Below are 72,089 nucleotides of genomic sequence, written 5' to 3' on the forward strand. Positions count from 1 at the left end.
ATGTTTACACATAACTGCTTCACGGCAAAAATAGGCGCCATTGCGGTACCCATAATTTAGCCGGCATCCTGTGCAAAGGAGCCTCCCACTAGTGATATCTCGTATTGCACCCTTCACTGATGGCAACACTCTCTTGATTCCTGTGGTAGAGCAAGATAACGAAGATCATTAGGATAAATATGTAACAACGCAACTTATCATATTACCATACATTATAAAAATCTGAAAACAAGAAGTGGAAATATATTGGCACAGAATATACTTTATGAAATTTCGTTGCGTTTGGTTAACTTTTGGACGAGCAAATTATCAACAAGGAAACCTCGATTTTGAGTTTTTTACTTATGATTTTGAATTGGAGTTGCAGTGGTCCTTAGTGCACTGGTTTTGAGTAAACCCAGAGTGGTAGAACCACATGATTCCAGATACATCACCAGATCAGTTCGATGGTGCTATTTTCATTCTCTTTAAACTAAATAGAAATATATTTATTTACCATATGGAGTGACAATAACATAACATATTGCAACAACACTTGGTAAACGTCGTGACGACACATCTAAGAAACTCCCAGCCCATGTTTTCAGTCAGTCATTCCTAGTATACTAGTACGCCATATCTATCTATCTATATATATAAAAATGAATTGCTGTTCGTTAGTCTCGCTAAAACTCGGGAACGGCTGGACCGATTAGGCTGATTTTGGTCTTGACTTATTTGTGGAAGTCCAAAGAAGGTTTAAAAGGTGAATAAATAGGAAAATGCTGCTAAATTAAATAAAAACAACAAATTTGGTTTTCCTTTGATGTTTCCATACATAATTTCTATGAGAGAATTTATTGACGCACGGCTTGACAGTTCTGCTGTGAAACAATTTCATTACGACAGCAGGGTGCATATTTTACGAAGTAATTCATATAAAAACATTATTTTCTTTATTATATACAGAACAACGTCTGTTGGGTCAGCTAGTCTAATATATAAAATTCTCGTGGTGTTAAACTTTGAACTCCTCCGAAACGGCTTGACTGATTCTCATGAAATTTTGAGTGCATATTGGGTAGGTCTGAGAATCGGACAACATCTATTTTTCATCCCCCTAAATGTTAAGGTCCACACGAATTTTTTTTTTAATTTTTTGACATTTTTTTTTAAATTTGTTTGATTATGAGTCAGCATTAAAAAGTACATACAACTTCAATTTTCACCCATCTACGATCAACAGTTACTTTTGTATCGCGATTTTAATATCGGCAATACGTTTGCTGGGTCAGCTAGTCTATATATATTTAAATCCAGTGTCCTGTTTGTTTCCAGTGAACTTCTAAATTAATGAACGGGTCTTAATGGGGATTACTTCATGGAGAGCAGTTTAGTCCAACTTGAGAGATAGGATAGCTTTTATTTCGACTAGGGACCCATAATTATTTCTATTTCCAAAACTTGTTTTGTATGGTCTTTTTTTCGATGAGAGAATTTATTAACGCACAGTTAATCAATTTTGATGTGAAACAATTTCATTATAACAACAGGGAGCATATTTTACGACATCATTATTCTTGATGTTACGATTAATATTGTGTATGAATTTCATATAAAACAGTTTTTACATGCTTTATACACTGGCCTTCAAAAGTAAGTATCACACTTTTAAAATTGGGATAACGTTTTAAGTTCACAAGATATACTTTCGAAATAAAAAGGACTCCAAAGAGAATTTAATTTTGTACATAAAAACTATATAGTCGGTAACCTTCTTCTAAGAATTGGCTGATAAAAAACTTCAAAAACAAAACCATTCCTTTTTCAAAGTGGACGTTTCCGAATTACAATTTTACCATTCACATTTTTCTTTCTGTTTTAAATTTTTTTCAAGATCGATGGGTCTTGTTTTAAAAATTTATGCTAAAAAGCACATAACATTTATTTATCATGCCTCTTTCAGTTGAAGAATGTGCTAGGATCATGGCTTTTCTGGAACTAGGCATCAGTATGCGTCGCACTGCAAGAATGGTGGGTGTGACGGTACGAACGGTCCAGAAGGTAAAGCGAAGGTACGAAGAGACTGGACACCATCTGAGGAGACCTTGTAATGGCAGACCCAGGTGTACCAGTGCCTGAGAAGATCGTTATATTATTTTCACTGTGTTAAGAAATCGCCACCAAAATGCAGTTGAAGTCCAGCAACAGCTACTGCAGACCCGGAAGGACTACATTAGTTACAGTACAGTGAGAAGAAGACTTGCTGAAGCAAATTCGAAACCCCGAAGACCAGCGAGTGGCCCAAAACTCGAGAGACAGCATCGAGTAGCGAGACTGCGATACGCCCGTAAACACATGCAGTGGGATGAAGAAGAATGGTCAAGAATTTTGTTTGCAGATGAGTCTCGATTCTCCCTTTATACTTCTGATGGAAGGCGAAGTGTTTACAGGCGACCTTCAAGCCTGCATCTCAGAAAGAGTCCAATACGGTGGAGGCAGTGTACATGTATGGGCTGGCATATCTTCAGAAGATCGCACAGAGCTAGTAGCCATAGAAAATGGCACCCTCACATATGCTCAAGAGATTCTCAATGAGTATGCAGGGCCGTATTTAGCAAATATGATAATGCCCGGCCACACACGGCTCATATCGTACAAGAGTATATTCAGGAGGTCGGTATCAGCGTGATGGCTTGGCCATCAAGAAGTCCTGATCTCAACCTGATTGAACACGCCTGGCATGAGCTTGGGAGGCTAGTCAGAAATCGCAGACCACCACCTACTACCCTCAGGGCACTAAAGCAGGCCCTGGTAGAAGAGTGGGAGAATATTCCCCAACATCGGCTCCGAAACCTAGTGTTCAGTATGTCAAACCGGCTCGAAGCTGTAATCAGAGCTCGAGGAGGCAATACCAGTTATTAAAAATTAAATGACATGTAAGTAATACCTTTTAGTTGAATTTTTTTACACTAAACTAAAAATGCCTATTTTCATTGTTTTATCTTTTTTAAGTTAAAAATGTTACTAATGTATAATTTTAGTTTCTAAGAATTAAAGCCTATAAAATTTGCAACAAAACGTTTTTAATCTTAAATCTCTACCTTCTATAGTTAAGAAAAAAATTTAATTTGAAAAGTGTGATACTTACTTTTGCAGGCTAGTGTGTGCACCAATTTGTTTGTTTGTAACCGACTCATTTGGGCGCGATTTTGACCCACTTTAAACATACATAATTCCATTTTCCCAATATTTTTGTTAATTTATATAATTTTCGTCTGTTGTCTATATGGCAGGAATTGATGTACGCGTAACACGCTTTTATAAATAAACCAAAGTAAAAAATCTATAATAAGCATGTTCTTAGTTTTTATATTAACTACTATTTATTTATTATGTAAAGAACGTCTGTCGGGTCAGCTAGTATACAGATGTCCCAAAGTTATGGGAAAGTACCTTAAATATCGTAGATAAGGTATTTTACTGAAAGAAGACTATGTTATTTTTAAAAGTTAATTATTCTGCATTCAAAGATTTTCTAAAAATTACTTGCCTCGTCTGGGTCTCGAACCGTCTTAAATGTAAAAAAAAACACCCCTACTTTTATGATGCCAATCGAAAGAATGGCTAAAAACAAATAACTCTTCTTAAATAACATAGTATTTTAAAATAAAGGAGCAACGTAAAATGTTTGAGACAAATTTCAAGAAAGTTATTTATTGGCGACAACGACGCGACGTTCGAAAAGTAGAGATATTATCATTCCATAGATAGCATTGAATATTTGTAAATAAGTACTCACTTCATAACTAAAATACTTTATAGCATAGTTTTTTTTTTAGTTTAAAAGCGATACGAGAATGTGGGAAAGTTACAAACAGAATTGTGCCATATCATATCGGGTACTCACCATAATATGATAAGATAATACAAAGGCAGCGGACTCATTAAAAGATTGGCGATTTGCGTAAGACAGGAGGGATTACATTTTGAGCATTTAATTAATTAATTTTTAAAAAAATACCCACTTAATTGACTACTTTCTGATATCTAAATATCATAAAATTAGGGGTGTTTTTTTTACATTTAAGTCGGTTCGATTCCCAGACGAGGCAAGTACATAATTTAAAAACAATCTTTGAATGAAGAATTACTAACTTTTAAAAATAACAAAGTCTTCTTTCAGTGAAATACCCTATCTACGATATTTAAGGTACTTTCCCTTCCCATAACTTTGGGACAGCCTGTATAATAATAATTATATAGTAACTTACTTAACGTAATGTATTACTTCTTGGTTTTTACAGTTTCCTTTGTTCATCAATATCGTGTTTTTAATTGCATGTGATTATAGTTTCTAGTTTTGTATACCAGTTATACTGGTTACGAATCTCGGAATACGGTGAATCAAAATATATGATGTATATAACAAGATACATGTTAAAAAGTAACGGACTGCGTTTATTTGTTTCTATAAGTAATTATGATTTGTAAAGAATAGAATAGAAACACTTTATCTACAATATAATATATTTATCTATAATCTATATATATATGTATAAAAATGAATTAATGTTCCTTAGTCTCGTTAAAACTCGAGAACGGATTGACCGATTTGGCTAATTTTGATCTTGAATTATTTGTGGAAGTCCAGGAAAGGTTTAAAAGGTGAATAGATATGAAAGTGTTCGGAATTAAATAAAAAAATAATTTTGTTTTTCCTTTGATGTGTCCCCCGTCGTCCGATATTTGTTTTGTATGGACATATTTTCTATGAGAGAATTTATTGACGCACGGTTTGACAGTTCTGCTGTAAAACAATTTCATTACAACAACAGGGAGCATATTTTACGAAATAATTCTTGATGTTATGATATATTACTTAAAAATTCATAAAAACTTTATTTTATTTATTATATACTGGACAACGTCTGTCGGGTCAACTAGTAATTATATAAAAATGAATTGCTGTTCGTTAGTCTCGCTAAAACTCGAGAACGGCAGGACCGATTTGGCTAATTTTGGTCTTGAATTATTTGTGGAGGTCCAGAGAAGGTTTAAAAGGTGAATAAATATGAAAATGCTCGAAATTAAATATAAACAACAACTTTGTTTTTCCTTTGATGAGTCCCCTGTCGTTCAGAAATCAAATTGAAAGAATAGTTTAAAAAAGTGATGAACTAATTAGAATCTTTATATCTTTCTAACTTTCTCAGGAGGTCTCAAAACAAACTTTAATTTAATTATAGATTTTTTCTTATTACTTTATATGGCAATACAACGTTTGCTGGGACAGCTAGTTAACAATAAAAGCACACACCTTCAAATTACAATATAAATCTTAAAGTAATAAATTTAATGAAATGTAACAAAAATTAGTAAAATATAAACAAAAAAATTAGAAGAACTGTGCGGCGCGTGATTCCCTTCTAAAAGGAGCTGACTCAGTATATTGTTGGTCAGTGCAGAAGACACCAACACAGCACTGGTTTTCAGCCATACAATATTCAATATTCTTACAGGCGTATGCGTATCTTTAATTGCTCCGTGATAGAATAGAATATCTATTAATACACATCTATATATTATAAAATGAAATGAAAACAGTTGGACTGATTTTGATGAAATTTACAGGCAGTTTAGCTCAACGAGAGTATGGTTACTGACAAGGTGTACAAAAATATATTTATATAAACTTTAACTAATTAAATAGTTTAACATAGTTTGTTGCGTATATACAAAAAGCGTGCGAGAGAGAGGAAAATCTCCATCGGAGATACAGCAAGAAAGAAAAGTAAAGCCTGTGTATGGTTACTGTAACCGATTTTTACTGGCAAGTCGTAAACATTCAGCCACGCTTCGCATTAGCTCTTTACTATTTTGAATATTAACCCCCTTATTCATAATAGTCTGCTAACTTAAGGCATTGCGAATTCTCACTCTGTCTTCTTCTATTGACCTAAGTCAGAATAAGAAAAAACACTCCTTAGCGGCTGTTTTAAGTTAGCGGACCATATATAAGGAAATATAAATATAAGGGAGTAAATCACTAGTTAACGCACACATTGAAAAATCTAAATTGGTCACACATTCCAGCTGTCAGAACGTTTATACGCTGATATATAAGTCTAAGAGTGCACCCACGTGCACCCATATAAGTCTCGAACCATTTCACACCGTACAAAGCAGAGGTGCTTTTTCTTTTTATTAAAAAAATTATAAGTTTTTAAGTAGTAAAAATGGCGAGAGCAAATAACTGTCCTCAGTTACCAGTGAACCTCTTAATAGTGATTTTCATTATTATAACACTAGAAATAAGGGATTGCTTGTAACTAATTCTAGTAGGCTTCATAAGATACATAATAGCTTTAAGGGTAAATGGAAGTACACATACACTTATATAATAAAGTCCCAGCCACTGTTCAGGCATTATCTATAAATAAATTTAAATGTTTTATAAAAAAATGGCTCTGTCGTAAATCCTATAACTCCACTGCTGAATATCTAAATGATCGGACAGCCTGGGACTAGATTGTGATTATTTTATAGCGATAGAAATGACTGTACAATATTGTATATTTTTATTGAAAAGAGCGCAAAAAAAGAATGCTGGGAGAGTTTCTCGCGCCGCTTTTTCTCTCTCAGAACGCCATTTGTTTCCGAAGCGGTAGTAGTATCTAGTAGTTATTAGAAATGACATCAAAAAGAATTCTAAAGGAATAAACTTTGAGAAAATAAATGCCTTTTATGCCTTTAACCAGGAATACACAGAGCTACGAGATAGAGCTTCATCATCAAAAGCCAATTGGAGTCTCGGACAAGTATCTTGTTGGCTGTAGCGAGACAAAATCATAAAAAATAAATTCTCAAGTTAAATTCATTGATCTGCCGGCAGTCAAATTTCATAACGATGCCACAGAACAAATGAATGTTTTTAAATAATTGAATTCAAAATGATTTATATATAATGACAGACATTGAGACAATCACAATTAATACAAAATTGTATGAAGATACGCGATCGCGTTCGTCATCATAAAAGATATTAATTAGTCTTAAAACGTTAGTTTTATTTTTAAAACCAACAAAGTAAGTCTTTAAAAAAAGTTAAGGTTTGAAAACCTAAAGATAAATAATGCTTGCACCCTACTCCTTGGTGAAATAGGTAAATGACAAAAAAATTAATTAAAAAAAAGCCGAGTTTGTTGCACCCATTCTTCTCAGGTTCGAGGTATTCTTTTTGGAATGCGTGGTAGTTTTTGACTTTCAATAAGTGATGTCGTATTCTATTTTGAATAAAAATATTTGAATTTGACAGCAAATATATCCTTTAGGGACATGTAAGTGATCTTTCCTAAGTAGACTAAAAAATATTTTACTAAAAGTCCTTCGTGCCTGTAGACTATAATAATATGATAATTAATTATCACAGTAAAAAAATCTACATAATATATATTTTAGTCAAAGTTTGTCAAAGTACATACTTCTATTGTGTTAAATAATTGTAAAAATATAATTAATTGTTAAAAATTGTTCAATTTATAAGATTGTCATTAATTATTTTATTTTTGTGTTTAAGGTTTATTGAAATATTTTAATTTTGTTACACAAAAATCAGTATCTCTCTATTAGTAAGCTGCTTGTTGTAAGCTTTCATAAATAAATATGAGAGTATACCTTTTGAGTTTTGACACGAAAAAACTTCTTTTCAAATGGGTCATAAACATCGATCCATAAAAACAATTAGATGTCGGCGAAAGATATGGGGTTTTGTCTCCTACACAAAAACACCGTATTAGCTAGCTTAAGTATAGACTGTTACCGATCTATAGTGATATAAACACATTTGTAATCTATACATATAAATAAAATTGGAGTGTCTGTTTGTAATATTGAAATAACCGTTTTTTACATACACCAAAATGACATTTTTTACAATTATTGTCTGTATGTCTGTTTGTTCCGGCTTATCTGTGAAATGGCTAGAGCGATTTAGACAGAACTGTTATTGGCAGGTAGGTAATGTAAGAAGGAGTAACTTAGGCTACGTTTATTTTAGAAAAAAAAAATCTTTTAGTTTAGAATAATAAAGTAATGTTACAATGTCCAAGAAACGGTTTAAAACTAAAAATAATTTATATGGTAAAACCACGTTTGCCTGGTCAGCTAGTATATAATATATAGATTAACGGCATAGACAATATGATAAATTTGGAATATTTGATGGGTCATAAATTCTATGTTACAATCACAATACGCAAAGACTTGACATGTAACGGAATAATATGATCTGACCAACGCCAACGCATAACGAACAAAATTAATGTTTGATCGTTTTTGAAAAAGCTTCACTTTGTTCACTAACCGCAGTGTATAAAAGTGTTGCGCCCGACCAGACCTTTTTCCCGCTAACATTGCCGCCAAAATGGATTTAAATCTAAACAGATTTGCGATTTGTTTAATAATCATTTGTGCAAAATTATCTGAGAGTCAAAGGATTAGTTTTAGAAGATATGATATTGGTACGTATTATTTTTATTAACTATTTTAACATTAAAAGTATTAAATAAAACAAGTTAATATAATTAAGAATGTTAATTTTAACGTATGAATACAACAATATAATTTACTATTTGCAAACTGCTATTACAATGAGATAGGTATTTCTATAACTAATTAATTATTAACGTTGTTTAATTGACAATAAAAATTGTTTTATATATATTATGATTTTACATTAATCGTATCATATTTTTTTTAATAGGGTATTTATATAACTAAAAACAGTACTACCGTTCTAATTATTCTAAAATGTTATTAATTGACTTCAAGGTCAAAATAAAATTCCCAGTGCGCAAAAGTTTACACTTCAAAAATACAATCATAATTATAAATAATAAATCCTTAAAATACTATCATGAATATTTTTAGGTCACACTTAATAACTGTGTCTAATTTTAAAAATATTTTAAATTGTAAATTAATGTTAGCTCACAAGTTAATTACTTTAAAGCGAAGGACAAGGTCACACTCAAAATTTTATCGTGATTTGCGGGTGAAATTGTGTTACATAGAGTTACTTATTATCATAAAGTGGTTTGTGTTAACTGTTAATTATTTTTAATGAATAATTATTTTAAACGGCAACGTTAACATACCGTTTGTAGCAATTTGGAAGCGAAGCGTAGTATTTAAATCAGATTGTTCTTTTCGGCGAAAAATCTGCTTGTATTTTATTATTAAACATTTTCTTAATTAGTGGTTTATAAACCAACATTGTGTTAACTGTTACAGCATTTGAATGAAGGTTTTTAATAGTAGTAACATTACAAGTGCACACACAAACGTATTTTAAAGGTTATATATTTTGATGTGCAAAAAATCTTATAGATATATTTATTTTTGTTTTGTTAATAATAATGTGAAAACTATCTCATTCACAATTCTAGCGAGTCTATTTATAAAAGTGAGCCATCCACGGTCAAAAATTTTTTTCTGTGTAAGAAGAAACCGTTCAAAAATTCAAACTTTTTGAGAAGAAGACTAGGACTAAATGATATGATTAAAGGTTTTATTTACTCCGTAGCCCCTTCAGCAAAATTTTATTTATTATGAATCAATACTGTATACTTTCACGAAAAATTTTCAGACATCTTACAAAAATGCCTGTTCTTCTTCTTCGTCGATACACTCTTGACAGAGCGGTCGTCATCATCACGAAGTGAAATCTTTTGGAGCATATGTGATGCACCCCACAAGACTTCGCCACTTTTCACAACAGTCTGGTACACTCATTCAATGGACCGCCCACAGCGGACTTATTTTGGTGAGTCCATCGCATGGGCGACCGTCCCCGCCCTCTAGTGCCCTCCACTTTGCCCTGAACGACAAGGCGCTCAATGCACTCACTCTCTGTGTCGTGACGTGTCTGAAGAACTTAAGAATGCGACCACATCTCCAGAGCATCAATTTTCTTTTTCTCGGTTTGTCGCTACGTCCACGTCTCTGCAGCATACAAAAATATGGGAAAAACAAGTGTTTGGACGAGCCGGATTTTCGTGGCATTTGTAATGTTTCTGTTCTTCCATATTTTTTTCAATTTGTCCATTGCAGTTCTTTCTATCGCAACAACTACGCATCCTCCATTGTTTGAGATTAAAGCACCAAGATATACGTAAGATTGCACGTCTTTGCAGTTCCTAATCTGCGTGAGGTCGGGTGAGTTATTGTTGGTTCGATCTACAATCATCACCTTGGTTTTACTGCGGTTAATCCAAACTCTAGACTCACGCGCTCCATCTTGAGAAGTAGCTCGTCCATATGACTAACACTGGTCGCAAGCAAAGTAGTATCATCGGCGTAGCGCAAATTTGATATTTAGTATCCGCCAATAGTAACACCATCCTTCCAGTCTTCGAGAGTAATGCGCATTATGAGTTCTGTGTAAACATTGTACAGAAGCGGTGATATTATGCATCCTTGGCGAACGCCTGCGCTGGGATGGAAGTTTTTTGACAGGAAAATGAAAATACGCGACGAGCAGGATGTTAAGCTGATGGTAATTGATACACCCTGCCCATTACAATGCAGTGCCACTCAGGATTCTTGAAAAACCCAAAAATTCTAAGCGGTACTACAATTGCGCTCGTCACCTTGAGACATAAGATATTAAGACTCATTTGCCCAGTAATTTCACTAGCTACGACGCCCTTCAGGCCGATACACAGCAATGTTTACATTTTACTGCTTCACGGCAGAAATAGGCGACGTTGTTGTACCCATAATCTAGCCGGCTCAGATTTGAAACATAAATTTTCGAATGGGCGGTAGATTTTTACATTCAATAAGCGATAATAAAAATAATTAAATTTGAATTAGTATAAATTTAGACCGGCAAAAAATCAATATCGCGACTTTAAATATAAATGAAATAGTCAATTATAAATTTTTTGTTGCTTAAATATGGACATTGCAAGTTTGTCAGTTGGTAATAAGTCAATTTTTTTCCGTGAAGCTTTTATTGAAAAGATTCTACTATCCCCTATTTTTCCTTTGGGAGGCTCCTTGGCACAGGATGCCGATTAGTTTATGGGTACCACAACGGCGCCTATTTCTACCGTAAAGCAGTAATGTGTAAACATTATTGTGTTTCGGTCTGAAGGGTGCCGTAGCTAGTGAAATTACTGAGCAAATGAGACCTAACATCTTATATCTCACGGTGACGAGCGCAATTGTAGTGCCGCTCAGAATTTTTGGGTTTTTTAAGAATGATGACCGGCAGTGCATTGTTATGGGCAAGGCGTGTCAATTTCCATCAGCTGCACGTCCTACTCGTCTCGTCCCTTATTTTCATAAAACTGTTTAAGATTTTTCCAAGCTAACTGAAAAGATTTAACCATAAAGCACTTTTTAACTCAACATAATTAGTTTCTAAGAGTTTTTAATTAAGCACAGCTACGTGTTTGTAAAAAGCTTAATTATTGAATAAGAATAAAAAAATTATCGTCATTAGTAACATATTGAGTATTTTGAATTCTGTCGTCTTATTTCTTTCGACTATTCACACACTTTAACTAATATCTGTCTACATGTTAAATATTTATAAATCATTTAATTCAATCTCTTAAAACATGCATATGTCATTTTAATATTTCCTGATTTAAACTAGACAATGCAAATACCTGTTGCCAATACCGAAGGAGTATGTTACCTACGCATAAAATATAAATCTTAATATATTCTAAAGACATTATAACCAATTAGTAACCTAACTTATTCGACGCATTTGTAAGAAGAACGATTGGATAGTCGAAAATCATCTGAACGCCTAGCTTTTTATGTAATCGCCTAAACACATCGTCGGATTTGGTCCGGCCGAACCATCGGACGCAGTCTGGGGGCATCATTTTTACATAGTCATATTATATTCATTAAATTATTTTTGAATATTTACATTTTATGTAAATGATGCAAATTGGTAGTGCAGAGTCCTTAGCGCCTAAACTATGTTTTATGCATAATTCATTCACTCTAACATCGTAAAAAAATCAAAATATTAGTCTATGGTTACGATGTTGTTACGATAAAAGATATGGAATACGAACATGTGTTAGATTAGGGTAGGTGCGATATATTCGGAATATTATCGTATCGTTCCGAATATATCGTTGTCAATTTTGCGAGTAGAGCTCCTGGTAGCGGACCATATTCGACGGTATGTAGCATTATACATCGCACAAATTATTATTATTGTCTTCGGAACCGTACCGAGTACGACGCCCGTGCCGGACCAATTGGTGCGAGGCCGTACCAAATCCGACCATGTGTTAAGGCGAAGAGTAAGCAGAAAATACGCAAACGTTTTTCTTATAGCTTGTTCTTTTTTGTGTAGGTTCATTTATTCAGATTAGTAGTGAATATGGAGGATTGTAAGCATATAAACTGTTTTCCACGCAAGAATTTTGAAAATATTGGCTTTGTAACATAGATGGAGGGCTGGCAGCCGTGAACTCATTCCAAAATGAATGCCTCAGACCTGAGAAGAACGGGCGCAACAAACTCAGCGGACTTTTTTTTTTATCGAAAAAATATGTTCACAAAGTAATATTGTACAATTAAACTTATTATTTAACAGCCTGAGGGCGGTCACTCCATTCCCAATCTGTGGTATCATTAAGAAAGTCATTTATGTTATAGTAACCTTTACCACACAAACGTTTTTTAACAATTCTTTTGAATAACATAATACTTTTATTTTGAACATTTTCTGGGATCTTGTTGTAAAAGCATACACATCGCCCCACAAAAGCCTTACTAACTCGACTTAGCCGAGTAGTAGGCATTATAAGTTTATGTCTGTTCCTGGTGTTAACATTAAGAAAATGATAATTTTGGTTTATTAATTTAGGTCAAAGGATCACATTTACGATTTAAGTTGAGCTTTAATGAGAAGAAGTAGCAAAGATCCTTTGCAATTTTTTTACAATTTAATTGAAATTGGAAAACAAAATTTATGAATGATGCGGGACTCAAACCCGCGACCTCTCGGGTTCCGTGCGAGCGCTCTTCCAACTGAGCGGATCAATTCGGTCGCGGGTTCGAGTCCCACATCGTTTATATTGGTCACAATTAATTTATTTTGGTCTCAAATTAAATATTTACAGCTTCACCATTTTAGAAATATTTCAAATATCTATGCAAAGTGATACAAATATATACAAATTTTTATACTAACCTTAACATGTTAAGAAATAAAAAAAATATATGTCATAAAAGTACAGTAGATACATCCCTTCATACACAAATTAACAATACCACGAGTACCGTCCGTCTGACACTTATTTCTTTTCTCGACCTTATTTTAGGGACAGCTACGACTCGGCCCACAACACTGCCTCAAGCAATGACATTTTTGTACTGTGTATTTTACAAGTGGGAGGCTCCTTTGCACAGGATGCCGGCTAGATTATGGGTACCATAACGGTGCCTATTTCTACGGTGAAGCAGTAATGTGTAAACATTACTGTGCATAAAAGGAGCCGTAGCTAGTGAAATTACTGGGTATATGGGACGTTACATCTTTTGTCTCAAGGTGACGAACGCAACAATAGTGCTGCTCAGAATGTTTAGGCATTTTCAAAAATACTGAGCGGTACTGCATTGTAATGGGCAGGGCGTATCATTTACCATCAGCTGAACGTCCTGCTCGTCTCGCCCCTGATTTTCATAAAATAAATAAGCATGACGAGACCTTTTACTACATTTTTCTTAAATTTGTACATAATATTTTTTAAATTTAATAGTTTAATTAAAACTAATTGAAACCCTTAATGCAATTGAGAAGTAGGTACTATTAAATTTTTTCTTGTTTACGTAGTTACGTAAGTACCCATGAATGTGATTATTTCGTCAAGGTTTAGAATCGTTCAAACACTAAACAGTTCCTTTAATATGTTTTTCAGGCAAAAAATGAAGCATTTTAGTGCGAAAACGATCGCAAAGCAAATTGTTGAATTAGAGTACAGAGACTGCACGAGATCCAAAAATACTGTATTTACTACACAAGTCTTTTTGCATTCATAATTATTTTAACTTACCAACGAATATCCTGGTATTTTCAACAATGATCAACGTCTTAAGTTAAAATGTCATATTGGGCTAGGTTTGGCAAAAATGTCAAGGGTCTATATAGAAAGACACCCACAATAAAATATATCCACAAAAAGTTGAAAAATTTATATGGCACACTTCCTCGTTGTTATAATATATGCTCGATTAATTATTAATAAGCATATTTCTGTTAGATATATATCCTTATAACTGACAGCTGACTTAACAAGATATATTTAAATAGAATGCTGTGGACTTATTGCATTGGCATTCGGTGGTATGGTTTATGAATATTCTAAACACTGTACAATTTTGCACAAATTCCTATAGTAACCGGTAAAACTGGTTGTAAGCTAATCTAAGATTATATTAACATGCACATTTTGATAATAATTTCAATTCGTAAAAGTTAACACTGTTATAATATAATAACTCAAGAGTAACAACGTATTATTTTTAATTGTAACATTCTCTACGCAACATGGCCTTCAAACAAAGAATTATGTATGTATAATATATAAGCATTATCCTCAAAGTAATACTTTATTTGTTGCATAAAACCATTCAAATTTATCTTATACTAATGGTAGCCCGCGAGTTTGCACACGGAATAAACAACGGCTTTATATGTATTATGTGCACAGCCCTTATTCATTTACTATAGTAAAAGTAGACTTAGTTACTTTAAATTGGTCAAGTGTTTTCAGAGATGAATCAAAACAAACAAACTGACGACTACCGCGCCACTTTGGTTGTTTCTGGATGAAAAACCCATTAGCTTGTTACTTTGTTTTAGCGTTAAATTCACGTTTCGCTGCCTGTTACTATGTCCCAAACCAAATTTGACCCCCTTTCATTGAATCTGGTAAGCATGACATTGCATCAAACGTTTTTTGTGCTTCAATATGTGGAATCCACCGAGAGCACAATTTTTACACACTGTATTTATATTTGACCCATGCCTTATGCCTAAACATGCCCGAATATCAGGGTTATTTTCAAACAGTAACAACTCGGCGAGTTATTCGTAAGTTTATCATCCACTTTGCTATACGTATGTATAGCAAATCTAAGACTTTTATAGTTTTCTCATGGATGTCAGATCTAGACAATTACAATGGGACCACACGGGAAGCACCAGCTTTCAAATAAAAAAAATTATCAAAATCGGTTCACCCAGTCGAAAGTTTTGAGGTAACAAACATAAAAAAACATACCCACGAATTGAGAACCTCCTCCTTTTTTGAAGTCGGCTAAAAAATAGTTATATATTTGACACAACTTATCGCAGCAATCGCACGACATACCACAAACATCGTCATCGCCACCTGTATTCTAATTTAAATATTTTTATTCATTATTATAGCCATTATAAAATGTATGCCTCAGACCTGAGAAGAATGTACACAAGAAACTCACCGTACCTATTTCTTCTTCTTCTTCTTCGTGGTTTATTGGCTCTGCGCGTTAAGCGATTGAGCCATTGTCAAGTTTTTCTTTATTTATTTTTAAAACGGAGGAAACTTATTTACTTAGAAAAAAATAGAAAATAACAAACGAAATTTTTGATAGTATCAGGAAAGGATAATAAATAATATATAATGGAATACTTATTACTTATACTACTTATTTACAGTTTAATATCAGTTAATAGGATAAATGAGGAAAGAAGTTTATATACACAAGGTTTATCAGAGGATAAGAGGATGTCAACAGAAGTAGGAAGTGGGATATGACACTGAATAAGACCCGGGTATAACGATTACTTCTTTTAGTAATCAAATTTCATCGAACGTGGCTTTAATCCCCAATGTAGTTTTAAAGGAACAGTCTTCCACAGAGTCCATAAATTTTAAGATGCGCGCGCGTAACACAACATACGTTATGTGTTTTTTTTGGTTTATTCGTCCATAATAAGGAAAGGCAAAGGGTTCAAGCCCGTACAGCCGTATGCGGTATCTAATACTTAATTGTCAAAGGTTGCACGAGGAAAAAATAATTTTAAGGTGTTTTGCTTTTTTAACTTCTTGCGTGCATACATAAGTACACACACACTTTATTTTTAGTTACAAAAGGCTTCTATGATTTAACCGAATTCTTTAATTATGCTAAGTGTGAGATTTTGTTGAAATATCTTTAGATGATATAGAAATAAATAGATATATTAATAATAATTTTAGTATTACCTGTATTCCTGCTTCTTAATATTATTATGTTAAAACATTTATTTTATATAAAATTGCAGGGCGTGTCTACCTATCTAATATACCACCTTTTTGAAATAATGTGACTTGCAATAAAAATAATTTGATATTGATTTGATTTGAAAATAACTAACTAACATAAGACTTATTTTTTATGTTTAATTTATATAATATTAGCAAACATAACAAATAGCTGTATCTAGATAATGTTTAATCTCTATCCTGAACTTATTTTAACACGTGTAAAACAGAATATGGATAAATCTTGTTCACAATGTCGGATTTAGAGGCCTGGGGGTCTCGGGGCAACATAAGAGTGGAGGCTCCAAGGCCCCAAATTATTTTCAAAACAAAATTGTCATTTTTTTTCAGTCGAGTTTTACAATAAATATATTTTGTGAAATCAACTACGTTTGATCAAGATTGTTTTATTATATAACATACTAAATACTTCATTGGATGTCTCTATTGTTGGGGCCCTCTTTTGTGGATTACCGAGACTGTAGCCCCGGTTACTCTCCCCTAAATCCGGCCCTGCTTGTACAAACAGCATAGCAAATACTTTTTGTGGTTACAGACTAATAGGGGCTCATTGTTTGCCGAGTCCCGGTAGGTACCATTATTTACCTTTTTTTTGTTGTAACGTAAAAACTCTCTGCAATTATAAACCCAAATAAACAAGCAACGCATAAACTTGTACATATAATTCTTTTATGAACCTGTTATTTGAATATTTAGCATTATCAGTTGTTCTTATTTAATAGTAGGTGATAACTCAGCCATGATCGGGCTAAATTTTACTTCAAACGTTAATGGATGATTTATTGAATTGAGGTGTTAATTTTGTACGCCATTTCAAGGCATTTATAAACTGTGGTTCAAAGACCCCGGAACTTAAAAATTCTAATCAGAATCGTTTGTGCATTTATATAAAAGTAAATAGCATAATGTAAAAGTCTAAGGTTAATATTATAATATATAAATAATAATGAGCTTAAATCTAAAAGAAATCAATATATTTTTATGGAAGAGGAGGACAAATGAGCGTACGACTCACCTGATGGTACGTGATCACCGCCGCTGACAACACCAGAGGAATCACAGGAACGTTATCGGCCTTTTAGAAAGATGAACCACCTTTTTTAACCGACTTCAAAAAAGGAGGAAGTTCTCAATTCGTCGGTATTTTTATTTCTATGTTTGTTACCTCAAAACTTTCGACTAGGTGAACCGATTTTCGATAATTCTTGTTATTGTTAATTAATTATTTTTTATTTGAATGCTGGTGCTTCCCGTGTGGTCCCATTGTAATTTGGTCCAGATCTTACAATGGCATCCATGAGAAAAACCATAAAATTCTTAAATTTGCTATACATACGTAGAGCAAAGTGGATGATAAATTTACGAATAACTCAATATCGCGCCAACCGATTTTGATGATTTTTTTTTTATGGAAAGAATATACTTCAAAGATAGTTTGGTGTAGATAGGTTCTGATTACTTCTTCTGTTCACTTCTTCTTCGTTCTTTCAAATTAACGATACTCAGCCGAATTTTTTATGCTATTTGGATATTTAAGTCATGTACCATAACTTAGTTATGATCAAGTAGTTGTCGTAGTCGAATATGGTGATCAATGGGACTCCTTAACGACTTACAGTAACTTAGGGGCGATCTGTGGTAGAATTTCTAACTGCCTGTAATCAAATTGCAAAGCGCTTACGTTCATAGCTGCATTGAAGATTTGTTCCTGTTTCGCCCCGGGTTTTCGACCCACATTCCTGTTTCGTCCCACGTTGACTTTTATTCCTGTTTCGGGTCACTTTTTAAAATGATATTTTTATACAGCTAGAAAAAAAATGTGAATTACAAGAATATTCTAGATATATATAAGAGGAATCGTTTACCCGAGACCAAACGTAGGCATGAATCGAGTTCATAAACCTAAACAGCTATCTTAGGTTGTCTCAAAAGTAGAACAATAAAACTTGGCACAAACATATTATAAACGGACCAAGTACATAGCAAAATTATCTTGATTCCGAAGACAATGCATCAAAATGGAGGAGGAGAAAGCGGTAGATAAAAGTTAGGATTTTAAGCATAAATTTAATTGTATAATCATCATAATATAAAGAATATTTATTAATAAATCACATTTCGAATAACAGATAGGTCTATTAACTATTCTATCAAAAATTTAAAATTATCATCCTAATATCTATATTGTGTGGTCTACCACTATACAAGTAAAAAAAATAAAATTTAAAGCTTCATAATATTGTTTACTTATTTTATTTTATTTTATTTTCATAGGGTGGCTAACAGCCGTCAATACAAAAACATATATCTACATGTTTATATATAGGCCAATTAAAAGCCTCCACAAATAGGTATTAAATAGTATTTTTTTTCACGTTTTTACAAATGCTTAAACTAATTAAAGGCATTACTATGTACTAGTTAACTACGCTTTTTTACAATTTAAATTGACTTAAAGTATACATATATTATGTTGTCATTGTATTAGTTTTCTGTGACTTGCAAATAATCTTGTATAATATGTTTCTTAACACTACCTAAACTGGAACAAAAAAGATCTATTTCGGATGATTTTAGTTTGTGCGCATGAGTGGAATATGGAGGAGATTCTTTTTTCTATAATGTTGGTACGGTATATTGAGGTTTATTTTAGATAACAAGGTTGGACTGTCAATCTTACCCTGAGCAATTTTTATAATAGTCGTAATATCAGCCATGGATCTACGGAGTGTTAATGGCATATTATATCTATTGTTTTGGAAGTCAGTTATGTTTTTTTAAATTTTTTTTAAGGCACATAGCGTTTTCAAAGTCTATATTGGTACTAACATTCTTATAGCCTCTAGGCTCGTAAAGACGTTTTCAATATTAAAACTTTAAACCATATTATATGAACCACATGATGAAATGATGATTTTTATTTTTATTTTTTTTTGAGAGGAGGAAAATACGTTTACGGATTGCCGACCCTGAAACGGGGCCCATAATATGTAATCCCCTGACCCCTAACGACTAAAAACCTCCTCTGTGCTGATAGCCCTAAAGGCGATTACATCGAAGCCAGGCGGGGGCCTTGGAGGCCGAAAATGTAGCAAACGGGGGGGTCGTCTCGGAAGGAGACTCGAACCTCGGACGCCTACACAATAAGCTGGATGGAGAGAAGATCACTAACGATCTAATATATCTGTTCGCCCAATGGACTCTAAAACTGGTTTGGAGTGCCTTCGCACTCACCGGCGAGTGCGGTGATATATATAAATTATGTGTGAATGTATGTATGTGTCTATAGGTGTCTATTTGTGTTGTGTGTAGTGTTAACGTTTAGACCAGTGGAAGCTTTTAAAAATGGTAAAAAGTTAAAAAATAATAATAGCAAGATGAAACCCATTGGAAAAGGATGAGAATATAACAAGAATGAAAGGAAAAATAAATTACAAGACATATGGAAAAAGGTTGAATAGCAAATTTGTAGGTAATAAAAAGATCTACAGATAAAAATGACACTGTATTTGGGATAATAAAAGGTATTTGTTCACGAAATTTCGTGGAAAAAAGGTATTTTTTTGGAAAAGATAAACATAAAAAACCAAAAACTTGGTTACTTATCTGAATTTTTCACATAAATTTTAAGGTACCCAGTAACAGTGCGGTAATACAATAAAATGCACAGACTTTAATAGCTTGTACTATAGGTATATGATGATTTTATATTACAGTGCATACATACTAATATACAAACTTGACCAGCATATTCGCCTTCCTATAAAGTCAATAAAAATAAGCGAAAAAGGTGTCAATTTATCATTTGATTCTGTTTAGTGATGAAATAAATCTTCGAATGTTATAAAACCGGTTTTATGTTTGAATTTCTTATTATATTTAGTAGTGAACTGTTCTTATAAACAACAAAAAGTTCAAGTACTTACATAAGATTTTTTCAACTTTTTAACAAAAATCTAAACGCCTGATAAAATATTGGAGGCATAATTTTACAATATAATCATTGCTATAATATAATCTAAGTTAAACAGGTTTGTAAAAGAAATAAACAGGGATCTAATATTATTTATTCATCACTATATTCACTGGACACACACTCCCATTGGAGTTAATTACAATATAAGTTATGTCTGCAAGTAAGAAGCTGGAAGACTCTATTATGTCATTATTATTGTCAGACATACAGTCAGGTTTTCAGGTGTCAGGTGAGGGGTGTAGTTACCGCCGTATCAATTATATGGGGCCCCCGACGTGCTTAAGCAAAAATTAATAAAAACTTTTGCTGTTTCCCGAAAACAAGGGGCAAGGAGAGTGTATATTTCATTTGAACTGTTTGTAAAAATTTTGGAAAAAGTGACAGATAACTATGATAAATAAATATTTCTTTTAATTTTATGGAAACATTTTTTTTTCTTTTGTGAGAAATCGTTCCCTTCACAAGGGCCCCCAAGTAAATTTTTATACGGGGCCCCGCCAAGACACGCTACGCCACTGACTTAACGTCAGGGAATTGAATGTGTTCAAAGCTCAAGATCATTTACTAAGCTGATTCATGGCAACAAGGGCTTTATATGTGCAGTTTACATGCAAATGTACCTGCCGTTATGATGTGATTTATATACCGAATATAACATAAATGGGGATCTCTCTATAGTGGCTGCATAGTCAGTGAGAACTTACAGTCAAGACCATTGAAACTAAATTTCTCAGTTTTGTTGTCCTTTGGCGTTAGAAATAGGTATAGAGGAAGTACGGCCTCCGAATGAGTGAGTTACACTCAATGATATTATAGTATTAAAAAAGGACTTTTAAATATCATTGATTGCACTACTACTGAGTAAAAAGACTCGCTAACATAATAAATATAAACAGATTAGGGGCGTGGCTTAACAGTTTTGTTAAATAAAACATCTTAACATGTTTACCGAGAGAAATGGACATCATCACCTGCGTTCGCCTGCGGGAAGGGAAATCTGTTAACGTTCACTGAATGAAGACGTAGCTAGCGATAATTATTCTATTTAGGGGGGGTTTTGTTTGTGATGGAGTGAAATAATTAAAAATACTTGGTTTTCTATACAACTGATAACAGAAAGACCGGTTCTTTGGGTTGTCACATTGGTAGATCTTATAGGTATACTTATACAAAATGCTGGATGCACTTCGTCGGAACTCATTTTTGAAATGAAACAAAAACAGGTAGGTACAGCGGACGGACTGTTTTGCTAACATGTTTTTTAACATGTTTTGTTATATTAGTTAGGTATTTGTTAAAAAATTGGCGCAGCAGACCCGGCTTTACGAGAAATTACCTCAAATACCGTAAAGGGTGTAAGGCTGAGATCTATAGATTGTAAGTACTTAGACTTTGCTCAGACATTACTTACGTAACACTATGCTGAGTGTAATAAAACGCGAATTTGATTTTTGTATTTGGCAATCTTAGCTTAAGCTCAACATAATTTCAGCTGTCTAATGACTATAAATGACTAAAAATACTAAGCTAACACTCATCAAAGTTTTATATAAGTAAAGTCTTTATAGATCTCACCCTAAAAGTCAGTAATTTTTCTTTCAGTACCAACCAATACACCGCTGCCTTTTCCTGCATGCCGAGCTGATGACATCGAGTGTCTCCGGCGTGGCTTTCGAACGTTTTTCTTCTTGATGAACGAGGGTCACATGGGAATGCACCGCATTGACCCTTTAATTCTGAACAGTGTGTCAGTGGCAGTGCCCAATGAACAGGTGTCGTTCGTACTGCGCAAGGTGAATGTTACCGGCGCCACTTGGAGCAAACTATCCGATAGGAAGTAAGTTTTTTATTGAATTAGGCGTTACTTTGCGGAAATACATATTTATACAAATGATTTAAGTTTTCTTTAGTGTTAATTCCGCCAATATTCGCCTTGCGTTGTCTCGCCAAAATCTGGCACGAGACTCGAGTCTCATGCCAGATCTTGAGTCTCGTGCTAGATTTTGGCGAGACAACACGTCCTGAGGATGCCTCGTGTAGAGGCGAAAAACGTGTAGAATTGTTTTAAAGATAAATATTGGCGGAATTAACACTAAAGAAAACTTAAATCATTTGTATAGGAAGTAAGTTATCATATCAATACTCTTATATTTCTGAAGGTTGAAGGTGATTTCTGCCCAAAGCATTGTTCATAGGCGACGCAGAAAAGTTTTGATTTTTTTTTTCAGACTTTAAAAAACGAAGGCCAAAAAATCACATAAGTACTAGTCCTTTATAAACTCTGAAACAACCTTAAATATGTCCAGATGTTCTCCAATATATTCGCAATAGTGTGCCAGTAGATACTTAATTGAAAGAAAGAAAGACAATATATTTAATTGGTTCAAAAACGTATTTGCAAACATAAAAATAATAATATGTTATGTTTTTAAAGTGATAACCCTCAGTTCTAGGATTAATACACAAATAAAATTTGAAAAACAAAATTTTATGAACTATGCGGGATTCGAACCCACGACCTCCGGCGTTCAGTGCCGGTGCTCTAACCAACTGAGCTAACCGTTCGCCACAACCTGAGAGTTGAACAAAGTAAACAGAATTTTATAGTAGGCGGTACTCGAACGTTTAGCTCAGTTGGTTAGAGCACCCGCACGGAACGCCGGAGGTCGTGAGTTCGAATCCCGCATCGTTCATAAAAATTTGTTTTTCAAATTTTATTTGTGTATAAAAATAATAATCATACACATAGACATAAACTTTTAACCAAAAGGCTTTATGTTGTGAAACTATCTATACAATTCTGGTATTCTGCAGACGCCTATGGATAAGTTGCTACGCAAGTAAACATAAAAAATCTAATCTTTCAAACAAAAATTTATTTATATTATTTCTGTTTAATTATGAACAGAAATAATATTGTGCACAAAAATATATTTTATGAAACAACACTCATAGTTCAAAAATAAAATTAAGTAAACTTAAATAAAACAAGACATGTAATTTTCGAATAGGTACTTATTCCCCATTATTAGATATTAATTAATTTTTATAGAAATAAATACGGCTTCAAGTCTCCCATTCAATTCATGTGTGTATACTATACTAAAATATTTAAATTAGATAGATCATAATATTGTTATTTTTTCAAAGTTTAACTTTAAAAAGTCAATATCATTGAAAATAATAAAATATTGATAAGGAAATACGTAATTAGTAATTAATTCATTACTTATAAGTTTTTAATTTCCATAATAATATATAAATAGTAACACTTAACTATAATAATTGTTTATCTTATTAGAGTTAAATTATGTATTTAGTTTGTAAGCCTAAATAAATAAAATACTTACGGTCTTACAAATAAACTTGGTATAAAGTTATAACTAAGCATAAACAAAGAATATGCAAAATGCTTACAATATCGTTGACAACACTGTCAATACAATGATAATTCTGAAGTTTTCTGAATGTCAAGCTGCCTTGCAAATAAACGCGGGAAACGTGATACGTCCGAATAAACCAATCGTAAGCAAAATGTTTACAACATCGTTGACAACACTGTCAATACAATGATAATTCTGAAGTTTTCCGAATGACAAGCTGCCTTGCAAACAAATGCGGGAAACGTTAAACGTCCGAACAAACAATTCGTAAGCAAAATGTCTATTTGTAAACATTTTACATATTCTTGGTTTATGATTAGTTATAACTTTATGCCAATTTTATTTGCAAGGCCGTTAGTGTGTAGTGTAGAGTAATTCTAGGTTCCGATATGATTTATTTATTAAACTACCTATCTTACCACCCGAAATGTATACATCTAGACGTGGGAAAATATGTAAAATATACATACTTACCACTCGACAAATAGGCTCTTTAAAGTAACTAACTATCCAACTACTTAAATTAGCCTAAACCAAAGTCTTTTCCACAGAAAAACGATGTCGAACAACACCGAGATAATTATTATGCATATTATCCATTTTCTATCACTCGTCTTGCTTCATAAAGTAGGTACCTACCTAGCTAAAACCTCTTTCGTTACAGACTTATCTTTTGTCATAGTTTTAACAGTCCATAACATCTACATGAATTTACGAAATTCCACCCGCAAGTTTTTTTTTTTATTAAGAACAGAACAATGTCTGCCAGGTCAGCTAGTAGATATGTAATATCAAGTGGATATGGTAATTTGCGCATATTTTAGTTATGCGGAGCAGATTAATACCCACAGAAGTTGTCTCGGCATTAATCTAGAGCACTGTAATTGAAAGTGCAATAATCAAAAATAGAAACCCATTTATAGAGGGTGCGGGGGCCGACATGCATATATTGCGCCCTAATGCTGTGACCACAAAAACTGGTAATAATCATTGAACGTAGGTGTAGCCACCAATTATGAAGAAAATTTTTTAAGCCGCGTTCACTGGCAGTTGCAAAACTGTGTTACTTATTTTTTCTCAAAACATTACGGTTATCCTGAAATTTCAAAGCATCCGTCCGTTTAAATCATGGTCCCAGAATAAATAAATCTATAACTTCCCTCTGGTTCCACTAGGATCAAGATCTCATTGCACAAGTAAAGAAGCTGCCGTTATAATATGTACGTATACAGTGCGTTAATAAGAGAATATGAATATTAGGTAATACGTAAAGTTTACTACTAAACTATCAATAAAGTTACTATACGTACGGCACGCTATGATGGCCGTTTTGACGTTTGTCCACTCATGAAGTTTCGTAATAATTAATAATTACATTGAAGGAGCAAATTACTGTTCTTTATTGTCAATTGTCAATTTTCGAGAATAATTTGACATTTCACATCACTATTATAATATGTCAAAACGGCCATCATAGCGTGCCGTAGCGGGTTAGTATAACCCCTCGTTTACACCAAGGTATTATACACGTATTTGACTAGTTTCATGCAAATTACAGACACAAGTTGTATGCAATGTTTTCAAAATACAAAAGCATAAAACTTGTCGTAGACAATATTTGTATGAAACTTGTCAGATGGAATTGTTTGTCACGTTTGTCATATTTTATACTTGTTGTTGGCTTGTAGCTAAACTTGTTTAAGACATGTCAGTGCAGAAGTTAATGAATTTGACAACACAATTACCCACCGGTACAGACCAAAGGGAATTTAAACACTGGCACAGACAAAAGAAAGTGAAGGTACTGTGGAAATTTGCTTCATCAGTAGCAGAATACTTCTACATCATACAGAATGAAGGAAATTCAAGAAACCCACGCAAGTATTGGTCGCGATCATTTTTGAGGAGACAACAGCAAGAAAGGGCCTATCGTTCCTCATTGATTGATTGCATTGGAGAAAATTTGGAGAATTTACTTCAAAAAGTTGCACCACACTTTTCTTAGCAGAATAATTCACAGTATCGAGATGCCATCACTCCAGCAGTGCAATTATTTTTTTTATGGAAAAGGAGGACAAACGAGCGTACGCACGGGTCACCTGGTGATACGTGATCACCGCCGCACACATTCTCTTGCAACACCAGAGGAATCACAGGAGCGTTGTGGGCCTTGAAAGAAGGCGTACGCCCATTTTTTTCATATTCTTCTTTTGTATTTGCATCGGATATCAAAGGCAAAATTACTCATGCTTGCGAGACTATTATATATAAGTATCGAAAGAATATCTTAATATAAGCCCAGATAAAAATTGCTCATAAAGATCTTTGACCACACCATTTATCTTCTTCTTTTCCACTAAAAAAAAGCGGTCTGTCCGGAAAATGTTTAAAACATAATCCACCAAGCATGGATATAGTTAGTATACAACTTGTTTTAAATAAGTATTATACATAAACTTCAATAAAAATAACAATACTTGTTAAAAACATGTATGTTTAATGATGGTGTGAATGCTGTCAATGTATCAGATTATATCAGACATGTCTTAAATCTATAATATGTGAAAGCAAATAGGTTTTATACTTGTATAATAACTTGTTGGCAACACAGTGTGAACGCAAGAATGTTTCAGACAATTGCAATACAGGCTAAAAACAAGTAATTATGTTTTGACAAGGTATTCTACAAGTTTTGTATAAAACAAGTTTTTGACTTGTTTCTTGGTGTAAACAAGGGGTAAGGCACCAAAAACAAGCGGAATCAACTGTAGGTATCTGTCGGTAATATTATTATGGAAGTTGAAACGTATCACAAAACGAAGAACCTAAGAAGTAGGTAATGTATCGCGATACGACCCAGATCACGACGTAATACTACGGCAATCATGCTGAAATTTAAGATGCAAAGTCTCGTGTATAATTAAATCGACACCCACACCTTACAAACCGGAAAACAAAAGTAGTTAAGCCCAACGCTGGACTAAAGCAGAAATAATATGTATAGTAGGTACCTAATTATCGTTATTATGATTTAAATTAATTACAACTTATAATAATATGATACTACCTATATCATAATATATCAAAAAGTAAGTCTAGACTACTGATAGGTATCACATTGTAGTCCCCCATTTAAGTTACTGTCCTAGTATATTCATTGCAACTACATACACTAAACAATTAATTATGTTTACCATTTTATTATTCTGTTTTGAGTTTAAATAAACCATAACATAATTTCAGCATACGGATCATCGGGGATGTAACTCAGTGGTAGAGTGTCTGCTTCGCATGCTGAAAGTCCTGGGTTCAAATCCCAGCATCTCCAAATGAATTTTTTTTGTTTTGATTTATCAATAAATATATTATATCATATTTTTATTTCTTTTTTTTAAGTTATTTTTCTATTTTAAGGTTTAACAATCAGAATGGTAAGAACAGTGTACGGTTAATTAGTGATCTACATGTAACTGGAGTCATCACTATGCGTTTATCAAGAAACATAGAACCTGCTGTCGCATTCATCACAATGGATTTTGGTAAGCTTTAAAAATACTAACTTAAATAGCGAATTAACTAATGGGTACTTGAAATACTTGGCACCTACTATTACCTACCTACATACTGTTTCATCCGTTGTGTAACATGGCCTGGGTGTAATTACCTAAATTATTGTCAAACATAATTTTCGAATTGAAGCCTTATTAAATGTTCAGGTTGGTAGGTAGTTCCTTATTACAAAATACTGGTGTTTTAAATAATTTTCTATCACCACCGAGATATAAATTAATGGTTCCCATTTTTTCCTTCACAATGACCAAATTTCTTTGAAACTGGTTTAAACCTTTAAAATTAATTAAACTTTAGAATTTCTAGTAGGTATGTTTGATGGTAAGTGCAAAATGGTAATCAATATACCTACCTATTACATATCATACCTACTTTAAAAATGCCCTCAGCATACTACGGAAGAATTGATGATCCCAAAAAAGACCTGCAAATGTTTTGCTATCTTTGACAATACGCAGGCAGGTATTGTTCGCCTGCATGAATATCTAGACATCTATATAATTTTATAAATAGGTATAGACTTAGTGTAGGTAGTTGCCCACTTACTTGACGATCTTAAAGGGTGGCAATGCGTTTCTTTTCACTTTTTCTCCTTTATTCTGATGTTTTCCGTAATAGTTGTAGCCTTTATGTGGAATGTATACCAGTTGGAGGCTCCTTTGCACAGGATGCTGGCTAGATTATGGGCAGGTACCTACCTCAACGGCGCTTTTTCTGCCGTGAAGCAGTAATGTGTAAATTGTGTGAAATTACTGGGCAAATTAGACTTAACATCCTATGTCTTAACGTGACGAGCGTAATTGTAGTGCCACTCAGAATTTTTAAAAATAAATAAAAAAGGCAATCGAGCGTACCTACCTATTGGTCACCTGATTGTTCCTAAGTTACCTCCGTCTCCTACACCTACTCTGTTGCAACACCAGAGTCGTCACAGCGTTGAGTTACATATCCATGTCCATCCAGACATATAACATGGAAACACTGCAAAATGGAAACTGGAGAGGAATATTTTTGTTTATGGCAAGTGGGGCGATGGTGGAATTTAATCGCAGAGATCAGGCCAGAGAGTTCTTTTGAACACTCTCCGTGGTAAATATGGAAAATAGAACACTAACCAGTTTATAGAGCCATTCACAAATTAAACATAATAGTAAAGAAAGTAATTAGTGCATTAAATTTATTAATCTCATATTTGAATAACAGGATACAGTATGTTGAAGTTAATAGTGTAAGGTCTTCAGGCTCCGTGTTAGGAATCCCGCAGGGTTCAATTCTCGGACCATTTCTGTTTTTAGTTTATATCAATGACCTACCCTATCTTATAAAGAACACACATGATATAGTATTGTTTGCGGATGATACATCACTATTATTTAAAGTTAATCGACATGCAACTACTATTGAACATGTAAATAATGCTATTTCTAAGGTAGAACAATGGTTCAAAGTAAACAATCTTCTTTTGAATGGTAAGAAAACGAAATGCTTAAAATTCATATTACCAAATGTAAAAAAGATTAACACACATATTAAATTAAATGGAGAAATGTTGGATCTTGTAAATAAGACAGTGTTCTTGGGTATAACTCTAGATGAGAAGCTTCAGTGAGGTGACCATATATCTGCCTTAGCAAACAGATTAAGCTCTGCAGCATATGCGGTTAAGAAGATAAGAGAACTGACTGACATAGATACGGCCAGAATAGTATATTTTAGTTACTTCCACAGCATTATGAGCTATGGTATCCTTTTATGGGGTAATGCTGCTGAGATCGATACGATATTTGTGCTGCAGAAGAGAGCCGTTAGAGCCATTTATAACATGGGATCTAGAATTTCGTTAAAGAATAAGTTTAAAGAAATAGGTATTATGACAGTGGCCTCACAATACATTTACGAGAATTTGATGTTTGTACAAAAGAATAAAAATAAGTTCACAAAACTAAGTGACTTACATAGTATTAATACTAGAAATAGGGGTAGACTTGTCATGCCTGCCACAAGACTCCATAAAGTCAGTAATTCCTTTAGGTGTCAGTGTGTTCGCTTCTATAATAAACTCCCCGAACATATAGCAAATATGTCTATAAATAAATTCAAAGCCTACACAAAAAGTAAATTAAGCAGCAAAGGCTATTACAATATCCAAGATTATTTAAATGATAAAGCAGCCTGGAATTGAATTGATCTACTTAAAGTGTGATTTGTTTTATGTGATTTTAATTATTTGATGTTATTTATATTACTTATTTGATTTGTTTTATTTTAATTTTATCTGTTTGATATTATTTATTTATTATTATGAAATTTAGTGTATGACTGAACTTAAGCCATTGTAAATCAATGTTATGAGTTCAATAAACGTTTTGATTTTGATTGGCAAATACAAATAGTTAGGTATGTAGTAATATTTACTTATTTAATATTGTCAATGTCAATTTATTTCCCAGATAATGTGGAAAGTAACATAACTTATTCCTGGTATGGACAACGTGGATATGATAATGAGGATTACATAGTTATTGGTCAGGAACGGATAGCAGTCAGGAATTCAAAGACACCACTATTTTTCCTTCAACCAGGTGAGATATTGTAACCTATTATTTAGCTGGCCACCTACTTAACCCATAGCAATGCTGATTTAATTTAAAACTCTCTAAATCTATCTTTATTCATTTGTTTCTATAATAATTTATAAAACTGACTATGTATAATGTAACTACTAAATATTAATATTACAGTAATTATAATTAGCCCTCACCACTTTTCTAGAGACTATTTTTTTGCTTACTCCTATAATTTTAATGGGATTAGGTACCAATTTCCTAAATCTTTTCATAGATATTGATATAACCCAATTATACTTGTGATATCAGCTCATTATATCTATTAAGTTTACTAATACATTAAGTAGCTACCCATAACATCTACTAATATAACAATTTTTCTGCACTATCCTCTGTTCACAGAAATAGTAAATCTAGATAGAGCAGAAGATTTGAAATCAGGTAAATTTGAAAAAAACTTTTATTTTGTAAGAGCAAAAACCACGCACATGTATTATATCTATTTTTTTCACAGATTTATTGAATGTTTATACATTCAATAAATCTGTGACAAAAATAGGGACAACATAGGGACAGATGCACAGAACACTTTTACTCTTAACATGTCCCTTATAGGATTTTAACAATTATTATGCATGTCATTTATTCTGTTTGGTTTAAGGTTAAAAGAATAATTGTGGATTGAACTTCTAGAATAGACTTCTTAAGCCTTATACCTAGCCTGGTTATTGGTTCGGTCACAAAAAATCATAAGTTCAATCATCACATATATATGTAATTATATTTCAGGTGGGAGTAGAGACTCATTTGCTATAGAACAAGTTATGCTATCAAAGACAGCAATTTTGGATCACTTGGCGAATGAAATAACTGTGGCACTAATGCATGCTGTAGTCGACAACTTCAGAATATTTGCAGCCACTGTTCCTGTCAAAAACTACTATATTTACAATTATAAATAAATCTTTAAAAAACCTGTTTCTCTATTTTTATTTGTTTAAGCAAACTTTACAGCAATTCTATTCTACAAATTAATACTATATACATGTATTTAACAAAGCCTTCGCCTTTAACAAAGTGTGACAGGTTAAATTATAATGAAATAATAACACTGGTAAATATATAAAAAAAGGCCTGAATAATGTGTGCTAGTGATACATGATTTTTATATAGATATGCATATAGTGTTAAAAAATATGTGAGTGTTGAGTTGTAAGCAGTCTAAGGGGCATGATTCTTAGCTTGGGATATGTGCTCTCTGGGTTAATAAATTTATTGTGATAATGATAATATTCAGGTCCTTATGTATGTCAATAATTAAATGCACTGCACAACTAAATCTTAAATATGAATGATATATTTATTGTCATATACAAAGGATAAATACCTGGCCTAGAGGAAAGAGTTGTGAATTTCTTTGTGAGTAAAGTAGATTACCTTGAGCAGAAAACAATTCAGAAGAGTACACAGTTTCAGAGCAACTGTATAATAATAAAATATTATACAGAAAAAAAGTACATGATAATACCAAAATATTATATATTAAAAATGTAATTGATTAGAAAACATCTCCTAAGGACTCTTCTACAAACTTCTTATATATAGACATAAACTTAGCAACAAAGGCTTCTAAATGGAATATTGCTTTATTACCCAGTCTCATTCTATGCTCAAACATAGCTGCATAACTTGCTACCTGGCATTTCATAGCTATATCACAATTCCTTACAAGTTCTTTAAGCAGTCCAGCAAAAATCATGTCAGGGGGCACTCCATGTATAATTAATTCATATAGCTTTTGTCGCACCTCTCCAAGTTTCTTAGGTGACTGTTCTGAGAGTATCATTGAAGCAGTTTCTCTTATAAACTGCTGCCAATCTGGTTCAGGAATTTTCTGGTCTGATTTAAATGGATACTGTTGAACTTTACATGCTTCACACATTAGGAGAGCTCTCCGTAAATTTCGGTCAGCACATTTCGCAATCTGCATTCCCAACTCAGATGGCAAACTTAGGCCTTCTTTTTTGCATACATTGTGCAGAACATTTGCAATTTCATTTTCTGTAGGAGCAGGCACTCTGATTGTCAAACATCTTGATCTAATTGCTGGAATAACACGTGATATAGAGTTTGCTATGAGTATGAGACGACAAGTTGCTACATATTTTTCCATAGTTCTACGTAAAGCATGCTGAGCATCTTTTGTCAAATCATCCACTTCATTTAAAATTATAACTTTAAATTCTCTTTGTCCTGATGAATCAATTTGGTGTGTTTGTGCGACATTCTTCACAAGGTCCATGATGACAACTCGATCATGTATACCCACATCAGTTGGATTTACTTCAATGTGATAATTACTGCTAACAGTCATAATTTCAATTTTCTTGTTAGAAGGTGTAGTAAAATGCATTGTTTCTTGACGCAACCGTTCCACGCCTGAACCATATAATTCCCGCAACAAGCACATAATCCTGGTTTTTTTGCCAGCTCCCGAAGGTCCATAGACCAAAAGATGGGGGAAATCACCTTGTTGAACAAGACTTTTCAGGCGAACAGCTTGGTCTTTGTGATAATCCAATTTCATCAAATCTTTTGGCCGATGTCTATCCACCCAAAGGCTCATGTTTGATATTTTACTAACTGATGAATGAATGGAGAATGGACCTTAATAAAAATTTAATGTGCACTCTTTAGATCAATGATATTATTGAACGTAGTGTTTAAATTCTTTTTGGATATTATTATATAAATCCGTCAATTTATCCAAAAAATTGTCCAAAATGAATATTTACATTACCAAGCAAATTATAGCAGTTAGCTTATCTTCTTGTTTTATTTTATTGTCGACTTTGGATTTTGGCGGCATCCAGTTGTCAACTTGACGGCAGAATCAGAATATCCGTCAGTTGTCACTTGTCTAATGTCTTGAGTTATTTCATAGATGAAGTAGGTAGGTACGACTGTAATGTAACAATCACCGATTGGCAATCATTACCAACCATAGAGAATACACTACAAAATGATGAGAAATGTCGCTTGTATGAACTCGTACTTTGAACACAACATCGCATCATATTTCCTTCCATTCAACTTAAAGTTGCTTCTGATGTTGAATAAATAGTGGATATTTCACATGTTTCACAAAAATATTCGCTTATTTTTATAGACGCAAATAAAATTAAACAAAAATATATCTGTGCAGCGCTGTCAAGTTTCTGGAGATTGGGTCAGAAAATAACCATATATATTATGCTCGAAATTATAAAATTCATTTTTAATGTTTTTAATAGTCGGTATGTATAATTTATTTACATCGTTAATTAAAAATTATTACATTATTATCTAATTTTTTTTTTCGTTTTGTTTTTTTGAAATTGCGCGTAGAGTTAGTTATTCAATTTTGTCACAACATAGAACATAAAGGATAGATTTAGTAGTGTAAATATGCAAAATGGAACACGAGAGCTGCATACATGCGCAAACGCTAGAAGTAGCCGCCTTTTTATGACCAGTGACACAAATAAAGAAAAGTTGAAAGGTTTCAAAGGAAAAAAAGCGCGGGAAACATCTAAATTGGCAGACGCGTTTTTTCTTGATATTTTTATTTATAATTAAAAAAGTGGATCAGTGAAGGTTTTTACGACATAAAAGTATTTATTTAATAGTTGTAACATATTTATTTTATTATTTTATTTATATAGTGTACTTTTTGGAATCTGGTAAGAGTTTCTTTTATTATGGGGCTTGATCCCCCGGACGACCCTGGCGGTCCAGGGCCTGGACCTGGACCGCCTGTAGGATGTAATGTCGTAATCGACGATTCGTCAATGGATACTGAAGATGGACTAATTCCTCTCTCAGAGAGAAAACGATCGAAACCAACAAAAAAACACTCTAAATCAAAGAAAACTAAAGCTGGAAAATTGTCTTCTCTAATTAGCGAAAATCTAACGAGCAAACAATGTTACCACCCAAAATTCACGTCTCACCAGTTAATACTTCTGCTGCTACACAACCCACTGGTTCAGGTCACTCACAACCACAAATAATTAGAAAATATGTTCGCACAGATTCAGGCCCTTTCACGGTACATGTACAAAGATTAACAACATCCCCTAATGATCACCCCAGTTTGGAAAAGATTTAAAAAAATATAATATAAAAATATTGTTAATGGCAGCTTGAAGCGTATCGGCAGGAACTGAGTGTCCTTGTCTTTTACAAACTATGAGGATGCCAATTTGTTTACAGAGAACTCGGCAATAACTAGTCTCTGCTATAAAATATTCATACCAAGTTTCACTGTTACTAGAGTTGGTATAGTGAAAGGTGTGCCCCAAGATTGGTCAGAGGAGGATATCCAGGAAAACATTACTATTCCTATAGGATGTGGACAAATATTAAAAGTGAGGCGAATTAAAAGAAAAAATGTTACTGATGGTACTACCTTATTTTCTAATACTAACATAGTTGTTTTGATGGTCAAATTTTACCTAAAAGGGTTTACATGTGCTATACATCTCTTCCTGTTGAATTATACATTTTTCCTACCATCCAGTATATATACAGTGGCTATAATTGCTGCAAATTTGGTCACATTAAAATACAATGCAGGTCAAAGTCACATTGCTTTAAATGTGGGGACGAACACCCCTCAGACACTTGTGCTAATGTCTCTGAAAATACTCACTGTCTCCACTGCACTGGTCGTCACTTTGCCACTAGTAAGCTATGTCCAGAATTCGCTAGACAACAAAAAATTAAAGTTTCAATGGCCCAGAGTTGCATATCATATGCAGAGGCAGCTAAAATCCATCCTCCATCTTCAAAACCTTATAATGATGTAGTAGCTTCTTCCCCTCCCCAATCTGGAAATAAAAATCATCCTTCTTCAAATTTTAGTTCACATGTACCTCCTACACCAAACAGTGGGCATACAAAAACTGTGTTTATTCAATGTCGTGTTCCTCCTTAACAAATTGGAGGATATGACCGTACCATGCATGAATCAATTAATAATGAATACAATAATCATAATTCCCAAATACCTGATGGTTGTGTGTTGAAACAAAGATCAAATACAATTCCACAACAATCAATTGCAGAATTAATTTTGGAACTTATTAAATTACTTTCTAATTCTAGTAATTCATTCTCTGGTGATAAATCTTTACCGTCCAACGCTGCCAATTCATTATTGACATCTTTAAACCAAATCTTTAATTATGGACCACAAAATCCTTCAGTGGAACTGCAGGAGTGTAATAAGCAAAAAAACTGATATTATTTACTTACTAAATAAATATAAACCTATGGCTATGTGTCTCTCTGAGACATGGTTAAACCAGAGTTTTCTTTTAGGATTTCTGGTTTTGTTACTGTGAGAAATGATAGACTTGATGGGTATGGCGGAGTGGCCATACTTATTAGTAAAGCTTTCTCAAATAAGATTTTTTCACTCCCTCCTCTCAGTGATGGCATTAATCCCATCGCTGTGATTGTAAATAAAATTTGTATAATATCTGTGTATATACCTCACCCTTCTTCTGTTTTATATAATGAGTTTAGTCAATTACTTGCTACCTTACCTGGCCCATTTTTAGTACTTGATGATTTCAACTGTCAAAATCAATCATGGGGCAGTTCTAACACTAATTATTATGGTGAATTGATGACAGATATTTTAGACTCTCATAATGTATGTATATTGAACAATGGAACTCCAACTCGACATACTGGTCCCCATGAAAGCTCCTGACTTGCTCTTTGCTCTCTAAGTTTGGCCTCACTGCTATCCTGGAGTGTACTTGACAATTCTTATGGCAGTGATCATATACCGGTTGTTCTTACTTTACCTATATCTTGTCCACCTTCTAATGTAAATCACATTTCTAAATTAAAACATAAACTGCCAGATGACTGGAGTTCATATAAAAATTATGTTTTACAAAAACTATCTAACCTTCCTATTGTTAGTGGTGGTAATGAAACAAAATGTGCAGACGAGTTTACCAAAATATTAATTGATGCTGCTAACACTTTATTTCCATTACGAGGTAATACACAAGGTAAAATTCCATTTCCTCCTTGGTGGGATCATGAGTGCACTACAGCTATCAAGCAGCGGAAGGAGGCTGAGAAAAAATATTGTTCCATGATGACTGCAGAGAATTTTGTAATTTATAACCAAATAGCTAATTCCACTCGCAAGCTCCTCAAACACAAGAAATTTGAGGGTTGGCGGAAATTTTGTGAGTCTTTAAATCCAGATGTTTGTCCATCAGTTGTTTGAAAAAATATAAGAAGATTTAAATCAGCTTTCTATTCACACTCATCTACTACATTATCTATTGAACTAGCCGACAATTTTATGGACAAGCTAGCTCCTTCTTCCGCTCCCGCCATTAAAAATGCCCCGTGTTGTATTCCTTTTTCTGTAGCTTGTAGTTATACAGACCTTAATGCTCCCTTTTCTTTTTCTGAACTAAAAGGGGTGCTGTCTTATATAAAAGACTCATCGCCAGGTGAAGATGGCATCACATACTCTTTCTTGATAAACTGTAGTGACACTTCCTTGAATTATTATTTGAGTATTATTAATGCTATTAAGGAGACTGGTAATATTCCTTCTTCTTGGAAAACCCAAACCATAATTCCCATATTAAAACCAAACAAACCAGCTTCTAATATTTCATCTTTTCGTCTAATAGCGCTATCGTCTGTCCTTGCCAAAATATCTGAGCATCTTGTTAAAAATAGGTAAGAATTTTTTATTGAAAATAATAACATGTTGACAGCCAATCAGCTTGGATTTAAAAAGGGCCGGAGCGCCATAGACAATATAAGTATTTTTTTGTCGGATATTCGATTAGCTTTCTCAAATAATGAGTCGGTTCTTGCGGCCCTTTCTTGATATCAGCTCAGCTTATGATAATGTACTGATTTCAGTACTGCATGATTTATCATCAATATGCTTTCTGAGAAATGTATTAAATTACAATGGTACTCAACTATCAAGGCTTGTATGGAGAGGCCTGACACAGGGGTCGGTCCTAAGTCGTTTGCTGTACAATGTTTTGCAATATGCTGATGATCTTCTTTTATATAACTCGGACAGTTCTGTAGTAAATGCTAGTAATCGCTTAACTACTACTCTTAGTAAACTAAATGACTGGTTGAATGTCAATGGCTTAGAATTGTCAGTTAGTAAAAGCACTGTGGTTCTATTTGGTGTACTTTATAGGAATTATCCTATACCCGTAAAGTCTGAATCAAAATTCCTAGGAGTTATTTTAGATTCCAAACTTACTGGAGTGCCTTACTGTGATTATATTGTTACTAAATGTGAAAGAAACTTAAATATGATGAGGTGTCTAACCGGTGTCTGGTGGGGTGCCCATTCTTTTACCTTGCGTCTTATTTACAACGCCCTTATTCGTAGCTTACTAGATTATACCACTTTTATTTAGAGCCATGTAGTGCAGTTGCTCTTAGCAAATTAGATTGTGTGCAGGCTAAAGCTTTAAGGATCATCCTTGGAGCTATGAAATCTAGCCCTATCAACGCTATGTAAATAGAGTGTGTTGAGCCACCTTTGTACTTAAGACGTAAATTTTTATCTGATAGGTATTTATTTAAAGCAATGCAGTTTTCTCATCATCCATTACGTGATAAACTTCAGCTCCTTTTAGAATTTATAGATACTTGTTCATACTGGTCCCATAAATCTCCCCCGTACAAGCGCCGATGTTTAGCACATATTGTTACCCTACTTTTGATACTAAATATAAGGCACTAATAAATAATCTCTCCGGATGTTAGGATCAATCCAGATATTCCAAGAAATCAATTGGAAGCTCCTTAATATGTAAACATATTAAAAGAAAATGAGTTTACGGACTTTCATTATATATATAGTGATGCTTCTAAGCACTCACCAGATGGCATAGTTGGGGTTGGAGTTTTCCATTTTCAGTATAATATTGTCCAGAAAACAAAACTTCCCCCTGAATCATCTGTATTTTCCGGAGAATGTCTTGGTCTGTTTAAATCTGTTGAATATATACTTCTTGCTAAACTTAAGAAATCCATTATATTTACAGACTGTATGAGTGCCTTACAAGCTCTATCTAGGTGTCCATTCAAGTCTGTCCCAATTAACCATGTTATTTTAAAAATTCGAAACCTGCTAGTGACATGTAATGAAAAAGGCTATAAAGTGGTGTTTTCCTGGGTACCAGCTCACTCTGGCATTTTTGGAAACGAATGATCTGACCAGCTTGCCAACGAAGCTATTTCATGCGGACATATGGCAGATTATTAAAACAATGCCCATGATATGTGTACATTGCAAAAATATTCCCTTCAGGAATTTTGTAGAGTGGCATGGTTGATCTCTAGCAAGTTAAAGGGTAAAACATTTGCTAGAATTCAAAACTGTATTCCGTCAAAGCCATGGTTCTCAGGTTTGGTGTTGAGCAGGAGAGTGACGTGTATCTTGACGCGTATGCGTTTGGGCCACGTTTGCTCTCCTGTTCAACTGGCGAAATTTGGAATTGTGAATAGTGATCTGTGTGAATGTGGTGAGTTGGGTGACCTGAACCATATATTTTTATCATGCCCAAAACATAACCGGGAATCGTTATACCCGGGTCTTATTCAGTGCCATATCCCACTTCCTACTTCTGTTGACATCCTCTTATCCTCTGATAAACCTTGTGTACATAATCTTCTTTCCTCATTTATCCTATTAAATGATATTAAACTGTAAATAAGTAATAAGTATTCCATTAAATATTATTATACTACTATTATATTACTATCATTTCCTGATCCTATTAAAAATTTCGTTAGTTATTTTCTATTTTTTTTTCTAAGTAAATAAGTTTCCTCCGTTTTAAAAAGAAATAAAGAAAAACTTGGCAAAGGCTCAATCGCTTAACGCGCAGAGCCAATAAACCACGAAGAAGAAGAAGGTTTCAAAGCGAGTGACAGCTGACAAAGCTTTCATTTTCGGGCCAACTGACAGATGGTAATTGGTACTATACTCTACAGTCTTCTGAAAACGTCACTATAAATCGTCTGTCCCACCCCTGGTTACTCAGTTCATAGGTAGGTACCTACTGACAGCATACAGGCCTACGCCATACTAAGACATGAGTATATCACTTTACAAGTTGACACTTGACACTTGAAGTTGGAAGCGTTTTACTTTGAATTCATTACAGGCATTTTGTAATTGTTGTTTATTTATATTGAAAAATGATTATGAAACAGAACTATTCAATAATGTAATAAGTTTTTTTTGTTATCGGTTTGCAGAAAATTGAGCCAATATAATATTTGCTGCACGGCTATTTACTTATTACAATAGTTAATATGGTGTTTGTAGTTCTTATTGTTATACAGACAATTCTGTTTTTGAATAGAGCTATTTGTGATGAATTTAATTTGTCCGGTGAAGCTGGTCAAGCCTATGCATTGGAGGTTCACGTGGGACATCCACCACAAAAGGTATATACTTTGAAACATTATGTCTGGCTGACTGACCCTTCCATGAATATTGATTTCACTCAAGGGTTTCAGAAGCACTAGAAGTGCTGATGGGTATTTTGTTACACTTTAACATTAGGGCTTAAAGAGATGAACCGTTTGATATCTTATAGTATATAGTCATAAAATATATCATCTTTATTTTCAGCTTAATGTCCTAGTTGACACTGGAAGTGCAACACTAGCTATTGCTTCATATCCTAGAAAAGAAAACGACATTTACTTTCACACAGTCAGCTCCAGCAGTTTGATCAATAGCGGCAAACAGGTAATTTGATTGAGAGGATTAAGAATCTCAATTATAACTGATTGATTTAATTTCGAAAGCAGTACTGAACTTTTGAATAATGACATAAAAAATGATAATTTACATTGCAGGTTCAAGCTAAATACTCACAAGGAAATTGGAGTGGACATTTAGCGTCTGATTTCATATCATTTCCATCACTGCATTTAGTACCTGAAGTCAGAAGTGATATTGCTCTGATAACTAAAAGCCATAAGTTCTTTATGAATGGATCTGGATGGCAGGTAATCCCTCATAAACATGCAATATATAACTCTGTGACTGAACTGTGTGATGAAATAATTTGAAAGTACTATTTTCAATAGTACTAAGTCAATTAAATAAAATATTTAACTGAGAGAGTGCACTTTCATGATACAAATATACATAAAATATCCACATTTATATACATCCCCAAAACGCATAAGTTACTGTGAATACAACTAAAAATACTTCATAGTATAAAAATAACTACCTACCAAAAAGCACAAGTACAAATTTTCCACAGCACTAAGTTTATTCTTGATATATTCTCTTTTCAGTAAATCACCAAGCTCACTGTAAAATGTACACCTTGGCTTAGGTTGGAAGGAGTGAAGCAAGTACTCCCAAGCTATTTAATGAATAAATTTTACTGTTACAAAATCTTATTAAAAACAAGAGGCACACTGACTTTGTTGCCCCCATTCTTCTCACATTACCATATCCATTCAAATGGGTTGTTCAATAAGATTCTAGGCAAACAAATCACCTCATATAAAGCACATTTTTTTGTACAATAAATATGTTGGTAGTGGCCCAATTTGCTTGTGAATTTGCCTTTTTGTATTAGTTGCAATAATGCCTCTGGCATGAGACTCAGTCATGCCAGAGTTTGGCGAGTCAACATCTCCTGAGGATGTCTAGTGTAGAGGCAAAACATGTGTCGAACTGCTTGAAGACAAATATTGGTGGAATTAAGACTCATAAAACTCAAAACATTTGGATAATTATGGATTACTGCAAAATATTTATTCTAAATAAATTATAAAAAAATCTTGTCCCTATGCTGCAATGTACGCCATGTGGTGTCGGCTTTTCGTGAAACATCAAAAAGGTATCCCACTGTTAACTAACACAACCACTACCACAGTGTATAGGAAATTTCCTCTTCACTGTGGTAGTGGGTTACAACTCACATTTATCCTGCAATCTGCCTGCAGTTTGCATTACAACAGCTGCTGTAACAATCTACCTATTTTATTTATGGATTTTCAGGGTCTTCTTGGCTTGGCATATCTACCTGTAGCTGCATGGGGCGATAATGCAGTTGTTGGTCCCTGGCTTGATTTTGTGGATAAAATTCAAAAGAAGCCAATGTCTTTTCTTCTGAAGTTATGTGGAACTCAAAGCCAAACTAATGCGACACATTATGGAAGTTTTAAAATGTTTGGTTAGTAGAGAAATAATAATAATTTATGCTTAAAAATTCTACTGTATATATAGTAGTATTATCTGTGTGTGTAATGTGATTTTGTACATATTATTATCATAGTATGTACAAAATCACATTTCAATCACCACAAAAAATGTGATCAAATCAAAGTCCTGTTCCATAAATAATAGATAATAAGAAAAGTAAGTAAAGTGAGTAAAGCCAACTTTCATTGTTAATAACCAATAGGTTGGGGAAAAAGTTGCTTCACATTTTATATGAAAATTCAAGGAATTTTCTTTTCTTTGATTACTTTTTGCCAACTTGTAAGTAGTGACATGATCCCCTTGCTGTATACATTTTGGGACTTCTGATCAAAAAGCATGACATGTACATAGTTTTGGTAGGCCTTTTGTGATTTTAACCAGACACTGCTTTAAAATTCTGAATAGACGGTAAGTTACAAGTGAAAATGTAAAGGTCAGGGGCTGTATGCCGGATGCATTAACATCTCAAACTTTCCCTAGCCAAACTCTTAATTTTTTCTGAGTGGCTAAAGACACAGTATATATTATATACACTAAAGCAGTAAAGAAACTACACACAAACATTCGTAACGTCACCTACACACAGATGCAGGTCTCAACAAGGTAATATAGATAAGCGGATATTATGCCTGCATGACTGAAGCTTCCTTGTCCATGTTTATCCTTATTGTATAAACTAATAACTCTTAGTTTTTCATTACTTTGTTTCAGGTGATGACAATGTGAAACCAGACAATAATTTTGTATTCAGAACACCTATTCTTAGAAAACGATGGTATGAAGTTGGTGTGCTATCAGTCCGGTTATTGAATTATACTAACACCAAAAAAGATGTTATAAATAATATGGAGAAAGACAGAAATGATACTCATGGAGTTAGTAATATTGATATAGAAAGTTGCAGAGAATTAAATAGTGAGAAAAGTATAGTAGATAGTGGCACAACTAGTATTACATTGCCAAACAAAATTTTTAGACAGGTTTGTAAATGAAAATAAATATATCTACTAGGTTCCGTAGCCAAATGGCAAAAAATGGAACCAGTATAGATTCGTCATGTCGGTCTGTCTGTCCGTCCGTCCGTATGTCACAGTCACTTTTTTCCGAAACTATAAGAACTATACTGTTGAAACTTGGAAAGTGGATGTATTCTGTGAACCAAAATAAAAAATCACACACAAAAAAAAAACAATCAAATTTGGGGGTTCCCCATACTTAGAACTGATACTCAATTTTTTTTTTCAAATCATCAAAACCGTGTGGGGTATCTATGGATATGTCTTGAAAATGATATTGAGGTTTCTAATATCATTATTTTCTAAACTGAATAGTTTGCGCGAGAGACTCTTCCAAACCGGTTAAATGTGAACCCCCCCTGTAACTAAAATAAGAGAATTATTAAACTATAAAAAATATATTATGATGTACATGCAAACTTCCACCGAAAATTGGTTTGAACGAGATCTAGTAAGTAGTTTTTTTAATACGTAATAAACTGTAAACCGCAATTTACCTTTCATTCAATAAACTCAAATATTATTACTATTAAGGAACTTTTATATTATTGTACTTGCTGCTACGGAACCCTTCATTGGCGAGTCCGACTCGCACTTGGCGCTTTTTGTATATTCTGTTTGAGTTGATGATGAAGCGATATTAATACAGAATGCAATATGTATTTGTGATATTTCCATGTTGTCTACCTAATTGTAAACACTGTGGCTATATTAACTGGTGTAGCCATATTAATATTTTTTCGAGATTAATATTATATCACAATGGGGTGTTAGAGAAAACAAATGCAGTGTTTGCCATGCAATAAATAGGTATGGAGCCATCGGTCACTTCAAAAGTGAAATGAATGCACTTTCATTTATTTTAACTTCAAATACTGAAGATAATTATCATATTATTTACTAGCTGGCCCGGCAAGTGTTGTTTTGCCATATTAATTATTTTTAGAGTTAGACTGTTTCTTGGACATTGCAACCTTAATTTATTTATCTAAAATAAACGTAGCTTAAGTTACTCCTTATTACATCAGCTACCTGTCAATAAGTCTCGTCAAAATTGGTCTATTCACTTCAGAAATTAGCCGAAACAAACAGACAGACGGACAGATATACAAAAGTTGTAAAAATGTTATTTTGTTGTATGTACAGTATATATATTCATATACATGTAGTCAAAAACGGTTATTTCAATATTACAAACAGACACTCCAATTTTATTTATATGTATAGATTTAATTAATATTTCAGGTTGTTGATGAACTCAAAGGTGCAGCTCAAAACTCAAATATGCTGATTTTAGATGAGTTTTGGTATCGGGGAGAGGTAAAGAAATAATATTAAATACACTGTCATCCAATTTAATCACATCTTGCCCTATCTGTCATAGTCTTGACATAGCCTGACTGACTAGACTCTGCCTTCTTCCACTTCTGTTATTAAAATCTTCATGAAACAATCTAAATTAAAAAAGCAACTTATTCAGTTCTTTTTCGTATTTGTTATAATTAGGCACTAAACATTATGTCAAAATGAAATTATTAACTAATATAATTAAAAACACATAGTTTTTGATGCTGTTTTATTGATATTTTTGCAAAATATAAGCAAATAAAATTATCCAGGTACACTAACGAAACAACTAACTTATGAGTGATGACTTTTGCAACTACTAGTAGAAAAAGGTGTTTAAGACTTGTCAGGTCTTTATTTTATGACATCCTTGTTCATTCATACTTTGTTGTGCAAGTCTAAACTGTAAAAGATGTAGTTAACAATGCTCTGTGTTTAAAATATACATGCGATGAAACCACTTCAAAAATACTTATTCAATACCTGTTCAATATATACTCCAGAATACTTACACTGTATATTATTCTAAGTAATCAAAGGATGAGTTATTATTCAACCAGCAATTGTAAGTGTTTTTTTATTCAAATTTTTTTGTCACAAAATTAAAACTGTTACCTAAAACAAATTTCTTACAAAACATAGTGAGTATCATTGAAGTTGTTGTATGTAAGTACATGTAATTAATTTTTCATATTTTATATAATTTGTACTATAATTAAATTATCAAAAATCTATTGAACATAAACAATATTACAATTAATAAACTTGGTGTAAAGTTATACCCGAGAATAAACCAAGAATATGCAAAATGTTTACAAATAGACATCTTGTTGATGATTGGTTTATTCAGACATAACTTTTCCCGCTTTTATTAGCATGGCTGCTTGACATTCGGAAAACTTCAGAATTATCATTGTATTGACAGTTCTGTCAGCGAAATAGTCAACATTTTGCATATTCTTTTGGTTTATTCATGTGTATAATTTTATACCAAGATTATTTGTAAGGTATATCTTTTTGTAAATCAACAGAGTGATCTACGTTTTTGAAACAGTCACATGACCAATACAATAGCACAATATAACATTATGAGTTTGTGTATCTGGGTTCAAAGTTTACGAGAGATGGAAAGTATGAGAGTGATATTGAAAGAACAGTGAATGTAGGAAACATGGTGAATGGAGCTTTGCACTCCTTTATGAACAGGCAGTAGGTTTCTAACAAGGCTCGTTTGTCTGTGCATGAGTGGGTGTTTGTTCCAACACTCATGTACGGAAGTGAAAGTTGGGTATGGCAGAAGTTAGAATAAATGGAGTTGAGATGAGAGTGTTGAGAAGTATGATAGGAGTTAAACTGAGTGACAGTATCAGAAATAGTGAGATAAGGAAACGTTGTGGTCTGAAAGAAGATGTTGTGGCAAAAATTGAGAAAGGTATGCTGAGATGGTTTGGCCATGTCGAGAGAATGAATGGAGGACGATTGCCGAAAAAAGTGTATAAGGCCAGTGTTAATGAAAGTGCTTTGGAAGGGATAGACCAAGGCGGACCTTTCGAGACCAAATCAGGGACGTCTTGACAAAAGGCCAGGTCAAGAGTACCCTAAACCAAAGAGCATGTATGAAAGGAATAATGAAAGTGGACGAAGCGAAACAAGTATGTAAGGATTGTAGCAAGTGGAAAGAAGTGGTCTCTGCCTACCCCTACGGGAAAGAGGCGTGATTATATGTATGTATGTAATATAACATTAACATGATGTACTGACTTGACAATAAATTTCAGGCAGCTTGTTGGCCAGAACCTCAGGAGTGGTCATTACCCTGGATTGGAATCGATCTACTCAGCTACGAAGCTGATAACCAATATTTTACATTGGAAATACCATCACAGGTACACATTACTCTATCTTTAACCTAGTCGATAATTCACATTAAAAATATCATTAGTATTTTTCCAAAAATAACAATAATCGTATCTATAATTAGATTAACTAATTAGTTTTTGAAGTCTGTTGTTTTTTGATATTTTTTTTGATATTTTCTCGACGTCATAAAATCACCTGTTATTTAATAGTATAACCTGACCTGACCTGAGACTCACCTGGATCTGGACACTGAAAAAGGCCGACAGAGATCGAATAGACTCCTTTGAAATGTGGTACTGGAGAAAAATGCTACAGATTCCATGGACCGCCTTTAGCACCAACGTGTCTATTCTGAGAGAGCTTAATGTCAAAAATAGATATTCCACTATATGCCTTCGTAGGGTGCTGGAATTCTTCGGACATATTGCTCGTAAAGAGGGTCACAATCTAGAACAGCTGATGGTGACAGGCTAGTAGATGGCAAACGTCCCAGAGGACGCAGTCCCACGGGATGGTCGGACCAAATACGATCTTCTCTGAACATTAACTTCCACAACCACGAGGAGAAGGATTTAATAGTATAATAATATGTAGGCGAAAATAATTATTCATTCACATGATTAGAATTAAAGAATTAATTGACGCTTAGGATCAATAACATTGCCTGGGGATTGTAATATAAACAAGTTATATCGGTAGCATCTGTCGTTAACTCTGGTTTTATAATAAGTTTACGATTTATTAGTTTGTCAATATATTTGCTTGTTTATTATAAAGTTGTAACATACCTATATTTTATTAAATTTTGAAATATGAAAGAGTCAAAGAGAGGTACTTTAAAAGAAAAGTATGGTGGTTTAGGCTAGGTATTTAACTCCATGCATACAATAGGAGAAGTTTACGTACCTGCGCTATTTATTTGGAACGTAACATTGCATCATGGTGTACAGTGAATTATTCACTATATCTCAGTTCTTTGTAATTATTATTACGGGTACTCACGATATAATATAATTAGGAAATAAGATCAAAAAGGGTTTTTAAGCTAATAAGAATAAATTTCAAACAACACAAAGACTAATATTCGAATAGAAATCGGGCAGAGTAACGTCCTAACTAGTCAACAAAATGCAGATGACTGTGCGAAGACAGATATTGCAACAGGTTCCCTCCAATATTCAAAAATTTTCTCCCATGACTTGCGCACCATCCTGAAACCCAAGATGCATGAGAGTTGGTCCAACATTTGGCAAGTTTCCAAAAACTCTAAAGGCAAATTTTATGGAGATCTACAACCCGTAATTCCTCAGAAACCTTGGTTCTCCAAATTTAAAATTCCCAACAAGTCAGTGATTTCAACTATTTGTCGTTTACGTTTTAATCATGCTTGTATCCCAGTATTTTTGGCTAAACTAAGAATTAGGGACAATTCCTTGTGTGAATGTGGTCTAGATGGGGGAAACGTGGATCATTTATTCTTCAATTGTCCTTTAACGCAACCTTCTTTGTACAATTTCCCCGCCCAACTTCCTTTAAATGTCTCCTCTCCCTCTCCTAGTTTTCACTCCTTTTGTATATATTTTGTGTAAATATATTAAAATAAATAAGATTAAGTTGTAAATAGCACTAAGTATTTATATCAAATAATTTAAGTAATTATATTTGTGTATGTCCTTTACAGTCCTAACAGCATGTATATTTGTTTCAGGTATTAGAAAATAAAAGTTTTTTCAATCTTAAGCACCGATCACTACCATTAAAATTATTAAAAGAATACTCTAAGCTTGGTGGTCTACCTTAACGTGACATTGGCAAACTTGTGGTATACCTTCCACAGGAGCCATAGTATGAAGAATAGAATAGAACACTTTACAAAATTTGCTTGTATTTCTAAGAATATATTTTATTGATTTGATACCGATATTTCGATCCAATCGCATGAATCGCGGTCACGGCGGGACTGCAGGGGCGGCGAGAAACACTTGACACATTGACACATTGACACTTGACGCTAATAGTACATCAATCTGTCCACTTGGCGCCTAGTTCGTTTTGGTCTTTGATTCCCTAATTCACGACACACACTACTGAAGACGTCCATACTTTCGGGTCTTTTTGTTGCATTTGTACTGCAGAGAGAGCTAGCCTAAAACCATACTCCCTATTAAAATTGTTAGGATGTTTTTTACGTTCCGCGATGATAAAAGTTTAAAAACATGTCTCAGTTCTTATTTTTTATGCCTAGGTACAATGAATAATACGAAGTATGTGCCCGATTATACCGCATTTTTCCGTATTAGTCGTCGACGCGGTATCTTCGGTTGCCAACTCCTCAGCGGAAGACCGCTGAGTATCTTGCGCCCCTTCTTCTCAGGCATCAGTTTCCCAAGGGGTGGTAGTTTTTGACTTTCAATAAGTGATTTCATAACATCCTATTCTGAATAAAAATATTTGAATTTGTTGAAGGCAAACAGACCTTAGTGTGATTTCGGATGATAAATATAAAAAATGTTTAATCGGTAAACAAAAGTTGCATAAAAATCTTGTTTCAGAATTTTATGCGTGTAGTAACCGCAAATAACAACAGCGGAGGAACGGGCACAGTGTCTGAGTTTTGTTACAAGCTGGGCTTGGAAGCAAGTGGAAAGGAGACAGTGCTTGGTTATACTGCAATGGAAGGATTACAGGTACTTGGCTAACATATTATTGATATATTTTTGAAGTGATACTTTTTTGCGCGCATGAGGTTTAAATTTTTACGGATGAATCACAATAAAGTGACACGAGCATAGTGCCGCTAGTAAGTAGAACATCTTCCCTCCTAGCGTTGTATGATGCAGGTTTAGCGCGCCGCTGCGAGTAAGTAGGATACAACTCTAGTAGGGAAGATGTTCTACTTAGTAGTGGCGCTATGTGTTAGCGCTTGAAGTTTCGTTTCAAGTAGAACATCTCAAATACAACAACTAAATTTTAATTTCTAAATTAAATTAATAATTTCTAATATTGACAAAAATATTAGATTTCGAGAACAGCTAACTGTTTAGAGAACAGATTAATATAAATATAAACGAGATTTAAAAATTTGTTTTGTCAAAGAGGTTTCACTTCTGACTTGGACCCTTCTCTTTTACTCGCCTTACCACTTCCTTTTTCTTTCTTTGACCGTCATTCTTTTTCTTTATTTTTTTGTTTTATTGAAGAGAAGTACAAACGTACGTTAGGGTCACTTGATGTAAAGCTTCTCTCATTCCACGTATTGACGTACAAGAGTTTTCACCCTTTCCTTTTAGGGTCCTATTTGTTTTAGCAAAAGCTTGAATATTGTTTTCAATAAAAAATACAGATGAATTGAGAACCTCCTTTTTTGAAGTCGGTTAAAAATCAATTTTTATCCCCACGAAAACGTCGTCAGTAAGTCGTTTATAATTTTCATTAATCATAATTTCTAATTCTTAATCTGCGCTATCATTTCTAGGTACTATTTAATCGCTCAGCGGGCTGGATCGGCTGGCAAGAATCCGATTGTGGTTCAAACGCAAGGGTCACCGGTCCGTACAACGCGTCAACTTCACTACTGCTTGTATGTAGTCTAACGAGGCCCTTACCTGACGTCAATGTGTCTATCAAAGCGGCGCAGTGGACTTTGTGTGTTATATCTATAGTTGCCGCCGCTGTATTGGTATATCTGTTGGCACCGTGCGTCAAGATGTTTCTCATCAAACCACTGCCGATCGCTCAACAGATATCTTTGTCGCAAGCGGCGCTAGTTGAACAGGAGAACGCGTAATTTTGCCGTCCGAGGCCCAACCGTAAAAAAAATAGTATTATTTCTCTATTTCTCATGTGGTCTGCAGGCAGGTCGTACATAACGTATCATTTTTGACAAAAATATTATTTGTAATATTAAAGTAGCCGAAAGACAATCTGCTATCTCTTTTACATGGTATTGAGGTGATCGAGAATACCACGTGATTAAGCCACGCCCATATTATTTCAATGCTAACTGTTTTAGAATCATTAATAGGTTTACCTACACCCATGCTTTAAATCGTCTATTAAAGATTCTGAAACAGTTAGCTTATTGCCAACATTAAAACACCCAATGTTCTAATAACCATAACATCACCCAAACGAGTGTTGTAATGTTGTACTGAATTTCATAACAACACTCCTATTTTTTTTTTCATTCCCTTCATGCTCGAAGAGTTTTAACAGACAGCCACATTCTTATTGCTCGATGCGTGGCATCTGTATGAATTTCAAAAAAAGAACATTTTGGTTTACGCGTGTTCCACACCACCAGAACGTCGCGCGCCGTAAAAAAAAAGTAGGTTATTCGAATCCCCGCCATTTTTCTTCGATATTTTTATTATTTTGTTTAATGAGCGATTAATTTCCAAAAAAACATAATATTCAAGTGAATTTTAATTATTGCACTATACAAAATGTCAATTACTATCAAAATAAATAATTCTTTCATTAATACTTAGTTTATTTGTATATAATCAGTAATGGATGATATTAGGTTACTACTAGGACTGGCTTTAATGTTAGCAGTAAGCTAACTGTTTCAGAATCTTTTAGAGGATTCATATTTTGGGTGTAGATAAAGTCTTGTATGCAACTGTTGATAATTAGGTATTAAAACACTCATGTGATACTATTATCACACTCGGCTTTGCCTCGTGAGATAAATCCACATTCGTGTTTTAATACCCCTTGTTACACAACAGTTGCATAAATAACTATTAAAGCACGGGTCTAGATAAAATGACAATAATACATTGCGCTATGCGTTTGCTTGCGTTTACTGAATTGGTTTAGCGAAAACGTAGTTTCGGCATATTATGTACGTTGATATAATTGGGGTGGTAGTAATAATTTTTATAAGTAGGTAAACTCTGAATAAAATGCCTCAACAAAAAAAAAGTTGTGATTATTTATTAACAATTTATATCTTGTATTATTGTATGTTCTGTAATCGGATATAGTTTCGATAGAAAAGAGGTGAAAATTGTAAACATTTTTGGTTACAATATACAATTTAATTTTTAATTATTTTTAATGAATGTAATGGTTATTCTGAGTCAACCATAACAGATATATTATGCCATGTTTTCTTAAGGATTTTAGAAAAATAGAATATGTGGTAAATATCTACATAATTTTTATGTTACTCGCAATGACGTATGTTAAGCCTATTTAAGTCATGAAAATTAATTTTTCAGCAACATGGTCTCAAATATAGTTTTTTTTATTATGTATAAGTCTTCAGTGAATAATTATGTAACCGGTGCTGAAAACCGCATTTAAATCCGTTATGGATATACTGCTATACAGCGAAAAGCGACTTTGGTTTATACTAAGTATTTAAAGATAATTATGGATCTCTAATTTTTTTACGTCTAGATAGACTGTGACAGCCGTGAAGACGTCGAAAAAAATTGAGGTTGAATGTTAACCTCTATTTTGAGCAATGCACGCACACTAACACAAAGTGACATACAAATCGCGAGTGTTAGACGTAGATTGTGCCGCACACTAAAGTAAACCTGGCCTGTGCTCTATCTAGACTCTATTTAACGATAAAAGTAAAAATTTTGCCATAGTATAGATATAAATAGTACGTGTTATGAAATTTAATATTTGGACCCAAATATTATGATGCTTAAGACTGTCGGAATATTTTTACTACATACTATTTGTATTTTTTATTTTCTCGTTATCTTTTTTTTAACTTATTTTCATTAGCGTAATTATTATAAACTTTACTGACCACTAAATATATCACATGGTGTTTTAAAAGAATTTCTCAAGATTAATATTTATTTTAAGTTTGAAAATTAAATTTATAAGGCGTGTTAGACTAGTAATTGAAAGATTTTAAAACAATCGTAACAATATCGCGGCCTTGTAGAATTAGTTGTGATATTATTAAAAATAATAAAATTTAGTCATCTTGCAGTATTCAAGGGGTTGCTAGTATAATATTAATAGTAAGTTAAAATGGAACTGTGGCTATGTTTGGCATTGCATGAATACAATTGTAACAGATCGAGTTTAAAAGAGTGCTTTTGAAAAATTGGATTTAATAAAAAAAATATTTGAAATTTAATTGAATTGAAAAAACTGCATCTATATTGATATGATTAGAGATTAGAGATGACTCAGCCACTCAGTGATAAACATATTGTAATATATCAATCTTCGATTAGGGTTTGGTCTCCGCTGCGCTCCAACTAGATACAGCACTACTTAAGAACAATTTTTATGCTTGCTTGCTATAAGCTTGTGTGCGTAGAATCTTGACACACAATGGCATCTTTCAATTCTTGTAACAGACGCTTTGTGTTATTTTACATTGAAATTAATAAAATACAAAATACTTAAGTGTTGATATGTGATCCCAGTGTCTTTCTTATTTCTTGTGGTATCATTTTTACAAAGTTTTACAGAACACGTGGCACGTCAACGTTAAACATTGTTCGAGACTGGCTCGAGTACGCCCACTTGGGCGTAGTATTAGTTGCCGCACTTTGCGGCAGACCAATCCTTAATCTAAGATCCAAAATGTAATTAAAAAAGATAAGGGATAAAGGCATGCTTCTCTTATAAGTCAAACATTAGTTATTTTTCATTTTAAAAATAGCATAGGATAGGATGTACCATCGACAAAATTGATTCATGACCCACTAAGGTGATAATTCTTTTAAAATCATAAAAATAGTTCATATTTGCACGAAAAAGATTGTATCACAGTTGGTGCATTGTGTGTGTCTAATTATATGTTAACAGTTGCATAGGAAATGTATGTTCAAGCGAATCTCGACCTAATTGTTTATTATGACTATAGGAAAATGACATTAAGGTGGGTTACGATTTAATTTTGTCTATAGTACTTACATGTAGTTGCTTAAGATTAATATTTTTGTCCTATATATTATTCTAAATCGCATTGGGCGCTTAATTAACAATATCGATAACTTAAACGACCTATTTAATGCTTTACAACTACAAATTACCTGGTCTGGAAGGACCAATACATCTCCAATCAGCATTCAATTTACATTTGCAGTTCCCTTTGTAAATCAGAAATATTATCAGAATCAGAAAACTTAGCAGTGTAAGCTTAGCATTATCTTTGATTTTCATTTTGTAGTCATTTTACAATTATTATTATTAATTACAGCCCAATGCAAAAGTCGATTTCGCGTTTTATCACACTCGGCTACGTTTTACATAAGTAAAGTCTGAGCAAAGTGTAATTACACTATATAGATCTCAGCCTAAGACTACAAGGCAGAAGTGACGACTACTCAAAGCGAGGTTAACATTTAACCTTCCAAAATCGGGAAGTGCCCTTTGGCACTAGTTCTTTCATATACTCTAAAATCTAAAGTGCTTAACGGCACACTACGCTCTGACCAAGTTCTGACTCTTATTTAGTTTTTGAGATAGTTTATTTTGCATGGTCTTATAGCTTGTTTCAATAGCTTTCTTATACATTCTCTCAATCTATTAATATACGTAACGATGAGATAGTTTATTTTGCATGGTCTTATAGCTTGTTTCAATAGCTTTCTTATACATTCTCTCAATCTATTAATATACGTAACGACAATCCGCTACGCGCGCGCCAAAATCGCGTGCAGGGGCACTTGCCGATTACGAAATGCAATTATAGAGTTTACAATAAACAAGCATAAATTTAATCACGAGCAAAGACGCAATAGTTTTTGTTTCATTTTATCAGCTTATTTCCGTTTAAGAAGGAAACTGAATAACCTAGGCCCTAGGATGCTTGGAACACAAAACTCATGAAATCATTCATAAACTCTGTAGAGTTTCTATATATAGACTTATAATATCAAGGTATGCATTTGAACTTAATAAGAGGATGTAATACTTCACGAAAAAATGGTTTTTTTTGTTAATTTAATAACGTTTCGATTAAAATCTAGTCAAAATAAATGTTTTCACACTTCAATGAAATAAGGTCAATTTACTGTTATTGTTAATTAAGCGTCATTAGTAATCCAAAAATTATGAATATAGTGCATTATTTTTAAACGTATTTATTATATACTTGCACCTACTTTACTAAATCGTGCCAAATTTTATATGTCTTACATTTGATATCATAGCATTACTGTTCGATTTTATTAATATGATTCTGAACACAATAATATTTAAATTGAAGCACTCGTAACAAAATCAAAAATAAATAGTCTTAAGGGTATCATTAGAATTAGGCTATCATAGAATTCAAAGAATTTATTGTAGTTAGGAATATGAAATATTTCTCATGTGTGCGGTTTGTGTTTCATGTGTGTTAATATAATTGTGTGTTTGTTATTTATTAAATTAAATAAAAATAAAATAATGTTGAACGTGATCCAAAATATTATGGTCTGGGATAAAGAAAGTGGTTATCAGATATCCATATTACTGTTTCTTATTTCTATAATCTACAATAGACAGATACCTATATTATGAATGAAAAATGTTTCTAAAAATAAAGTCTAGGTAAAGAAATTAATTATGTAATTATTATTATTTTACGTACAAAGAACAACGCCGAACAAAAGGCAGTGTATTAAAACAATATTCAAGGTAAATTGATAAATGCATAGACCAAGTATAGTAACTAGACTAATTATTGATAGCTTCCGTCTCACTCACACGAGAAAAAGAAAAACTTATGCGAGTCTTGTGTAAAGAAGTGAGATAGAGTGATTAGATATTTTGTTTCGCCATGTGTGCCGGTTTTTTCAAGGTCAGCACACCCGGTGTGCTAAACAAACTTGACAGCGCTGCACAGATATTTTGTTTACTTTTATTTGCGTCTATAAAAATAAGCTATTATTGTTGTGAAAAGTGTGAAATATCCACTATTTATTCAACATCAGTGATAATTTTAAGTAGAATCGAAGGAAATATGGTGGGATGTTTTGTCTTACGATGTAAAAGTGATAGTGAAAGAACACTTGTGTTATATTATGTACCTATATATATAGGATATTATCTGTCTCATGTTGGCCACGCCAAACCGATGTCTAGTTACTATACTTGGTCTATGAGTAAATGCTTATATTCTGTAACCGGTATGGAAATGGTCACTTAATTTACAAATTATAATACAAATAAATAACCTTTACTTACAAGTTACAGGTAAATCAATATTTAAAATGCTATTTTCTTAACAAAATTAAAAATGCACACATACTTTTTTTTAAAAATCATGACGTCGTTTATATTATTTGCACAATTATACTTCTTTCCTCCTTTTTTATTCGTTTTGGATATTTTTATACCGTCGTGTTTTTATTGTTTCGTCAATCTACTTAGTAGACGGTAGGTACTTAATTTTTGGATGTTTGACATTTTTGTTACTAAAAGTGACTAATAATAAACAACAGATTAATGATTTGTCATTTAAATTTTATATTTACAATATAATTCCGATATAAAATTGTTGTTTTTTTTTTATTGTGTATTTATATAAAGTTTATTGAAGTCTTCTCGTCTTCTGTCTTTTCTGACAGCTGGCGCCGTCTTGTGGCTGTTGATAAGGTTTGTGCTAAGCGTTGGGCTTCGCTGGATGCGGGAGTCGACGAAACTATCGAAGAATGTGAAAATAAAAGGCATACTATGATATTTTAAATCCAGGATATACTTGTATATTCGTTGAACCTCATACTCGTCAATTGTCTCACCTACGGTCGGACATTACAAGACTAAAAGTTTTCATAATTATTGTCTTTGAGCGGCGGGTGACAAGTAGGTTGCAACGCATGTCTTCGACAGACATACGATATTATGAGTGTGCATGTTTAAGTAAGACTCATGAGAGAACAATATAGGTGTCTCTTGATGGTAAGTGATCACCTCTGCCCATACTCTTCTAACACCATTAGGAGACTTTGTTGCACAGGATGCCGACTAGATAATGGGTACCACAACGGCGTCTATTTCTGCCGTGAAGCAGTAATGTGTAAGCATTATTGTGTTACTGTCTGAAGGGCACCGTAGCTAGTGAAATTACTGGGCAAATGAGACTTGACCATCATATAATCCCAGCTCCCTAGCTCAGAAAATGGTGCCTTTGCTACACAAGACCAGTCGTCAAGTCTGCTTCGGGAAAACGGACCTAGACGTAGTAATCCATTCTGCAAGGCCCTTATTTGTGTGAATGGCAGCGCCGGTCCTAGATCCTAGATCAAGATGAAGCCAAATTGACCTTCGGCGCCCTGTGAATGTTGCAAACAACTCGGGTGCCATGACGCTGTGCTTATCTGATTTTATTTTTTTGAAGTCAAATTTTTATATTCATTCGGGGCAGCTTGACATCTTTCCACAAATATTTGGCCCAATCACTCCTTGATACCTATCCAAATCATCTGAACTCAAATCGAATAAAGACCACGACGAATTATTCTTATACTTGGTTCTGACAGATTCATGTAATAAAAATATTTTTATTCAGACAAACAATTACTTCGTTCTGGTTCACTACTCGTTAAAACCAATGATTCTTGATTGTGTTTTGTGGTCAATAAAAACGCAAGCCAAAACCAAGTGCCAAAGAATTACTGTCTTTTTATGTCAGCCATAAACTGAAGATTACCCCCGACATCAATGATCGAATGTTTTTACTTCGAACATTGTCTGAATTATTCAAAACATGCAAGTTTTGTTGTGCTTTCAAGATTTCTCCAAGAGAAAGAATCGAAGAATCGAACCTCCAAGAGTATTTATTTTATACATATTCCTGTAATCTAGGAAATCTTCGACTCCAATATGAACACAGACGTGGAATTACTATAAGTTTTAGCATAAAACCACCTATATTGGACGTTAGTAACTATTAATATGTGCATATTTCTGTCACAAAATTTAAATATACCAGTGGGAGTCTCCTTTGCGCAGGATGCCGGCTAGATTATGAGTTGCACAACGGCGCCTATTTCTGCCGTGAAGCAGTTATGTGTAAAAATTATTTGGTCTGAAGGATGCCGTAGCTAGTGAGATTACTGGGCAAATGAGACTTAACATCTTATGTCTCAAGGTGACAAGCGCAGTTGTAGTGCCTCTAAAAAATTTTGACTTTTTCAATAATCCTGAGCGTCACTGCATTGTAATGGGAGGGCGTATCAATTACCATCAGGGGGCAAACGGGAATCTGTTTCAGGAGAACCATAAAGACTATTCTTATGAAAAGCTTCTTAATCTAGACAAAGTGGTACGTCGAGATCCTGACCTTCAATCTAAATATAATGATGTCACTAATGACTACCACTTGTCGAACCTGTTGCAACCGGTTTTTTTTTATGAAAATAAGGGACGAGACGAGCAGGACGTTCAGCTGATGGAAATTGATAAGCCTTGCCCATTACAATGCAGTGCCGCTCAGGATTCTTGAAAAACCCAAACATTCTGAGCGGCACTACAATTGCGCTCGTCACCTTGAGACATAATTTGTTAAGTCTCATTTGACCAGTAATTCTTTCCAACAATATCAACAGAATTCTCTTCTGATTAATCAGATGTTCTTCTCACAGATTGTAATTATATTTAACACTAGCTGACCCAGCAAACGTTGTATTGCCGATATTAAAATCGCGATACAAAAGTAACTGTTGATCGTAGATGGGTGAAAATTTGAAGTTGTATGTATTTTTTAATGCTGACATCATAATCAAACAAATTTAAAAAAAAATGTCAAAAAAATTAAAAAAAAAAATTCGTGTGGACCACCCTTAACATTTAGGGGTATGAAAAATAGATGTTGGCCGATTCTCAGACCTACTCAATATGCTCACAAAATTTCATGAGAATCGGTCAAGCCGTTTCGGAGGAGTACGGGAACGAACATTGTGACACGAGAATTTTATATATAAGATTATTCTGAACGTTCGTATCTTTCACATGGCGTTCGTATTTTTACCGCTGTGAGATATTTGTTTATATTATTATTACATATATTTATGTTGAATTACCACAAACAAATAAATACCAGAGAATAATAGATTCTCACCGAAAGATAAGTTTTAGATCTGTGAGTTCACCCACTAACTTGTGGATTGACCCCCTCACAATTATTTTCTGCTTTACAAACTTTACTAACTCCTATTGCCTGGCCTCTTGCTCCATCTGTTATCGAGAGAGACTTATATACGGAGGATCTCGCTTTTTCTGCCTCTTCTAACGACGAAACAGTTAGCAGTTATTATGTGTTTGAAAAACGAACAGTTTTATGAACAATAATATCATTTATTATATCTTAAGCTTTAGTTATATAAAACCAAGAACAAGTTCTTGCTTCTAAGAAAACAGCATACCCAAAGGAGCAGTTGTACCTACTTGATAATTACTATACATTCCATATGGGTTTAATTACACCAATTTGCCATACTAACAAAGTGCTGCTAATTACTCAAAAGATATAGAGAACTACGGAGTTGCAGGAAGTTACATGATAATATAAAAATAAAGAACCAAAATAGCAATTAAACAACAAAATTGCTCGTAATATAAATTGTGGCTTCTGAATTAAGGATGGGAGTCCTAAATGACATTAAAAATAATTCAAAAGGAATCAATTTTGAGAAAATAAACGTCCCTTATGCTTCTATGCCTTGTAAATCTAATATATATATAAATTACGTGACACATTGTTTGTCCGCGATGGACTCGTAAACTAATGAACGGATTTTAATGGGGATTACTTCATGGAGTGCCGTTTAGTCCAACTTGAGAGATAGGATAGTTTTTATTTCAATTTGGATCCCATAATTATTTTCTTTGAGAGAATTTCGTGACGCACGGTTTGACAGTTCCGCTGTAAAACAATTTCATTATAACAACTTTTAATCAAATATTATAAACAAATTCCTATAAAACAGTATTTTTTTTATTATCTACAGAACAACGTCTGTCGGGTCAGCTAGTATACTATAGTTTATTATAGTAACTGCCACTTGGCAGAACTATGTTTCTGAGTTACCAAATAAATTCACTCGGAACACCTCGGAATTGAAGAGATCTTTAAGCCCGACTTTTAAGGTTTTTTCAGAAGCCAATTTAGCCTTCACTTCTAAGTGACCACGGAACTGAATGTCGCTCGATATAATATATTGACTCCAAGTATGGCGATACAGGCTGAGACAATTAGGGTTATATTTCACCGGGACACCATACAGACACCAGTTTCATGACACGTCCGAGCTGGTCGCGCCACCAAACGGACACAGGAGAGTAATCCTCTATAGAGCTTAAACGGCTATATAGCGGCGATTGGTTGCCCCACCGTGGTGTCCCGGTGAAATATACGGGACGTGTTTTCAAATTGAGGGTATTTATTGCATTATTATACCTTTATGTCGATTTCAACAACTATTTTTAACTTTTTGTTATATATTTTAAAGTTTAATTTGCATATCGTTCGCTATTTAATGTAATTTTTTTTGATAGAGAAAGTTACATCCTAAATTTTTAATCTATATATTTTTTATTTTCACAATAGCGTCGTTATTTATATTAAAATAAAGTTCATATATTCAATAAATTAAATTTAGTTCTAGAATATAGTAAAACACACAAAAAATCCTATCTCTTAGGAATATAACATAACATAATAAACTTTGTTTGAACCTTTTTAGAAACATTAAACCCAACTATCTTTATCATCCAAATAATCTTTTACATTATAAAATGCCTTAGATGTTAATTTATTTTTTACAATACGTTTTAATTTTTACCTATATCTTTACATTAAACCTATACTATCTTTATTAAACATGAGAATATTATGCTACATTGTCATGAAGCGCTCCCAAATGCGAATCAGAGAAAAGAGAGATTAAATAATTCAGTCGTTCATTTTATTTGCAACAATTTGCATAGAAATGAGTTCTCACAGAAGTTACAAGTCGAAACTGTAATGAAATTCCGATTATCCTGGGATCAGAAAAAATCGTGCCTGATGCTCTGTGGAAGGGGATTTAATTTTCTACGCGATGTAACTTATTCACTAAACCGCTGACTATTATGATCTGGGAACTTTTCATTCAAATAATGGTCAATTTACTTACTTATTGCATTTTTGTTATATCATTTGAACTTATGATTGGAAACAAAGGAGGGCGTATGATATTAGTATTATGTAGAGTCTGGAGTGAGTTTAATTTTCAGTGGGAGGCTCCTTTGCACAGGATGCCGGCTAGATTATGGCTACCGCAGTACACGGCGCCTATTTCTGCCGTGAAGGAGTAATATGTAAGCAATACTGTGTTTCGGTCTGAACGGCACCGTATCTAGTGAAAATTACTGGGCAAATGAGACTTGTCATCTTATGTCTCAAGATGACGAGCGCAGTTGTAGTGCCGCTCAGAATTTTTGGGTTTTTCAATAATCTACGAGTCTACGAGTTATATATTTTACAGTTATTAAAACGGTTTTTAATAAAAAATCATTTAATAGGATAAGGATTAATACAGAGTTATGAATAATATGGTTTGATTATTGTCGGCACTTATAACTTTTAATATGTAATGAAGTAGTTATAGTGGCATAACTACACTAGTTGGAAATAAATGGTATCGCGGACTTTTTTTTATAGATATTGGTACGTTCTATAATATTAAAGATTTTTTTTTCTTCTATCATCAATAGTTACCGCAGCTCAAGGGATGACAGATTTTTATTGACAATTTTTTTCACACCACTTATATTATTGCATTTTTGTTAGTGATCCCTTTTTTTTTTTGAAAATGCAAAAATCCATGTCACTCAGTGAAGATGCAGCTGTCTAATGGCGTAAGAGTTTTTGAAATCGGTGAAGTAGTTTTTGTGTGAAAACATTAGAAACATACTAACAAAAACACGAATATTTCCTCGTTACAATATAAGTTTAGATTACACAGCGTTGCCATTTACATTTACGTAAATAAACTATGATTACTAGTGGCGGATTTACCAGCAGGCTGAGTAGGCTGGAGCCTAGGGCGGCAAATTTTAAGGGGCAGCAAATTTAATTCATAAATTTTTTATTTCGATTTACAAATTGTAAAAAGAAACATTATACACACAAAAAATACGAATTTCTAAGATTGGAGAGAAATTAAAATATTTAACAAAAATTGGAATATAGTCCTATATATACAGTGCTAAATAATAAATATTTCAACATCTCTACAAAAACAATTGATTTTATTGTGAGCTCCACACAACGCTTGCAATAATTAATGACTGAAATTGGAAAAGGGTAAGTTTCACACGTTGGTCAGCTAGAGAGGATTCATGTAAAAGTTTGAAAGAATCTTGGCCCAAAGTTCTTAAAACTTTGCAATCGATCAACGATTATTGTGCCGAAAAGCCTGCGCGTGGCAAGAAGCAGCGGGAGAGAATTTCAATTACTTCGAAGAAAAGGCGATGAAAAAAAGACTACCAAAAAGAAAAAAAAGATTTGATGAAACACTCGATGAAGATATTGGAATAGCTGCGAGTGATTACTTCAGGGTTAAAACGATTTTCGTTTTCATAGATCCATCAGACTCATATCCGAGTTAGAAAAACGGCAAGAAAATGAGTGAGTTGTTACAATCAATGCTGACGGAAAAAGCCAGTTTTTTTGGAAAAAAATTATCCTTATGATTTAGAAACAGACTTAGTTAAGGAATGCATACACTTTCAAAGCTACCTTTTGTCTGAAAGGATTTCAATAAAACCAATTTCTGGACTATTAAAAGAGTCTGTCTTCATTCCTGCTCGAACAGAATCTAAGAAACATTTATCCAAACTTATAGTACGATATAGTAATTCGTATGGCTCTTTGTACACTAGCGCCAAATTGTTCAGGAGAATGCAGCTTCTCTTGCTTGAGTACCTACTAAGTAAAGAACTACCTACGATCCACTTTAAGTTATGAAAAGCTAAACGCTTTAGCTCTTTTGTGCATAGAGTCAGAGCTAATGAACAAGATTTCGTAAGACGATATAATAAGTGTTTTTGCAAATTTAAACTCTCGTAAAAAAGTATTGTGTTGCTTTTATAATTTAACTTAAATTTTAATACTATCAAATAATTAAGAAAATATGTACCTATTGTATTGTTTTTAAACTGTAGGAGTAATAATAAATCAACGTTTAAGTTTTATAAGTATTTACGTCAAATATATATTGTTTATGTAAGTTTTATTCATATAATGTAAGTATTGTATAGTTTTAAGACATACCTTACCTTACTTTAAAAGTGCTACATGAGTGAGATATATTTTGCATAAAATAATGTTTTTTGATAATTCTTTACTGTAAAAATAATCAAGGATCCAACACGTTACCATAGTTCTCAATGATACTAACCATACGGGGAAAGTTGAGTTGATGTAACGAGGATGATGGAGCACAAATCATAAAGTTGGAATTTTATCTATAGAAAGTTGATATGATCTAAATTTTGAGGCGGCAAAAATTTAATAGCCTACGGGCGGCAAATCTGTAAATCCGCCCCTGATGATAACATTAAAAGCACTAATAGATAGTGGTCGTGTTTATAAAAATCATAAGCCAATATTACATAAATTTTAAATACACTACAATTAAACATATCAACATTGTAATTGTAACAATTTTAAGATCTTTGATTGATGGATGCATTCATTGTCTACACAATATTGTCAGTTTGTTTACGGAAATCGAATAATGGATATACCCAAAAGCTTTTATTTAGTTATATAGATTCGTTCTTATATAGTTTATAGTCCAGATGAGTGTCCTGCTGTGATTAAAACATGCCAGGAATATTAGTTAAGTGTACAAGCTACGTCTTACACTCGAGATTTGTATAACATTTGTGTGCGTGAATTGCTCAAAATGGAGGTCAGTTCTAGAGTCTTTTTTTTCGACGTTTTCACAGCTGCCATAGACTATCTAGACGTATTAATTATCTAAGGATTGAATTTTAGACCGTATACAGCTGAGATTTTGTCATAGTGTCAAGTGGCAATGTGGATTTAAAAAAGTTAATAAGTATTTGGACAGTAGGTAGATACATACTTAATCTTTTAAGATAGTGTATTCAGATCAAATCAATCAAATCAAATCATAATCTCTTTATTTAAGCAAGTGACACTTATGAATGTCAAAAGTTTTCTTTCCTTTTTACATTTACCATCATGTAGAAACTCATTGCCACTATTTTAAATCAACATTTATATCTTTATCTATTTCAATATAATGTTATGTCAAGTGTCATACTTTTAGTTCGTGTGTGAAGTTGACTCGTATTAGGTCGGTTTTTTTTCAAAGCAGTATGTTATCTTTTACATATCTAGTAATTGCTTATCAATATCTATATCTAAAAATGTGTCTTTTCTATAAAACCTGGTATCACTGGGAGTGTTCCGAAGAAAACTCTTTCAAACCTGGTGGTTGATGTCAAATCCCACTATCGCACACTCCACTAGCTTACATATATCATCCTTCTCCGCAGTACTGTTTTCAAGGATCGTCTTCCAAGTACGACGAAACTGTGGAACATGCTTGCGTAGTTGTGTTGACCCAGAGGTCGAAACGACATGGACACCTTACACACAAAGTGCCTGCGTACACCTAAAAGGCCCGCAACGCATTTGAGATTACTCTAGTGGTGGTAAGATGTTTGGGCGGTTCATTCATAAAAGACAGAAAGGGTATCATAATATAATTAATTATACTGAAACCGAAATACTTCCACTGCTGGACAAAGGCCTCTCCCAAATCCATCGGTCCAGAGCTGTCCTCATCCAACCTATCGCGGCGATCTTGCGCAGATCCTCGGTCCATCTTGTGGGGGGCCTACTATCAGTGTGTTTGCCAGTACGTAGTCGCCATTCGAGGACTTTACTGCCCCAACGACTATCTGTCCTTTGAGTTAAGTGCCCACTGCCACTTTAGTTTCGGAATTATCGCAGGGAAACTTCGAGTATATTCCTTGCCATTGCCCTCTGAACTACAGTGAGCTTTCACATAAGGCCCATACGTGTAGTTAGCCACCACGTCCGCGTTCCGTAAGTCAACTAAATCATTTCGCCACATAATATCTATCATGTTAGTCATCAGAATCCAAACTAAATTAATTTAATTGAATTTTAACTATCAACTTGCTTCTGATTTAAATCAAATTTGCATGAATATTTTTATAATAAACAAGAGAAAGAGAAATATTTAACAAGAGATCGGGGCAACAAACATTGTCAGTCATAGTATTTTTGATGCCTCAACGCAGATGACATCGCGGGCAGCAGCTAGCTTCTCCAAAATTATCCCATATTCTTACCAACATGTAAACAAGTCTGCGATACTATATACAATGACTTCGATAGCGTTATACAAATGTATTTTTAAATCATACCGGAAGAAAAGGCGTCGATCTTTGTTTTTTTCGATATAAGCCTGCTTTCATACACCACGTCCTCGTCGTATGAAAAAAGTCCACTACATCCACTCATCTGTTTGTTATACATAATTACTAAAAGTATAATAAAATAACGTCGAATACATATTAATATTCGGTTCAATTATTTTGTATATTATTTAGCAATGACGCTGGTGGCTTGGGCACGGGGAAGGGCGCTGTCGTGGGACGCGAATTGCGTCGACACTCTGGCTCCTTCTCATGTCCAAGTTACGTCAGTTGGTGCTGAGGCTGCTGCTTCGACTGCCGAAGACAGCAAACTTCGCAAATATGTAGATCTCACTGAGTCATACAGCTTTGTGCTTTTTGGTGTCAAGACACTTGGCCCGTGGTTCCCAGAGGCGCGGAGAATGTTCAAAATACTATCTTCGCGCCCCAATAAGGCAGATGACTGATTAATACGTAATCCGAAACATACTAAACGAAATGCAAATTTATGAAAAAAAGAAAGCTGTAAACTTATTTACTGCGGTTCTTCTACAATGAAATTATAAATATTGTGTAATTCCGGAAGTTATAATTCTCTGAATGCAATGCAATGTAGGTTCTCTTTTTTCAGATTTTAATTAAATAAAAATCTGGTTTTATAATAATAGCGTTAACATTTGTACATTATTATTTATTATTCATCTTCCGGGAGCAAGCAGACGACATTTATTAACTAAACAATTTATCAACAGAATCGTAAATTTAAAATGTCAATATTTTCGTTTTGTCAATAAAATTGATATATTGTAAATGAAAAAAAGGGAAAATAAAACTTCTTAGCTTCACAAACGTGTTATCCATTACTCTTGGATTGTTATGAAATACATTTTATCTAGTTTTGACTAAATTTTGTGATACACAATAATTAAAAAACGACAATATTTCATGAAAAATTCGCGTAACTTTAGTTGTAATTTATTTTCATCGAGAAATATTTATTGTTGGGAGTCCAATACATGTAAATTTACTTTTTTTAAATTTGGAACGTGATTTTCTATAAATACAATAAAAAATTCAAATTCTCAATCGTACATATACAATATAAGTACATTGTAATCTTGTTTATAGACATAATCTAAGTATAATAAATGATGCATTTTGCAAGATTAGTGATGATTGAGTACGAATCTTATGAATGAACTAGTTTCATTATCTTTTTTTGTGTCGGTATAACTACTAAATTGCTGTTAAATTTAATATTAAGAGTCAAAAGGTTGTAATGAATGATATAGCAACATATGACAATGTTTATAATACCAGGTACAGGTGAAATGATGGGCGCAGTGTGAGAGGATTGGGGTTATTTCAATTGCGTCATATTTATACTAAAATGGGAAAAGAAGGCCGCTTCACTTAAGGTCCAGACTTAACGAACGACGGAGACCGAAAGCTTAGAAACGAAAGAGAAAGAGTGAATGTGTAACGAGGCGAGTAAATCTGAAGGGATATTTTTTTCTGGTCTATGTATGTATGGTATGGTCGCTGTATGTAGACAAGGCTTAAGATAGATCATCTTTTTGTCTTGATATATGATCTCTTTCACCCATAAACATACACTTAACATAGCTGCATATTGTTTAAGAGTTTAAGCATTGCAAATAATGTTTTTAAATTTAAATGATTAAGAAAAATCAAAAGTTAAATGTAAGGAATTACTCATAGTTATTTAAAATTTGTAATATGCTCCCAATAAATGAAAAGCATAAATACCTATTAGCCTTAAATAACCATGACTCTCAAGATTATATCCGAACCTTAACTAGTCATAATCGTGGCACCCGTTCGATGACATCCGGCAAACTTGAAGTACCTAGAGCTAACAATTACCTACTTTGGCAATAGAACTTTAAAGAAAATAATACCATATCTGCTTAATAAGTTGACGTAAGACATCCGACGGGAACCAAACAAAAATAAATTTACAAATCTCTTGAAGAATTGTTTATTGTTGCAGTAAGAGTAGTACAGTAGGATTTATTGTATAAGCCTCGCACGATCCTGTAGACAAATTGTGAAAGCAGTTTTATACGACATTGTATAAGTTTAAGAAGAATCTGTTTGTTTAAAACAAATAAACCTTTAAGATACGCGTAAGAAAGCTTGGTATTAAAAATCCTGCAAATTCTGTAACAATGCCACTGTACAATTCAAATACAAATTTTTTTATTAAAAAAAATTTATGAATTGACTTATTGAAAGTTAAAAACTTACTACTCATTCGGATATGAACTTCGCAGACCCAAGAAGAACGGGCGCAAGAAACTCAGCGGGCTTCTTCTTGCAGTGCCGTCAATAATTTTTGAAATTTACTAAATCTCAGCGGCACTGCGATCGCGTTTGTCAATTTGAGACATAAGATGTTACGTCACATTATCCCAGTAATTAAGCAAAACTCAAACAGTGCCTGCACGGTACTGCTTGATAATAGAAAAGGCACCGCTATGATACTCATCTAGCCGGCATTCTGTGCAAAGAAACCTCGTAATGGTAAAAGGTTGCCTGATAATCTCTTGAAAATCGGCTTAGCCTTTTTGGAATACATAGGAAAAAAACAAAGCATCAGTTTTAATTGTGACGATAAATAATTGTATGATGTATCAGTAAACGCACATTTTATCATTTACCAATAAAATGGTAAAAAATTGCATAATGATTTATAGTCTTTTAATAAAACCTTGACTCTGAACAATCGATGAAACAATTGTATTATAAAAGGGAAGAGACTTCGAAACTTGGGCAGTACACGATCAGACTATATCAATCGCACTGTGTTTTTGTAAAAATGGGTGCTGTTTTATATACTTTGTTGTTTTTGATGCAAGTTGCGTCAATTTATTCGATATGTAAGTTTAATTTGTATTTTATAGACATTATGCTTTGAAAGTTTTTTGAAGTATTTAATTTATTATAAAATATGTTATTGCAAATATTTCATCACCCCCGGCAAACGGGGACTACGTTTGTCAGCTGTACCCATGTCGTATCATCCTGACACAATGATTTTACTACTTGTTACTATTACATATTCTTTGATTCTACTACGAATTTTCAATAAAATATATTTTTTAATCACCATCACTAATTCGAAAAGTAAGAAGAGTTTAGAAATATACAAAGAAACTCAATTGCTTATCCTCTAGAATATCTTCACAATAATCATTTTAAAAACAATGGTCCATAGTAAGTCTGGTTTTGATATTAACCATTTCATACATTTTTATAAGAATTAATTAACTAAGAATTAATTACTTGAGTCACTAACGGAACGAGTCTAAATTGGAACTATTCAAAATACTAAGGAATTAACAACCAAATCTGCGGTAGTAAGCAATAATTAATCAAACAAAAAAGCCGATTTCTTTTTTAATTTAAACTTGTAGCTTAAGAATCACGTGATTCATCCTTACACCAATTTTTTGTTTCAAACTTTAATTTTTATCTTTTTAGTTCCTAAGATCAACTTTAAGTGCAATATTTGGGATTCGGCATGTTCTACAAAAATGGTTCAGTCAAGTTTTCCTGGCTTAACATCTGGGATTCAAGAGATCAACACAGCAGTACTTGATCCGCTCGTCTTGAACCATATAAGTTTTGACATCGCTGGGCTTAAAATGGATGTTAATAACCTTTATATTCGTGGTCTTAAAGATGGAACTTTTGATAGTCTTAGGTCAGTGTTCTTTGTTTTAAGGTTATAACTATTTGGTAAAGTATAATTCTTATTAAGATAAGACCCACTTATATGGGAGGTAGTGCTATCGCACCTATTTCTAGTATAATGTTAGCGGTGTAGTTGTGTTTCTGTACAATGATGTGCAGGTACAATGATGGCTATCAAACAAACAAGCTACATTATGTTCTCTGGATCGTATCGAGGATAATACTTGGATGTTATACTGTCTCTTGTGGTCCTATTAGAAAAACGGACATTTTACCTCATGGCAAAAAGGTGTCAGCGCCCATGCTTCTCTACAAACAGTTATTTTACGTGATTTTTCTCACGTTGATCGTGGATGATCACAGGATCTGGATTTGTGTCAGGCACTCTGCTATACAAGCTGGCAACAAAAATTTCTTGAGAACCACGAGGTAGTTGGAAAGACACACATTTGTCAAATAGTTGAATTTCTACAATGATGAATTTGACTTTGACAATGATTGACTTTGCCTTTGACTTTGATGATTTTTAGACAGTTTTGAAAAGTCATTTGGTTGCTACTTAGTAGCGATATTGAGACGTATTTTTTCATATTTGCCAAATTTATCTTCTATCTATTATATTTCTATCCATCACCAGCAAAAACCTAATGTAATGTTGTGCTGGTTTCTTGAAAATAGCTCTAATAGATATATCAAAGTAGATTTTTATGTCACCTAACAAGTAGTTATAGCAGGCTACTTTAAAGCTATCGATATCTAAAACCTTTCGCAAATCTGCTGCATAATATTTACATGTCATGATGTCTTGCCAAAAGTATTACTGGATCAAGGAGCTGAGTATCTAAATTCTGCGCTACAGATACAGAAATATGATAACAGGTATAGTTGCAAGCGCTTGTTTATCATCAATTAAATATGTGAATGTTTTCAGTATTGATCCCATATCGAGAGAGGTAAAAGTATCATATCACGTCAATTTAGATGGTACTGCACGATATAATGCTGGTGGAAACTTGCTTGGATTGCCTTTCTTTGGAAGTGGTTTTTTCCGTATACAACCAAGTAAGAATTTGTAATTTACTTAATATTTACCAGTGGAAGGCTCCTTTGTACAGAAAGCCGGCTAGATTATGGGTACCACAACGGCGTTTATTTCTGCCTTGAAGCCGTAATGTGTAAACATTACTGTGTTTCGGTCTGAAGGGCGCCGTAGATAGTGAAATTGAAATTACTGGGAAAATGAGACTTATTATCACTTATTATCTTATGTCACAAGGTGACGACCGCAATTGTAGTGCCGCTTAGAATGATTGGTTTTTTCAAGAATCCTGAGCGGCACTGCATTGTAATGGGTAGGGCGTATCAATTACCATTAGCGGAACGTTCTGCTCGTCTCATCCCTTATTTTATAACAAAAAAAAAACAATATATTAGGGTTATGCACTCGAGAGATCCTTCTAAACTATAGCTCCGTCGTCCGGTCGTCCTTCATCCTGGCTGTCATAGGGTTGTATCTCAAAATCATAATAGTTAAACCTGAAATTTTGACAGTGTGTATTACTATTATTGCAAACAATAATAAAATTGAAGGAGAATGTTGTCAAGACGAATACTTGATTCTTTTATAAAAGTATTATTATTAATTATATTTCTAAAAATACATACTTTAACGAAGATCTGGAATCATGTATTATGTGTTATTTGTGTAAAAAGTGTGTCAATATTATTATTATTATTATATTATGTGTTCGAGTCACACTTGACCAAGCGTTAATTTTTTATTACAAATATTATCTTGGTAATTTCAATTTTATTTTGGGTTTGATGATGTAAGTAAATTTAAAATTGTGTCTCGTAGTGCATCATAATATTACACTAGGATTAAAATTTTATTATATTCACAGGAAACTTGCAATTTGAGGTCGTAATGCCATTTGATATCGTTAAGGATAGCTACGGTAGACATGTTGTTGATTTAAAGGGCTTCAACTATTCATTCGACGTGAAGGATCACACACGATTTGACTTCACCAATCTATTTTATGGAAACAGAGCATGGAGTGAGTAACATCTGACTGTTATAAATTAAGAAAAACAAATTTCTAGTTTAGTATGAAAACAAATTATTAGTCCTTCGACATATGTTTTAAAATAAGATCATAGCTTCCTATCCTCATGATAGAGCGGTTTTACCAATATAGCTTATTTGCTCGCTCTTATTTGCTTTTGATTATTATTTTAATTTAAAATAAGCTGTACACAGTAAATATTTTTATCGTCTTATGCCATTATATTCTTGAAGGGATAGACATAGATGAATTAAAATCATATTTATAGGTAAAATATCAGACTCTGTGGTGCTACCTAGAATTTCCTCACAGAAAAACTGAGTACCATTTAAATATTTGGTACTTTATTTATGACGTAAAAAGATAGACGTCTTTAATTTAATAATACATTAAAATAATATATATATCATAGACGGACACATAGATAAATTAAGCTAATATTATATAGATTAAAAAGTATAGATACGTATTTAAAATTCGTTAAATTTGCACTGACAAATGACAATTTGACTGTCAAAAATTTGTTTTCAGGTGACGCGGTGCACAATTTTGTTAATTCAAACTCAAGACTTGTTACATCGGTGTACGGATCAGGTATTCTGGACGCAGTGAACACGGAAGTATTCAAAGCGCTCAGAACTTATCTCCTTGCAAACCCTATCGAGAATGTTTTTCTTTTGGATAAATTACCAGCGTCTGAAATCAATGAAAAAGATGAAAATAAAGAAAAACAGGAAATGGATGAAAAAGATGAAAAAAGTGAAAAACGTGAAATTATTGAAAAAGATGAAACCGATGAAAATAAAACAAACAATTGAACATAATATCTTGAATGTCAGTCAAATCCGTATCTAGTGATAATAACAAAATAACACAGTGTTTGAAAGTTGATTAATTATTCTAGATAACGTCTTGTATGTAATATGAATTATATAAATAATATAAACGCGGTGATTTTCTTTGAATGTAAATCTTCCTATTTCCTTTGAGTTTAATAAAACTTCAATATTAATGTGATTAATTAAAGTAATTTTAAAAGCATCATGTCTCAATTTACATGTCAATAATAATAATTAAATAAACAATTGTGAGAGTAAATAACAAAAAAACAACCGACTTCAAAAACTCTATTTCAAAACAATAGATATAATATTATGCACTTAAAAGCATAAAAATAATTGCGTATTTTTATACAATCTAATTCTAGTTACGATTATTGTCATTTTTGGAATCGGTGTCCTGCCGCCGCGCATCGCTCGCACCTCCTTACAACTCAAGCACTTCTCACCTATAACTATGTATGTAGTTACAAACCTATCTTGGATGACACCGATTAGATTATTTAATTAGATTGTATAAAAATACGCAATTATTTTTATACATTTTAGTGCATATTATATCTATTGTTTTGAAATAGAGTTTTTGAAGTCGGTTGTTTTTTTGGTAAAAAAATTTAATGATTTTTAGTGAATTTGAAGTACACTTACTAACAATTTGGCTAAATATGTGTAGATATACTAAATTTTTCAATGCAGCTATGAACGTAAGCGCTTTGCAATTTGATTACAGACAGTTAGAAAACCAATCGCACCCTTACTGTAAGTCGTTAAGGAGTCCCATTGATCAATATATTCGACTACGACAATTACTTGACCATAACTATGTTATGGTAGATGACTTAAATATCCGGACAGCATAAAAAGATTCGGCCGAGTATCGTTAATTTGCTCCTAATTTTTTCCTGCTGGGAAACACTCGATGAATCTGTGCGAAAACAGAGAAACATGAAATAATATCTAGGAAGTCTTCACCCGAGGAGGGGTTCTTGCGTATGAAGACTGACAAATTAATTATTATTATTAATAAAAGTTTTTATTATTATTATTATCAATTAATTTTTAATATCACATACAGCTGTTAACTTAGTCATGATATGGGTCAATTAACACTTGTAACTTAAAGTTATAACAAATGGGTGTGAAAAATAAATGGCTTTTTTAAATATTTTTATATTACACAAATCAAATTTGAAAACAAAATTTATGACCGATTCGCGACTGGAAACCCGCGCCTCTTCGATCATATCTCTCTTTCTTCTACAAGTAAATCAATTCAATAAATTTAAAATGCAAATTCAATCAAATTATTATGCATGATGCTATATTTACCTTTCAAAGGTAAATCTAGGAATAGGCACTAATTCTAAAAGTCCATTTGCAATAGGCCTCGTTTTACCTGTTCTGTGGTGATAACGAGATATTTCTCAAATTTGCTGACTTTTGTATCAGATACAAATGTATGTTGTGGGTAAGTTCATTAACAAAGCTGAACCAAGGAGTTATTGGTTCTTTACACAATTAACACTTTAAGGAAATCTCTTCGAGTAGTTGTGATTTCATTTTGGAAAGCGCAGTCACTTATGGCTGATTTACACGTATTAAGTTGCCTAGTCTTAACTAAATTTTAACTAAATTTCAAGCGACTTCATTTTAAGTAACCGTTTACACGTAAAAATACTAAATAACTAGTTAAACTCATTTATTCGCTTAAGATATGTAATATGT

At 33.4% G+C, this 72,089-nt stretch overlaps 4 protein-coding genes and 2 non-coding genes across 7 annotated transcripts; 4 read left to right on the forward strand and 2 right to left on the reverse strand.

Annotated features, from left to right (window-relative positions):
- The first annotated feature begins 8,349 nt into the window (after positions 1-8,349).
- On the forward strand, positions 8,350-30,808 carry LOC126975243 (uncharacterized). Of its 2 annotated transcripts, XM_050823047.1 has the most exons (6): positions 8,350-8,501; positions 21,913-22,147; positions 27,108-27,232; positions 29,714-29,845; positions 30,233-30,271; positions 30,620-30,808. In XM_050823047.1, exons 1-6 carry the CDS (start codon positions 8,405-8,407, stop codon positions 30,790-30,792), a joined length of 801 nt encoding a protein of 266 aa, XP_050679004.1. In that variant the 5' UTR covers positions 8,350-8,404; the 3' UTR covers positions 30,793-30,808. The 2 variants fall into 2 exon arrangements, with proteins under 2 accessions (XP_050679004.1, XP_050679005.1); XM_050823048.1 differs by lacking the exon at positions 30,233-30,271.
- Positions 22,802-22,875, reverse strand: Trnas-uga (transfer RNA serine (anticodon UGA)). The gene has a single exon. It is a non-coding gene; the product is annotated as a tRNA-Ser (tRNA).
- Positions 26,950-27,021, forward strand: Trnaa-cgc (transfer RNA alanine (anticodon CGC)). Its single transcript has one exon. It is a non-coding gene; the product is annotated as a tRNA-Ala (tRNA).
- Positions 30,809-31,352: 544 nt separating the features above from the next.
- LOC126975221 (replication factor C subunit 3) lies at positions 31,353-32,729 on the reverse strand. Its single transcript, XM_050823012.1, has one exon. It carries the CDS (start codon positions 32,454-32,456, stop codon positions 31,389-31,391), a length of 1,068 nt encoding a protein of 355 aa, XP_050678969.1. The 5' UTR covers positions 32,457-32,729; the 3' UTR covers positions 31,353-31,388.
- A 6,316-nt stretch (positions 32,730-39,045) lies between these two features.
- LOC126975213 (beta-secretase 1-like) lies at positions 39,046-49,730 on the forward strand. The gene is made up of 9 exons (XM_050823000.1): positions 39,046-39,346; positions 39,534-39,653; positions 39,764-39,916; positions 40,929-41,103; positions 41,844-42,112; positions 43,394-43,468; positions 45,274-45,381; positions 47,908-48,042; positions 48,831-49,730. Exons 1-9 carry the CDS (start codon positions 39,212-39,214, stop codon positions 49,140-49,142), a joined length of 1,482 nt encoding a protein of 493 aa, XP_050678957.1. The 5' UTR covers positions 39,046-39,211; the 3' UTR covers positions 49,143-49,730.
- A 16,848-nt stretch (positions 49,731-66,578) lies between these two features.
- Positions 66,579-70,422, forward strand: LOC126975410 (protein takeout-like). Its single transcript, XM_050823299.1, has 5 exons — positions 66,579-66,639; positions 67,244-67,466; positions 68,388-68,518; positions 69,361-69,516; positions 70,057-70,422. Exons 1-5 carry the CDS (start codon positions 66,579-66,581, stop codon positions 70,341-70,343), a joined length of 858 nt encoding a protein of 285 aa, XP_050679256.1. The 3' UTR covers positions 70,344-70,422.
- The last annotated feature ends 1,667 nt before the right edge of the window (positions 70,423-72,089 follow it).

Source organism: Leptidea sinapis, chromosome 35 (assembly GCF_905404315.1).
Source record: "Leptidea sinapis chromosome 35, ilLepSina1.1, whole genome shotgun sequence".
Taxonomy (NCBI): Eukaryota; Metazoa; Arthropoda; class Insecta; order Lepidoptera; family Pieridae; genus Leptidea; species Leptidea sinapis.

Bases quoted from the DNA above. Each gene is read 5' to 3' on its own strand.
- LOC126975243 (XM_050823047.1), top strand. From the start codon at position 8,405: ATGGATTTAAATCTAAACAGATTTGCGATTTGTTTAATAATCATTTGT. The intron at 8,502-21,912 runs GTACGTATTATT...TTTTTCTTTCAG, and splicing joins TTTTAGAAGATATGATATTG to TACCAACCAATACACCGCTG. The intron at 27,233-29,713 runs GTAAGCTTTAAA...TTTATTTCCCAG, and splicing joins ATTCATCACAATGGATTTTG to ATAATGTGGAAAGTAACATA.
- LOC126975221 (XM_050823012.1), bottom strand. From the start codon at position 32,456: ATGAGCCTTTGGGTGGATAGACATCGGCCAAAAGATTTGATGAAATTG.
- LOC126975213 (XM_050823000.1), top strand. From the start codon at position 39,212: ATGGTGTTTGTAGTTCTTATTGTTATACAGACAATTCTGTTTTTGAAT. The intron at 39,347-39,533 runs GTATATACTTTG...CTTTATTTTCAG, and splicing joins TGGGACATCCACCACAAAAG to CTTAATGTCCTAGTTGACAC. The intron at 39,654-39,763 runs GTAATTTGATTG...TTTACATTGCAG, and splicing joins TGATCAATAGCGGCAAACAG to GTTCAAGCTAAATACTCACA.
- LOC126975410 (XM_050823299.1), top strand. From the start codon at position 66,579: ATGGGTGCTGTTTTATATACTTTGTTGTTTTTGATGCAAGTTGCGTCA. The intron at 66,640-67,243 runs GTAAGTTTAATT...TTATCTTTTTAG, and splicing joins TGCGTCAATTTATTCGATAT to TTCCTAAGATCAACTTTAAG. The intron at 67,467-68,387 runs GTCAGTGTTCTT...GAATGTTTTCAG, and splicing joins GGAACTTTTGATAGTCTTAG to TATTGATCCCATATCGAGAG.